The sequence below is a fragment of the Benincasa hispida genome, chromosome 2 (assembly GCF_027475165.1).
Source record: "Benincasa hispida cultivar pf3 chromosome 2, pf3_genome.v1.1, whole genome shotgun sequence".
Classification (NCBI taxonomy): Eukaryota; Viridiplantae; Streptophyta; class Magnoliopsida; order Cucurbitales; family Cucurbitaceae; genus Benincasa; species Benincasa hispida.
In genome coordinates this window covers 18,693,212-18,765,300 of record NC_143479.1, presented here as the reverse complement: position 1 = coordinate 18,765,300, position 72,089 = coordinate 18,693,212, and the positions used below count along the sequence as shown (strand labels likewise).

The 72,089-nt window shown below is 34.9% G+C and overlaps 2 protein-coding genes and 1 pseudogene across 3 annotated transcripts; all 3 read right to left on the bottom strand.

Moving 5' to 3' along the window:
• Positions 1-15,935: 15,935 nt before the first annotated feature.
• Positions 15,936-23,278, bottom strand: LOC120070702 (HAD-superfamily hydrolase, subfamily IG, 5'-nucleotidase). Its single transcript, XM_039022549.2, has 13 exons — positions 22,973-23,278; positions 22,647-22,850; positions 22,405-22,541; positions 22,167-22,316; positions 21,197-21,298; positions 20,223-20,387; positions 19,945-20,055; positions 19,134-19,231; positions 18,610-18,733; positions 18,417-18,506; positions 17,659-17,703; positions 17,058-17,378; positions 15,936-16,277 (listed from the first exon to the last, which is right to left on the bottom strand). The coding sequence occupies exons 1-13, from the start codon at positions 23,064-23,066 to the stop codon at positions 16,248-16,250; spliced, it is 1,671 nt and encodes a 556-aa protein (XP_038878477.1). The 5' UTR covers positions 23,067-23,278; the 3' UTR covers positions 15,936-16,247.
• Positions 23,279-44,564: 21,286 nt separating this feature from the next.
• Positions 44,565-46,476, bottom strand: LOC120070888 (UDP-glucuronate 4-epimerase 1 pseudogene; annotated as a pseudogene). The gene has a single exon (XR_016527583.1). The product of XR_016527583.1 is annotated as a UDP-glucuronate 4-epimerase 1 pseudogene (transcript).
• Positions 46,477-49,626: 3,150 nt separating this feature from the next.
• Positions 49,627-50,259, bottom strand: LOC120071565 (uncharacterized). The gene has a single exon (XM_039023903.2). The coding sequence runs from the start codon at positions 50,177-50,179 to the stop codon at positions 49,802-49,804; it is 378 nt and encodes a 125-aa protein (XP_038879831.2). The 5' UTR covers positions 50,180-50,259; the 3' UTR covers positions 49,627-49,801.
• Between the last annotated feature and the right edge of the window lie 21,830 nt (positions 50,260-72,089).

Below are 72,089 nucleotides of genomic sequence, written 5' to 3'. Positions count from 1 at the left end.
GTTTGTTCAAAAACTGTGTTTATAAACTACATGACCCAACGAAAGTTTAGGGCATCATCCCCAACAGATGGATCATGTTTAAGTGATAACCGTCTCTTGGCCTGAGAGTGATGGAATAAACATGCAAAATAAGGAAGCAAACAAAATCATTAAGCACTCTAATTACATTTAATTTGAGTTCAAAGCATGTAAAAAACAGTTTTTTAAGTAAAAGGGTTTCAAGTATGTATACCTCTGTAGAATTCCTCTTGATCCTTGGTATACTCTATGAATTTTACCTTCAAATCCTTAGTAGATCACCATGAAAATATTCTCTACTATTCTCAGCCTTGGAATTGAGTGGTGGAACTCTCAATTGAGATGGATTTTTTAGTGGGAAGGAGAGGGTTTGAGAGAGTATCAATAACTGCAGAATTTTCAAAAATTCAGTATGCAAACCCACTTCAATTATGAAAATTGAAGTATATATTTAGCTCTAACATGCAAGCACTTTCTTAATATTGCTAATTGACAGCACAAAGAGCAATATTAAAGTGGCCAGGTGTTGAATTAGGGAAAAACCCATTAAAAAGTTGAAATCTTTGACAATTCCACTAAACTCAATTTAACTTAATTAAATTAAATTAAATTTGAATTTCTAAAATTGAATTTCCTAATTTGAAATTAATTTAATTTTAACTAATTTAATTAAATAATTAAATAATAATTTAATATCAAATATTAAATTAATAAAACACCTAATTCAAACATGAATCCTATTCATTTAATCAATATTTAAATATTTTAAACTCTCCAATTACATTTAATTTCGACAAATTTAAACGTTTAATTATATCAAATATAATTATCTAAACCCTAAATTGTATGAACATTTCAAATTAAAACCCTAATTTCGAATTTAACTGCTTCAAATTTGCTCAATATTCTAATCCAAGGTTTAATCTTTTACGAGCTACTAAAGAGACCTTATAGACCTACAGATCATAAGATCCAACAATTTTATATTAACCGGTTAAACTCTTTAATCCGAATTAATTAATATTCGTGAACCATCACTATAGCTTGATGGTTTTACTCTCTCACTGTAGATATATTTTTTTTTCGCTTGATTTAACCATAATTAGTAAGTCGACCCTTCACAGGTTTTTCATAATAACGACTTGTTCAAATGTTGTTTTACCCCCAAAAATACATCCTGCTCTTTAAGTCCCACTGATCCTCTTATAAACAATAGATTTGTGATCCAATCACTAAACCAAGTCCCTCTCTGACAAATGAGAGGGTGGGGTCCCTTGTTCAAAATCTAGAATCAGTACTTAAGAGAACAACCTCTCTACTATCCCAAGAGATGGATAAGAGTAAATTTCGTCTTGCACCCTATGTCCCTAGCTATCTACCTAGTCTTATCCCTGAAATGGAAGGCTTATTGAGTTGGCGTTGTTGAGTCAACTCTCACCTATACAAATCTAAGGACAATCCCGAATAAACAGAAGTTCATAGTTAGCTCAGAACTAAAGTCGAGTTACCTAGGTCATCGATTTGAATCAGTCAGTCTTAAATAGTAAACAATGTTATCAAGTAAGAGTGACTTATTCCTTGGTCATGGTCTTATACAAACTCATTGCATACGACATCTCCACTCGCATGTCTCCACATGAACAATCCAAGATCACATCGTTTGTTCTATCTACAAAGTGGGCTGTGTCCGATAATGTTATCAGAATAAGGTACCCAACCTTATTCATATACTATAGACCGCTTTGGCTATTTACTCGAACTTGATCCATCTTATGTCTCCACATCAAGCTCAAGTATTCATGTAATAGCCATGGATCTTAGTTTGTTGGGTTTAGTTTATACAAGTACAATTTACCTATTCAACAATAATTTTATTGAATAAATAATAACATCTTTATTGATAATAAACTATGTTTAACATTACAAATTGTGAGTTTCAAGACATACAACCCAACAGAGAAGGGTTATGACTTATTCTTCATTAGAGGATCAGTGGTACTTAAGGAGTTAGATGTAACCATAGGAGCAAAACGGTAATTTTGACCTAGCTGGACCTACGACCAATTTTTGAAAGGTCATCGCACTATTGACTGGTTATATCCAATGAACACATAAATATATCTGTAGTGTGAAGAGTGCAACCGTCAGTCTTTTAGTAGAGTGACTGATAGTTAATGAATGTTGGGTAATTTAACTAAACAGCTTAATTAATTATCCAAGTACCATTGAAGCTTCAATTTACAAGTCCATAAGGTTCTCTCTGTAGCTCAACAGGGATTATTGAGAATTAATTGATGGAATTAATTATATATGATATAATTAATTTAAATTAATTATATATGATATAATTAATTTAAATTAATTATATGTGATATAATTAATACAATGTATTAGATATATTATAATATAAAGTTTATTTGAGAGAAAATAAATATTTGAATATGATTCAAATATTAGTTATGTGAATTGGATTCATATAACTAAATTAGTAGAAATGTGATTTATATTAAATAGCACAAATGATTGAGAGAATTAAAATTATAGGATATATTATATTTGATACAATATAAAACTATAAGTTATATGTTATATATGATATAATATATATATATATATATATATATTTAAATTTAAATTTAAAGGGAGGGAAATAACGCTCTTCCCCTTAATTTTCTCTTAATCTCACGTAGAGAGTGGACAATTGGATTGTGTGATTCTTCTTCTTCTTCAGCTTACAGTATTTTGGGTGAGATCTCAGAAAAATCCTACTGACTCTCTTTTCTCCTCTCAATATCTTTTCAAAAATCTTAGAGCCCACATCTCTTGAGAAATTCTCATCCTAAGAGAATATAGAGGTAACTTTTTGTGATGGTGTCCTCACTGGTGTTACTCCGTTCGTCATTGATCGTGATCATTGTGGAGATGATGATTTAAAAGAAGAAATTGTTCTTCAAGGGTAAGTAAAAATTCCAAACTCTAACCAAGTAAAAATTCTAAGGGTAAGTAAAAATTCCAAACTCTAACCAAGTAAAAATTCTAAACTCTAACCTTTTTTTTTCTTCTCAAGCATGCTGAAAAATTTTATTTATTTAATTGCATAATTTTGTTATGTTATTGTTGGAGGAGAAATTTTAGACCAACCACGGACCGCCATGTCATTTGCTAAATTAATGACGAAATTCCAAAATCGTCAAATTTGTGACCAATTAAGAGTTGACATGTGTCTCAAATTGAAATTGAGAACAAATTCTGTGTTTTCATCGCAAACGTCGATTGAGTAAAATTAATTTTGATCAATTTGACGTTATAATTTGGGCGTTTGCCCAGTTACGCCCAAATATGTGCTTAATGTGGGCCTAAAATTCCAAAATAGGCCTAAGTCCAGTTAATTAGGCCTAAAAATCATACTCAAGTCTAATTAATTAGGTCCAAAGGCCAGGCCCAAGTCCAATTAAATTAGGCCCAAAGGTCAGGCCCATGGGCCAATCAAGGCCAGGACCAAGCTCATAAGGCCCATCAGGAAGCTCTATAAATAGAAAAGCTCCCCTCCTTCTGAGAGCTTATAGGGAATTCTCTACGATCAGAATACTCATTGACTTCTGAAGCTTGCCACACTTGAAGACTGAAGTCTTTCGAATATACAAGCATTCTGAAGATTGAAGTGTTTCGAAGATGCATTCTGAAGACTGAAGTCCTTTGAAGATACAAGTCTTCTGAAGACTGAAGTCCTTTAAAGATACAAGCAATTCTATATTCAGAGAGCCCCGAGAGAATCCATCAATAAGCAGAAGATTCCCAAGACTCCTAAAGCTGCGCTTCTAGAAGACAGAAAACCCTTGAAGACACAAACACTCTTCCAAAACTTCTACTTCTAGAACGTTTGATGTTTTTCTTCTTCAAGGCAAGCACATCCACCCAACCGAGAGAGAATCAGAGGATCAAGTACTAAAGATCGAACCATATCGCATCAAACTAACCTCAACATCAACACCAACTCAAGTTCAACTCAACGAAACAAGTTTCTCTGGAAGCCTCGTGCGAACACTAATCCTCCAAGAAGATCAACAAGTCCAAAGGTTGATCGTCCAAGAAGATCAACAAGCCCAAAGGTCGATCGTCCAAGAAGATCAACAAGCCCAAAGGTCGATCATCCAAGAAGATCAACAAGCCCAAAGGTTGATCGACCAAAGAAGATCAACAAACCCAAAGGCTGATCGTCCAAGAAGATCAACAAGTCTAAAGGTCGATCGTCCAAGAAGATCATCATGCCTAAAAGTTTATCATCCAAAAAGATCAACAAGCCCAAAGGCCGATCATCCAAGAAGATCAACATGCTCAAAAGGTCAATCACCCAAGAAGATCAACAAGCCCAAAGGTCGATCGTTCAAGAAAATCAACCAACTTAAAGATTATAAGTTATTTTGAAAGCATCAAAATACTATGTATTAGAGATTGTACTCACTTTCCACAAAATTAATACAAATACAAAGTTCAAGTTCCACGAAATAAATTTCTCTTGAAATCTCGTAAGAACAGTTACTTTCATTCGGTGTAAATTAAAAATTGAGTTGAACCCCACTTCCACAATGGAACTTCACCCTTACTTCAATTGGTATTAGAACGGAGGTTTTGATCCCAATTTTTCTTATTTTTCAGAATTAAATTGCAATGAATTAGTGGGATTTGCATTCTGTTTTTACTTCATGTTGATAAGTGTTTGGAATGTTGATGGTTTGCAATTTTTGGATGTTTTCAGGATTGGACGTTAGATTTATTCCTTTTCTTTACAAATTGGTTTGTAAGGGCCTGGTGTTTTGGGCATTTAATTGCAATAGAGTCTGTAATTTGTATGTTTTGAGTCGTTCATGACCGTTCCGGTGCTTTTCTGGAGAAAACAAGGCCCAAATTGGAGAAGATTCAAAAGATTTCGTAATTGTACAGTGGCTACTGTACAGTAGCGTTGCAACCTGCGAACGGCGAACGAAAGAATTTTTCGTAGTGTTGCAACGCTACGTTGCAGCGTTGCAACACTCCGAGACGGAATTTTTTTTGGTTCGTGCGCAGTTCGTGGTTATTCTGGTTCATGGTTCATCCAGTTCGCTTGGTTCGGCTGGTTGATGGGCGGTTCGGGTTTTAGACGATCCAGTTCAAGCGATTCAAGGCTCAGTTCATTTGTTTCGAACCAGTTTGACTATTATTTATGTAATAGTTAGTTTTTTTAATTAATTAAATTAAATTAAGTGTTATATTAATTTAATCAATTATTTAATAGTCCAATCCAGGTCCAATAATTGTTGTTTAAATTATGCATATAATGTATGCTTTAATTTATATAATTATATGTCATAATGTATCTCATATAGTAAAATCCCACCTAGGTTATGCATTATTCATGTATAATTTATATTATAAATATTATAATATATAACTGCATGATTTAATTTTATAGTATGCTCATGTATTATATAATATAAGTGTTATAATATATGTTTGCATGCATTAATATAAATCATGCATCATTTATATTATAAATGTTATATATATAGTTGGATGTATGGATGTATGTATGTTATTAATTATTTAATTACTTTAGTACATAAGTGTTGTGTATGTTAAATAGTGAAATGGAATTGCATGAAGCATGTCACTACTTTAGGTTATTTTATAATTGTTATAATTTTATTTTTTTTTTTTGAAGAGGTATTGTAATTAAAGTGTGGGGTGGGGGAATCAAACCTCAAACCTCGAGGTCGATAGTATGAACACTATGTCAGTTGAGCTATGCTCTTGTTGGCATAATTGTTATAATTTATCTAAATATGCTTTCACTTGCAATTATTAGTTTTAATTTATTCATTCCTTTATAACTGTTATAATTAAATAAAATTAGAAATTAAAATCAATAATTCAGAATTGCATGCAAACCTTAGGTTAAAACTATTTTTAATATAGTTTTAAAATATGATTCGCTTAGACCTAAGATCATATTTATAATGAGATTAGAAATAAGTTTAATATCCTAATTTGTTTAGTAGGATTAAATTAGTTTTTTTTTTTTTAAAAAAAAAAAGATTAAATTTATAGCAAATGTATCTATAAGGGACCTTTTGTCTAATGCTAGTTCTATCTAGGCTGGGGTATTTAAGCTAGCGGAAATGAAACACATCTACCTGGGAATTGACCTAAAAAGGTGAATTAGATAGATTTGCCACAAGCATGCAATTATTGATTAAAGTTTATTAAAATGTTTAATGAACATTAATCAAAGTTGTCTAACTATCCAAAGTAAGTGTTACTTTTGGGCAAATTTAGACAATCACATAGTAAATAATCAGTTGTATTTTTCTAAGTTAAATAACCCTAGGTAAAACACTCAGTGGGAGGGAAATGGGGTATATAATACTTCATTTTTCCTTTTCACGTTTCTCCCTATAAGTTCACACCGTGAGATCTATATTTGGCCTCGAGGCACCTTTGCTTGTGTCCCCCTACAAGTGGTGTTTGTATAGGTCAATACTGAGGTGAATGAAGAGAGTGTTTATAGTAAGTGAAAGTGGGATGTGTGTCAACACATCCCTCGGTCTCTCTCATTAGTTTGTAGTACATTTTCATGCTCGGTCTTGAGGCATCTTTGCTTGTGTCTCCCTTACGGATGGCATTTGCATAACTTTTTACTCAAACTCCAAAAATGGATAGGATTGCTTTAGTTTGTTTTTTTGCCCTTAATTGGTTTTTCCCTACGCTTAGCTCATTGGGGCAAAACTCTAGAATCTAAAATGAGGGGTTACACTTACAAGAAAATGTTAAGCAAGTTAACAGTTTCTGGACCGAACAATGGTGACTAATATTTACAGTAACAAGAAGTTGTTCTGTATATTGGTTGAGATGGTCTCATTTCAGTGAAGGGATACCTGATCACCCAATGGTGGCTTTTACCGTGCCTCACTAAAACATCATTGCAAAATAGATGTCACATAGGGTGCATTATTTTATTTTGTTAAATTTGATTGGTTTTTCCAAATGGGTAATGCTTTTATACTAATATAAATAAATTGTATGTTTCAGTAAATTTCATTATGACTTTCGCGACACTAAATTTACTCGTCGTCGACAAACTTACCGATGAAAATTACACTACATGGAAAAACACAATCAACATAAAATTGGTCATTTCATTGATGACCTGAGATTTGTTCTGATGGAGGTTATCCTCTTGTTCCTGCTCAAAATGCTCCTTGAAATGTTCGGGAGGCATATGAACGTTAGATGTGGGCAAATAAGAAGGCCAAAGCGTATATCTTGGCAAGTCTTTCTAAAGTCTTGGCTAAGAAGCATGAGCCCAGTGAGATCATAGAGTCTTTGTGGGGATGTTCAGACTAAAGGAACAGAGAAGTTCCATTGCGGAAGCGAGGATCGTTCCCAATTTTAAAAGTTTCACAAAATCAAAATTAATAGTACACAAGCATTATGCATTAACACAAAAATACAACATGTTATAGATAAAAATGAAGAAGGGTTAGAAATTTAACTTACTCTTGAAGATCACAACGATGTTCATGATAATCCTCCTCTCCCTTCACGATCAACCACGATCCAAGAAGTCGAAACACCACCATAAAATTATCCTCTGTATTCTCCTTAGGTTAGGTGAGAATATGCAAGAGGTGTGATCTTTACAAATTTTTTGAAGAGGGAGAGAGTTTGAGGTAATTTTTTTTTAGAAAAAAAAAAAAAAAAACATAAGCTTATTCACACCCTGCTCTGTGAAGAAAAAAATGAAAAACTACTTATGCGCCAAAACCACTCTCCACTAACAAGTCTGATTGAGAGAATTAAGGGGAGGGAGCTCCCTCCCTTTAATTTTGAAAATTAAATCTAAAATAAATAAAATAAATTTAAATAATAATTTTATATATATATATATATATATATCTGTGTGTGTGTGTGTATGTATGTATGTATGTTATGTATATATGTATGTATGTATGTATGTATGTATATGTATGTATGTATGTATGTATGTATAATAACTAACTTATTATATGTATATATAACTATATGTTATATCAAATATAACACATAACCTATAGTTTTTATATTGTATCAAATACAATATAATCTATAGTTTTCAATTCTCTCAATCATTTGTGGTATCTAATATAAATCACATTTATGCTAAATTTAATTATAGAAATTCAATTCATATAATTAATATTTGAATCATATTCAAATATTTATTTCCTCTCAAAACTTTATATTATAATATATCAAATACATATTAATTATATCGCATATATAATTAATTTAGTGACCTATAATTAACTCTTTCAATTAATTTGAACAATTCAAATTAATCCAAAATCAATTCTCCATAATCCCTGTTGAGCTATAGAGGGGACCTTATAGACTTGTAGATTGAAGCTCCAATGGTACTTGGATAATTAATTAAACTCTTTAATTAAATTACCTAACATCCATTAATTGTCAGTCACTCTACTAAAAATCGACAGTTGCACTTTTCATACTACATATATATTTCTGTGTCCATTGGATATAACCAGTCAACAGTGCGATGTCCCTTCACAAATTGTTCGTAAGTACAGCTGGACCAAAATTATCATTTTGCCCCTGTAGTTACATCTAACTCCTTAAGTACTATTGATCACTCTAATAAATAATACGTCATAGTCCAACTATGACCAAACCCCTCTTGGTCCAAGAGAGGGTATGGCACCACATTTTTCAAACCCCAAAATCAGCCCTTAAGGGAGCAATTTATCTGCTTACCCAAACGTTAGGGAATGAGTGAATTCTGTCTTGTGTAGTTATGTTCCCAGCTCCCTAATTAGACAAATCCTCAAAATGGTAGGCTTATTGAGTCGGCGATCTGGCCACTCTTACCTATAAAACTCAAAGGACTGCCTTCATAGGCAAGAGTTCACAATTCACTTAGGATTCAAGTTAAAACACTTATGGTCATCCTAGTGAAATTTAAATCTCTATTATAAACGGTGTTATATAACAAGACTATTCATTTCGTGGTCTGATCTTATACAAACTCCTTGGTATAGAAGCTCACATGTTTCTATATGAATGATCAAGATCAAATCATTTATAGCACTTTACAACAATTGTAACATTTACGAATCGGGTCGTATTTGTAGTGTCACTAGAATAAGGTACCCAACCTTATCCATATATTATAGATCATTTGGGTTATCACTTAAACATGATCCACCTGTATGTCTCTACATACATGTTTAAGCTATAGAAGATAACCTTTGATGTAAGTTTATTGGTTTGTAGGTTAAAGCTACTAGATGTTGAATAAAACATCTCATATTTTATTAAATAAATAAAATATTTTCATATTACAATTACAAACTACAAGACCCACGAGATTTAGGGCATTAACCCTAACACGGACAACTGCCCACACAACTCAGGCATGACTCTTTAAAAAACATCTTCAATACTCGTATGCAAGAGGGGGCATCTGTTAGAGAACAGGTTCTCAACATGATGGTCCACTTCAACGTGGAATAGATGAATGAGTCTATCATCGATGAAGTCAGTTTGGTTAGCTTCATCCTAGAATCTTTACTAGAAAATTACCTGCAATTCTGTAGTAATGTTGTTATGAATAGGATTGACTAGAACCTGACCACTTTACATCTTTGATGAAAACCAAGGAACAAAAGGGTGAGGAAAATGTTGCTTCATCCTCTAAAAACTTCTACAGAGGTTTGATCTTTAGAACCAAAAAGGGGAAAGTTAACCCATAACTAATGTCTAGAAGGGCAAGAAAGCTAAGGTTGCAAAGAGAATATATTTCCATTGCAACCATGTGGGACACTGGAAGAGGAATTGTCCCAAATACTTGGCAGAAAAGAAGAAGGCCAAGCAAGATAAATATGATTTACTTATTTTGGAAACTTTTTTAGTGAAGAATGATGATTCAACCTGGATAATAAATTCAAGCGCCATTAACCATGTTTGTATTTCATTTCAGGGAATTAGTTCCTGGCAGCAACTGGAGGTTGGGGAGATGACGATGCGTATTGGAATTAGGTACGTCGTCTCAACTATGGCAGTGGGAGGACTCCGGCTTACTTTATAGAATATATATATTTTATTAGAAAATATATTTGTTGTTCCTAACTTAAAGAGGAACTTAATTTATGTAAAGTGTTTGATTGAACAAAAATATTCTGTACATTTTTCTATGAATAAAACATTTATTTCTAAGAATGGTATAAACTTTGTTCTACTAAGCTGAAAGATAATCTTTATGTGCTAAGATCGTTAGCAACTAAAGCAGTCCTGAGCACTGAAATGTTTAAAACTGCGATAAGTCAGAATAAAAGACTTAAAATTTCTCCTAAGGAAAATGTCCATCTTTGGCACCTAAGATTAGGACACATAAATCTCAATACGATTGAGAGACTGGTCAATAATGGACTTCTATGCGAGTTAGAAGAAAATTCGTTACCTGTGTGTGAGTCATGTCTCGAAGGCAAAATGACTAAATGATCTTTTACTGAAAAAGATCACAGGGCCAAAGAACCCTTAGAACTTCTACATTCAGACCTCTATGGTTCGATGAATGTTAAGGCAAGAGGAATGTTTGAATATTTCATTACTTTTATTGATGATTATTCTAGATATGGGTATGTTTATTTAATGCAACATAAGTCAGAAGCCCTGGAAAATTTCAAGGAGTACAAAGTTGAAGTTGAAAACGCATTAAATAAAACCATTAAAACATTTCGATCTGATCAAGGTGGAGAGTATTTGGATCTAAAATTCCAAGACTATTTGATAGAACATGAAATTGTATCTCAACTCTCTGTACCTGGTACACCTCAGCAAAATGGTGTATCAGAAAGGAGAAATTGAACCATGTTGGACATGGTTCGGTTTACGATGAGTTATGCTTCCCTATCTGACTCGTTTTGAGGTTATGCAATATAGACTACAGCTTACATTTTGAACTGCGTTCCATCCGAAAGTGTTACTAGAACACCTTTAGAATTATGGAACGGTCAAAAAGTTAGTTTACGTCATTTCAGGATTTGGGGTTATCCAGCATATATGCTTGAGGAAAATCCTAAGAAATTGTTACCTCGTTCAAAATTATCCCTATTTGTAGGTTAATCTAAAGAAACGAGAGGTGATTACTTCTACGATCCTAAGGATAATAAAGTTTTTGTATTGACAAACGCTGCCTTTTTAGAAGAGTATCACATAAGGAGCATAAACCCCGCAGTAAGATTGTGTTGAGTAAACTTTCCAATGAAACTATTGAACCTTCAACAAGAGTTGTTGAAGAACCCAATACCTTAACATGAGTTGTTGAAGTTGGATCATCTAATAGGTCAAATCCATCTCGAGTGTTAAAGGAGCCTCGATGTAGTGGGAGGGTTGTGAACCCGTCTATTTGTTATATGGGTTTAACAGAAACCTTAGTTATCGTAGCTGATAGAGATGTTGAGGTTCCATTGTCTTACAAGAAAGAAATTAAGGATGTCGACAAAGATGAATGGATCAAAGCTATAGATCTCGAAATGAAGTCTATATACTTCACTTCTATTTGGGATCTTATAGATCAACTTGATGGGGTTAAACCTATAGGTTGCAAGTGGATCTACAAGAGAAAATGGGGTGATGCTGGGAAGGTGCAAACCTTCAAGGCTAAACTTGTGGCAAAGGGTTATACCCAAGTTGAAAAAGTCGACTATGAGGAAACTTTCTCACCTATTGCCATGTTGAAGTCTATCCGGATCCTCATGTCCATTGCCTCATATTATGACTATGAGATTTGGCAAATGAACGCCAAGACTACCTTTCTGAATGGCAATCTTAAGAAGACCATTTATATGGAGCATCCTGAGGGATTCATAACCCAAGGTCAAGAGAAAAAGGTTTGTAAGCTTAATCAGTTCATTTATGATTGAAGCAAGCTTCGATCTTTGAATATAAGATTCGATACTGCGATTAAATCTTATGACTTTTATCAGAATTTTAATAAGTCTTGTGTTTACAAGAGAATCATTAACAACTCAGTAGGTTTTCTAGTGTTGTATGTAGACGATATCCTACTCTTGGGAATGATCTAGGCATGCTGACTAAAATTAAAAATTGGTTAGCAACCTGATTCCAAATGAAAGATTTGGGAGAGGCACAGTTTGTTCTGGGTATTCAAATCTTTAGAGACCGAAAGTATAGAATACTAACCTTGTCTCAAGCATCGTACATTGACAAGATGTTTGTCAAATTTTCGATACAAAACTCCAAAAGAGGTTTATTCCCTTTCAGGCATGGAGTTATATTGTCTAAGAAACAGTACCTTAAGACACCTTAAGAAGTTGAAGAAATGAGACAGATCCCCTATGCATCAACTATTTGTAGTCTGATGTATGCGATGTTATATACTAAACCTTACATCTGCTATGCGGTGGGGATAGTCAATAGATATCAATCTAATCCAAGATTTGATTATTGGACCGTCGTTAAGAACATCGTCAAGTGTCTACAGAGAACGAGGGACTATATGCTTATGTATGGTTATAAGGATCTAATTTTTACAGGATACACAGAATCTAATTTCCAGACTGATAAGAATTCTAGGAAATCTACATCAGGATCAGTGTTCACTCTTAATTGAGGAGCAGTAGTCTGGAGGAGCGCCAAGCAGGGGTGCATTACTGACTCCACTATAGAGGTTGAGTACATAGCGATTTGTGAAGTTGATAAGAAAGCTTTGTGGCTTAGGAAATTCCTAACTAATCTGGAACTAGTTCCAGACATCTCTAAGCCCATCACCCTTTATTGTGAGAATAGTGGTGCTGTGGTTAATTCACGAGAGCCTAGGAGTCACAAGCGCGGGAAGCACATTGAGCGGAAGTATCTTCTCATTCTAGAGATTGTGCATCGAGGAGACATGATCGTCGTACAGATAGCTTCAGAGTACAGCGTTGCTGATCCATTTACAAAGGCCCTCACGGCTAAAGTATTTGAAGGTATTTGAAGGTCTATGGGATAGGCCATATCTAGTCTAAGACAGGTGGGAGATTTTGTGCTTGACGCGTATTATGCCCTAGTTTATTGTTTTATGCATACTTTTTTATTAGTGTGACTTTTATATTGTACACCCCACTAGTTTTAGGAAAAGTGAGAGATTTTGGGTTGATGCCCTAAATTTCGTGGGTCGTGTAGTTTGTAATTGTAATGTACAAACATTTTTTTATTTATTAAAATATGAGATGTTTTATTCGAAATTTAGTAGCATTAACCAACAAACCAATAATCTAACATCCAATGTTATCATCTGTAGCTTAAATATGTATGTAGAGACATATAATGGATCATGTTTAAGTGATAACTTAAATGGTCTATAGTAGATGGATAAGGATGGATACCTTATCCTGGGGACACTACTAATACAACTCACTTTGTAGATGTTACAATTGTTGTAAAGTGCTACAAATGATCTAGTCTTGATCATTCATGTAGAGACATATGAGCGAGGGTGTTCTATGCAAAGAAGCTTGTATAAGACCGGACTACAAAATAACTAGTCTCATTAAATAACATCGTCAATAATAGAGACTTACATTTCACCAGGATGACCATAGGTGACATAACCTAAATCTTGAGTGAGTTGTGAACTTCTGCCTGCGGTCTTTTGATTTGTATTAGTGAGAGTGGGCAAATCGCCCACTCAATAAGCCTACCATTTGGGGATTCGTCTAATTGAGGAGTTGGGAACACAGCTACACATGACGAAATTCACTCATTCCCTCATGTCTAGGTAAATAGATAGATTGCTCCCTTAAGGGCTGATTCTAGGGCTTGAACAATGTGGCACCACACCCTCTCTTGGCTCGAGAGGGGTTTGATCATAGTTGGAGTATAACTTATTGTTCATTAGAGGGGTTAGTGGTACTTAAGAAGTTAGATGTTTATAAGGACAAAACGGTAATTTTGGTCAAGATGTTCTTACGAGCATTTTGTTAAGGATCGTCTCACTTTGGTTATATCCAATGGACATAGAAATATATCTATAGTGCGAAGAGTGCAGTTGTTGGTCTTTAGTAGAGCGATCAACAGTTAATGGATGTTGAATAATTTAATTAAAGGATTTTAATTAATTATTCAAATACCATTGGAACTTCAATCTACGGGTCCATAAGGTCCCCTTTGTAGCTCAACAGGGATTATTGAAAATTAATTTTGGATTAATTCGAATTGTTCAAATTTGAGGAAATTGATTATATGTGATGTAATTAACTTAAATTAATTAGGTGTGATATAATTAATATAATGTATTTATTACATTATTAAATATATATATATATTTAGAGAATATAAATATTTGGATATGATTCAAATACCAATTATATGGATGAGATTCATATAATTGAATTTAATATAAATATGATTTATATTAAATATCATGCATTATTGAGAGAAATAAAACTATAGGTTATATTGTATTTCATACAATATTAAAACTATAGGTTATGTATTATATTTGATATAACATATAGTTTAATATATATTATATGATAAGGTGGTTATTATATATATATATATATATTTGCTAAATTATTTTGTTTTTTAAATTAATTTGGGAGGGAGTTGTAACTCCCTCTCCCTATTTTCTCTCAATTTTAATCGTGCTGGTGGTGGTTGTTTTTTGTGTACGGTCTTCATCTTCTTTACAGAAGATTTTACTGAATTCAAAGGGATCTCTCTGTTTTCTCATAAGTACACACAGAAAAAGAAAATTGTCTCTCTTCCTAAAATCTTTCATTCTCTTCCAAAAATCTCAAAGCTCACACCTCCTAAAAAAATCTCATCCCAAGTGAATACAAAAGTAATTATTATGGTGGTGTCCCTTGGTTTTATCGTTCGTGGTTTATTGTTCGTGATCCTTTTGGAGAGAGAAGTTCGTGAAGGTTTCGGTATCTACAAGGATAAGTTTCTTGAAATCCTAACCCTAATTTCTTTTTCTCTCTCATGCATGTTGTATAATTTTATGTGATAATGCATAAAGGTTCTGTAAAATTTCATTCTGGGAAAATTAAAATTGGGATCGATCTCTACTTCCGCAATGGAATTTCACAGTTCCTTCAGTTGTAAAACTACGTTAATGCATGATTTTCTTATGTAAATTTCAATTATGTGTAAAATTAAAAATTGGAAACGATCCCCACTTCTGCTGTGAAATTCATTCTTCCTTCATAAAGAAAGCAAATGTTTTTTTCTTTAAAAAGGTTTTTACAGAAGGGTTCTATGAAAACTTTCTTTTCAAAATTTTCTTTTTCATTTCTCCAATTTTGAGATTAGCTCCCACAAATCAATACCAAAATTCTCAGATATTAAGGAGGTTTCCAATTGGTGGTGTTCATGAAATCATCCCAAAGGAATTGTCGTTCTTCCATTCGAGTCATCAACGAGAGTATTTCTTTTCTCTGTAGGATATTCACTGATAACAACTATCAATGATAACAACCGATAGCACACTTCTCAAATCGAAAAGCTACCACTGATAGCAACTATCGATGATAATCACTAATAGCACACTTCTCAAATTGAAAGTTATCAGTGATAGCAAAACCGGAAAGCAACGTGGTTGTACGTGGATCTTTTTTTATCTTTTACCATTTTTTGTTTTATATATGTAATTATTTTATCCTTGAACTACATATTCTATTATTTTGAGTTTAAATTTCATTTGCAACCAGTCCTTATTCAAACCTTGGGATAGTAATAGAAATCGAACATGATCAATTCACCTGTAGAAAATTAGACATGGTGGTAAATTACTGTGTTTTTATGCTAAACAAAAAATTAAAGAAAAAAACCATTAGAAAGAATAAAAATTAAAATTAAAACTAAAAAAGGGTCCGTAGAGGAAAATAACTATGGGGCATTAGAAAATGAAAGCTGAAAAGAATGTGGCTAGCAGTTTATTTATTACATAATAGAACCCAAAGAATGGAGATGGCGACTTTCGTCAAGAATCAAATGATTGTAAATGTATAGCAGTGTCCAGCCGCCTTGGTGGGGGCAGCCTGAAAGTGTCAATAAAAGAATGAACTAAAATGAACCATCGATAAAGTTCAGTACTTGCGCATCTACTGTGGCTACTCATACTATGTCTAATTGCGGGAAATTTTTATTGCGCTTGGCATGTTCTTTCTTAGGCACGGCCTAACCAGCTATTGGTTTCTGAAAAGACCTGAGGGGACCTGCATGAAGCCATTGGTTTGCAATTATGTAAAGTTTGAAATTTGAAAGTGAAGTTTTCAACTATGGAGATGAAGTCAGTTGACTACCTCCAGTACAAACGAATATATATCAATAAAGAACAGAAGATAGATTCGCAGTGAAATCAATCTTGCCTCCCTCCAAAAAAGGCCATATTGTAAATTGACTGTGCTAATTTCCTTGCAGCTTATGGGAGTGTTTGAGGCCCTACCTTCAAGTGAATGGAATGGGCTATTATCTTATCCCACTCCAAGTTTGGAACTCTAGTTGTAATAGTTGATATTTCCAACTATGATAACATATAGGGTGTGTTTGGTTTAACTTTTCAAGTGTTTAATTTTAAAAATAAATGATTCTAGAAAATATTGAATTATTTGACAACTACTCAAAATAAATTTTGAAATACTCTCAAAATGTATTTTAAACCGTCTTTATAAAAAGAGTTTAAATAAAAATATATTTTCTGAAAAACATTTTTTTTAGTCAATCCAAACAAACCCATAAGTAACTACAATATTACTATTTCAAATCCAAATCTCTCTGTACTACAATGTTTACTATTTTCTATTCATCCTTTTTTTCCCTCTTTGTTACGGTGTTTAATACATTTTACCTAAATTAAAATAGCCTACAACCCAAATATAGATTATTAGCACCAACTATAATAACCAACCCACGTCCCAAACACTCCTATGATGTGGCATGATCAGTGAGAGTTGAAAGTGAAAAGGTGCACACGTTTCAAGAAAAGGTGTAATTACCTTCACATGATGTGGCATGATCTTGATATCAAAGGGTACGTGAAGCCATGCCTCAGGTGGATGGTATAAAAAATTATCTGCTTTGCTAGTATAAACATCTGCATATTGATGGATGTGATACGCGAAGGCAGATTCTTGACCAGTATCCGTGAGAAAGGTCGCACCAAATGAGCTATTAAACATTTTCTTCATTCTATCTCGTGCATTCTGCCTCTCCTCACTCAGTTCTTTCAACAGAGATTTATACACATCACTTCTCCGGCTATTCCCCACGATGGCATGCAATTTACCCAGAAGTTCTTGGACTATATGGAATTTTGCCTGGCATATGAAATGAAGAAAATAGAAAAAGTTTTAAGCGTGAAAAAAGAACAAAAAAAGGGATTAAAACGTCAATAACTTGTTTGAGATGAAAAAACTTCCAAGAACAGAATACATGACAAAGCTTGAAATGGTCATCAACATAAGATAACTAAGAAGCTTGTAGATTTAATACACAACATGAATTTTTAACGTAAACTGCCGACACTGCAGAAAAATCGTTGCATAACGATGTACATGTACCACAGCCAAAAATCGATGTAATTGAAGTGAATCATACCTGTTCAAAACGGTAAGAATCCTCATTTTGTATACGTATTTCATTCTGCAATATAAACAAAAAAAAATCAGAAAAGGTGTGATAAATGAATCCCAATAATACCTTATGGTTGGAAAAAAAAATTGTGGATAACCAAGTTCAGTAAGCTAACTGGTTGTACATGGGCATCAAGTTTAGTCCCAAAACTTCCCAAGTAGTGAATAATAGTCTACGAGTTTTAAAATGTATCTAATAGTTGAATAAATTTTTTAAGTTTAATGTTGTGTTAATAAATACCTAAATTTAAACAAGTGTCTAATAAGTACTTGAATTTTAAAAAGTGTCTAATAAGTGTATAAACTATAAATATTGTTTTAACAAATCCCTCAACTTTAAAATGAATTTTAAAAAGTGTCTAATAAGTGTATAAACTATAAATATTGTTTTAACAAATCCCTCAACTTTAAAAAATCTAATAAACTTTTGAATTTTCAATTTTGTGTCTCGTAGATTCATGAAATTTAAAAAATGTCTAATCAGTCAGTGAGCATAAATTAGCAGTTAAGACATCCACTTCTCCTTTGAGATCAAATATTAAAATTTCACATAAACTTATATTTTAACCAATAGAGACAATCATAGAAATTAGCAGGAAATGTCTTTTACGACCAAAAGGTCAAATGCTCAAAATCCACACCTCTGGTTGCACTTCCACTCCCCCGGTTGCTCTACAAAAAAAAAAAAAAAAAAACAAACAAACAAACAAAAACAAAACATACTTCCAATTCATAGATGATTGCGGCAGTGCGCCAACCAGCTTTTGAAGGGCCTCTCAGATCGCTAAAAAGATGGTCCCCAAAGTATATAACCTAGTCCAAAAAAACAAATGAAAAAATGCTCAGACACAGCATGTGAGAGCAATGTCATCCACATAACAAAAGAAAACCATTGGTATTGCTTTTTATCAGTTACCTCAGGACCATTCCACTTGGTAATCTGAAGGAAAGACTTCAGGCAACCATGGTAATAAATTTTATTTGGAAGGAATGCATCCACCTTTGTAAAAGTCAAAGTGTCTTTTTCCGTGTCATAACAACTAATATCGATGTTTTATAGAATAAGTAGAATGAAAACAGTCAGTACCATATCTTCCATTTCTCTTTGGAAATATAGGAGAGTAAAACTCTGTATGCAATAGACAGAAGAACAAGAAAATATAGTAATAATTGTCTACGTTGTCGCTGAGAGAGTTCAGTGATAGTACGGAATTGCAATCATATTATCAATAAAGCTTAAAGTATTTCCATTTGATACATTTTTATCTTAGGTTTTCATCAATAACATGCATAAACACACGAACATGGCAGGAAATATTTATTCAGTCTTGAAGACATTTTACATTCAGGATAATATAGATTGGTTATAAAAATGAAATGTATTTTCTATTGTTCACTTTACATGTGCAAGAACTTTGTAATAGAACGAATTGTACTAACCGAAATGGATGCTCAGATGTGTAAAATTCTGGCTTATTAGCCTTAGCTATCACAACATCAAAGATTTCTCTCCAAGAATCCTTGTAACCCATAGAAGCCTGATAACAAACCAAAACATTTTAAGCGCAAGATGATTATTAGCAAACTAAATAAAATAAAATATCACCATTAACTTTTAGAAACTGAAACTTCATTGAAATAGTAAACGCCCAAAGAAGATTCTCTAACTAGACCCATTGAAAGTAGATTCTCCTCCCAAACCCTATAAGAAGACGGTAGATTAACATGCAATAATCTAGACCCTTTAGTAGCAATTAAGCCAATCATCCAGACTATTTCAAAAAACTCCTCCCAACCCTATTTCCCTCCTTAAAAACCCTCCTAATCCAGCCTAATCAAAATTTCCAGAAACAATTACTTTTTTACCAATTCTAAACTGATCATTAAATTTTCAAACGAGTATATTTCCAGTTAGATACTAAACTAATTATCCTGGCACCCTTGAATCAAAGACCCAACAAGTACTGAATAATTTGAATACATTATCACGAGCTTGTCCATTGGCAGACAAAGTGGGTTCTAGAGGTGGTATATAAATAGGAGTATTTTTTTAAAAAAAATAATAATGTTGAGGGAAAACTAAAGCTCCTGAATGCATAGTAAGCCTTTGCTTTCTTCCAATATTCGCAAAGCCAAAAACAAATTTTTCGTGGTTTCTCTTCCAGTATCAGATTACCATCATATAATATAGGCTGTTTGGAAGTTGAAAGTCCCTACATACGACACATGAAGTACTAAAAAGTTAGTTTACCTCCAACATATAACGCATTCCACCATCCACAAAGTAATATGGGGAGTTGGTCAGTAAAAAAAGTTTCTTCCCCTTCTCCTTCAACATCGTGAGTAAGCGCAATAATCGCCCCTGTAATGTTCAGTCATCACACTTAAGAAAAAAGAACTCTTAGAAACAAGATTGGAGTACGCAATCGAAACAGATGCTTGAAAATATTTTCCATTCAACTAGAATCGATCGAGAAGTCAAAATTAACAATGGGAATAAAAACTAGATTCAAATCCAATCGGACTAACATTGTTGACTAGGTAGGCATGTGGGTCGGCTATTATTTCTTTATGGGCCAGGCCACTTCGATGAACATACTGAATTGCACGGTTCACATCTTGATAGATGTAGCAAGCATCAAATTCCAGCTTTGCATCAACAAAATGTTGCACAATATCCGCAATAAGGCATGCCTATTAATCATGAAGGAAAAAAAATTATATAGAACATGACTACACAGGAGACGAGAAATATTGTCAAGAAAAACTAAAAAAACTAAGCAAGACAACAAATTTGTGTACAATCGCCAAATGAGATGTAAAATTATTATAAGGGGGAGGGAAAAAAAAAAAAAAAAAAAAAAAAAAGCTCTCCTTTGAGAGTAGATCAATAAGTTTTTTTAAACAAGAAACGAGCTTTAATGGAAGTAAAGAAAAAAGTAACAAAATATTCAAGAGATACAAGCACCCGAAGGGAATGGAAATAAAGTAAAAAGAAAATAAACTAAATTGGGAGGATGAAGCTTTCCAAAACAAATTATCATGCACAGAGAAACCTACAAATATTTAGATAAGGAACACCATTTTAATCTGGCTAACTAAAGAGCAGATCAATTATAGAGGAAATAGAAAGAAATAACTACCGAGCCAGTCAAAGAAACAGTAAGGAAGAATCCAAGAACATGTAATAGAAAGTGAGACTCCAAATCACCTTAGCTTTAGAGGATTTATGCCATCCGCTAAATTGGATGATAAGTTATACAAGAAAAGGTTCGACATGGAATTTACTCTCGAGTATGCAATCTTTAGCTCATTCAGATCTTAAATGTCTAACAACTAAAGTTTATCTGGTCATTCAAGACAATTTATGTTATACTTTTTTCTATGGCAAACCAAGAGATAACATTCATTACCCTTTATTTCTTCACCAGTATACTTCTCACTTGTTAAGTTCATGAATGACATAACATAGAACTGGAATGGGGCAGGGGAAGCTGACAAACCTCACTGAAGCAAAAGAAATCCATCAGGCCAACAAGCCCGCGAGCTTGGTCACGCCCAATATGCCGTGTGCCATATGTCTCTTTGATTTCGTTTAGGCTCAGCTGTATTGTGTGATTGAAAAGTAAAAAACTAGTATAGAGTGACTACTGTCTCTAGAACCTTTTGATAAAAGACCAACTTTCATTGAGAAAAAAATAAAAGAATACATGGGAATCTCGAAAAAACATAATAATAATAATAAAGCCCATAAAAGGGAGCAACCCTATAGTAAGGGGCTCCAACTATTGTCTCTGGAACTTGTCATTTGATGTCCAGCTAGTATCATGCCAATCTCAGTTTATATAGTTAACTAAATAATTAAGCATGCAAGTGGCAAAAAGATTCCTGTTCTATGAATTATCTTGATTTAAATGACAAAAGTTTCAATGAAAGAAGTAAAAATATATTTAAAAAGACAACATAAATTAACGAAACAAGAAATGGATTGTTGCCCACTAATTTGATTCATAAACTGGATGGATCAGAAATCACTTTCTGAAAGAATGGGCATGGTTCAGCCTAAACCATACTAATACAATGGGAATGTTCTTTCTGATCTATTCTTCCTTATCTTTGTACTTTTCATTTCATTCTTGTGGCATGATTCTTGTAATAGCACTCCCCACGCACCCCTCCACATTTGCAATATTTAAAGTTTATATATTCCGCCAAGGGAAATCTTCTCCCTTCAAGTCATTAGTGTTTAAATATTCTCCTTGTTAACAAATCTTCTCCAAACGAATTTATGCCACTGTTTACTAACAGCTCAGATTGCAAGTAATAACATGCATCCAGTTCAACCTTCCCCGTAGAACTTAAGGGTATGCCAAAGATCCAGCACGAACAATAATATCCACAAGGTATATATTGGAATTTCTGTTAGAAGGATCGACAAATTTAGATTAATATCTTGGCAATACCAATACTTACCTTCCGACGACCAAAGTAGCAACCATCTGGCTCAATAGAACCGAAGAAATCTAACTTCAAGAGGCAACCTTTGAGTTTATCATAGTAAAGGCCTCTAATGGGAAAGGTAGGATCATACTTGAACTTCATGCAAGATTCAGGATATCTTAACTGAAAGAATGGAATGAACTATAAGCAATAAGAAAAAAAACTGTTGTTGCAAGATATACAAGAAATGCAAATAGACACAGAGACTAACCTCATTAACCAAATGTTCTTTGGCAAGATCATAAATCAAGCTCTGTAAATTAGCCGAGTAATGCGCGAGAGTGTAATCGTAGTCAAAACCATACACCTGAATGTTGTCTAAGCTCAGGTTTTTATTCACATAGATGCCTAGAGAATGAAAACAGAAAATTAATCAAGAATCATGAGGATATAAAATTTAAATGTCAGTAGCAGCGAGAGAAAAAAAAATAAAAATAAAAAACAAGAAAAAACCTTCAGGATTCGACTTTGGCATTGCCCTGAGCGCCTCGGGAATCTTGAGGAAGCTAAGTTTAGCAGCGTCAAATTCCTGACGGATCTTTTGGACTTCTTCACAGTCGCATTCCGCCTCTGCTCCCATGGTGTCATCCTCTAATTTCAAGGATTTTTGTTCGAGAGATGAAAGTGCGGTATGGGTTCTAAAACCTCTGCTAAACCCTAAAAGAACAAATAATGCTCAAACGAAATGGTAATCGGTCTATCTCTCCACTACATTTCGCGAAACAGCTACAGATTAAGGGAGAAATGGATACAAATCGGAAGGAAGAAAGAAGACATACCTTGTGGAGCTCCAGAGCCAAAGTTGGTTGAATGCAGCTGGGAAAATGTGTTGACGGAAAAACGAAGTGTACGAAACTTGTGAAAAGAGGCCATGTGAGTAGGTTGGTTGGCCTCAGCGCAGCATAAGAAATCCAAATATTCGAATCTGCTTCGTGTTGCTTGAGCGGAGGCCTCCGCTGTGGAAGAAATTTTATTGAAGCTAACCGGCGAGCGGAGAATTGAGAATGGAGAAAGCCGAGAAAAACTCCGTGAAACAACTGGTAGGGCCAATTGATGTAAATAGCCGCCAAATTGAACTATCGAATGCCGCCGTTTGTAACCGATCTCCCACTTTTTTTTAACGAAAACAATTATTTTACAAAAATACCTATCAAAATTTTAATGCTCACTGTTAATTCCAGCAGAATATGGATATCACTAAAATATAATATTAAAATAAATTAAATATATTATATAAATATATAAAATAAGTAAATAAAATATAATGATGGATTTCTTCACTTTCTCCAATTTTATTGGATTTTGCTCAATGTACATATTCCAAAACCCACCAAATGTCGTAATTTGATAAGTAAAACTTGATTGTATGGACACTGATAATACATATTGAGACACATGACCTTTGAAAAATGAGGATATGTCATATGTTCAATAAACAAACATGGATATCTATTATTGTAATTTTTATAATAATACTAACGTAGTGATTGTATAATCAAACTCCAAGTTGGAGAGAAGATTCTACCATACACGTATGGTTAAAAACGAATGATCTACTTTAATTTTCTTTTTTTTTTCCCTCTTGATTTACGACTTCGAAAAATAGTTTTGAAGAAAGATAATTTTGGAAATTAGAGTAAAACATTTTAATATGAAAAAAAACAAAATAAGTAAATATAAATTTTTGTTAAAATGAAACACTTGTTATATAAGCATTTTTTAACAATATTAGTCAAACCCAAGGTTTGAAATATTGATGTCGCTAAAAATACGAAAGTTCTAAGTTTATGGAAATATTGAAGGAAATATCGATATCGATAGAAATTTCGAGAAACTTTATTGAAAATTAATTACAAAATTAAAGGACATGAAATATTTGCATATAAAATAATTATAGATTATTTATTATAAAATGGAGTTGATACAAAAATGAAAAATCATAGCATTAAACTAATATAACATAAAATAATAAAAATAGAAAAATCATAACATTAATCATAAGGGGATATAAAAAGCATAACATTAAACATAACACAATATATTAGAAAATAAAGAAGAAAAAGAAAACTTTATAAATAGATAGAGCTTGAAAGAAAATTAAAAGAATATTTGAGAGTTCAATAGAAAATATGTGGTTTCTTGAAAATAAATATTTTATAGGGTAAAAGGGAAAAAAACAAAAAAAAAAAAGTTTTCTTGCAATTGCCTTGAAATAGCTAATTGCCAAAAAAGGAAAATAGAAGAAAGAAAAAAGAAAAAATCTCGAAATTTTGGAATTTCGATATTGGAAATTTCGAAATTTCAAGAAATTTCTAAATTTTGGGGGAGGATAAAACTTTTCCTATTGAAATATTGAAATTTCGAGATTTCGACCAAAATTTTGAACAATGGTTAAACCTTCCATCCAAGGACATTAAAACTATCATTTTATCTACCTTTAAAATTTATTTGATTGTGGAGATTTTACAAAGCGTTTTTAATTAGTAAAACCACCTGGCAACATTAAATATATATGTATACATATATGTGCGTGTCTATATATATAATACATACTCGAGCATAGTTTAAATAATTAAGGGGTCGTTTAGTTTAAGGTTTTAAAGATACACAAGAATTAAATATGTTTGGAAATAAAATTGCTCGGAATCAATGATAACTGTATTTGATTGTAGATGAGAATGTAATCATAATTTTACGGTAACAAATTAACTTTGTATTTAGTTTAAAAAATTAATCATGGACATCTCTATAAATTTTTTATAGATTAATTGATAAACAATAAATTCAGTTCAATGTTTTGAGTAAAATTAGTTACTTAACTATCAAATAATAATATTAATTGAATTATTAATTATAAGTATTGGTAAAATAAGTAATTTACAATTAAAGTTACTTGATTACATAGATGTATCAATGTGTGAATTTATATAAATATGATATAATTTATTTATTTATGAATATGGAGTAGCTAAATTCAAATATTATAATTTAAAATTTAATATATTTTCTAAGTTATAAATTTAATATTCATAAACTAATTAATTTTAATAATATAAAATAAAAGAATAAATTCATGTATTAAAATAGAAGAGGGTGTGCATAAGAAAACTCATACTGTGAATATTATGTATGGGTAAAAAGAATGCATGAGAATAGTTTATTCTAATATTTAAAGCAAACTTGTACCAAACAAGGGTGTGTATATCCCTTATCCATTCGAATCCCAATTTCCATATCTTGAGATATTCATGTTAGATCATGAGGGATGTGCCCCTCAAATGATTGGTTTTGAATATATATTATAGATATATTTTGGTAAGATATTCACATTACACATATTTGGTTCATTGGTATCTCTTAGCCTCTTCCTTTCTGCACGTTATTATAATTTTGTAATTAATATTACTTTAAGAGATTTTTAAAAATAGAAAAATAAAAAAAATTATTTATACAAAATAATAAAATATAATATTCTTTGATAGAAACTGATAGAAGTTGACATTAATACTATGTGATAAATATTGATAGAACTATAGTTTTTTTTTTTTTTGGTTATTTTTTTAGACAGATTGACATATTTTTTATATGTGAAAATTTTTCATTACTTAATTTAGATATTATATATCAATATATTTATAATTTTTAATAATATGAATGTTAAACTACAAAATCAGTCCCTAAATTTTTTAATTTTTGTTCCTAATAAACTTTAAAAATTTTAATTTTGTGTCTAACAAGTTATTTAAAAATGTTTAAATAAACTTTTAATTTTGAATCTAACATCTTCAACACATTAAAAATTTTAAAAACAATTATTTTTGTTGATTCCAAAATGGGAAAAAAAATGTTGGGAGAAATGCTATATAAGAACTGTATACGTTAGTAAACGGATTACACCTCAATTAGAAACAGTACACTCAATGTATAATATTCAAACCCAAACGTAAGTGACGTTGTAACAGGGCTTAGATATGAAAATAATCAAATACTTGAAAATGCCTAAAAACCTTTTGAGATTCAAAACGTAATTGAGGCATTCTTCTGATAAACGTTATCTTGAAGACAATTATTTGCTCGACACGGGTTGCAAACAGACTACAACAATCGTCTCAACATGATACAACATTTAACTCTAGTAAAACTGCAACGTCAAACTACTTGGATCTGGTAGAACTCATACTTGCTCTCTACTCAATGCAATAACAAAAGAGAGAGAGAGAAAGAAGTAAGAGAACTTATCAATTTAGAATGAGATGCTACAAATAAAAAAATAAGTTGCTATTTATAAGCTAGCAACTTAAATCTCGTTTAATAACATTCTCATTTTCTATTTCCTGTTTATGTTTCTCATTTTTACGAAATTGACATATTTGATAACTATTTTTATTTCTTATTATTAAAATTTGAGAAACGTTCATAAAAATAGGACAAATTTTGAGAAACTATAACTATGGTTTATATTTATTTAAAATTGTTTCTAAAATATAACGAATGCAGACTTGATTGATTGGTGAAGAAGCATGCCCAAAAGACTCATTAGCTTCATGGACATAAGATAAAATCTCTAGTGAGATTATTTTATTTTATTTTTCTTTATTTCTTTTATATTTCCCTTTTCTCTATATATCTTTTATAGTTATTTTTTCTTTTGTTTATATTTATTTTCTTTATTATTTTTTATATCTATATATTAATTTAATTTTGAATTTTGAACTTTTAAATATTTAGATTTATATATTATTTAGATTTTTAAATTTTAAATTTTCAATAGGGTTGTTTTCAAATATAGAAAAATGAAGTAAAATATTTACTAATATACTCAATTTAATTTTAAATTTTAAATTTTCAAATATTTAGAAATATATATTATTTTGAATTTTGAATTTTAATTTTTCAATAGGGTTGTTTTCAAATCTAGGAACGAACCAAAATTTTTGCAAATATAGCCAACTTAATTTTGAATTTTGAATTTTCAAATATTTAGATTTCTTTATTATTTTCATTTTCAAATATCAAATTTTCAATAGGGTTGTTTTCAAATATAGAAAAATTGACCAAAATATTACAAATATAGTAAAATTTCACTGTCTATGTATAATAGACCGTGATGGACTAGTATCTATGATATTTTGCTATTATTTGTAAATATTTTTAGCAGTTTTGTCATTTAAAATATTTTTCATTTTCAATACATATATATATAAAAAAATTTAATTTAAATTTTAAATTTTACAATATGCATTTTTACATATTTTTTTATTTTTATTACATACAAAACCAGTTATAATTTTATAATATATAAATTTTGTTTACTAAGATATTCATTTAGGTCCATTTTAATACTATTACAACAACGACATTTATATAATAATATAATTGAGTTAGATTTGAGTCTACGTCAATTAAAATATAAAACAAATGACTTGAATGAGAAATAATATTGTAAATCAAATTTTAGCAACATATAAATGATAGAAGCAATTCTATTGTTGTTATTGATTTTACATTTGGACTTATGTGTATTTGATAATTAGATTATATTTAAACTATAAAATATGGAAAAAAATGTAAGGGAAAAAATACAAGAAATAATAAATAGTTATCAAACAAGATTATGTTCTTGTTTTTTTATTTTTTTATTTTAAGAAACACGAAACAAGAATAATTATCAAACATATTTCTGTTTCTTGTTCTCAAAAAAAAGAGAAAACAAGAAACAAGAAACAGGAAACAAAAAACAGAAAATAGAAAACGGGAATGTTATTAAACAGACCCTTTGTAACTCTTCAAAAATACAAAATAAAATCAAATAAATAAAAAAATTGAAACATTGTTTGTCAAACTTAACTCAACTAAGTTGTTACTTGATCAAAATCAAATATAACTCATTCAAATTGAATAAATTACAAATTTAATTTTCATACATATTAAATTTGTCATGAAACATCATCTTAATTTGAAGTTTTAATCCAACTTGAAAGTTTCCAACAATAGATTTAATCTACACAATTAAATCTATTTTTTTCTTTCAAATATTTATTAAAGTTTCACTTTCTTTCACTATAAACATCCAACAAAAAATGCACATACCTTCACATAACAACAATGATAAATTTGTAATTTAGAAAAAGGAGATCTACAAAACAAAGAAATAGGACTCTGATGCAAAAGTTAAAGATGAAAATCTCTAAAATGAAGAAGAAATCAAAAGTTTTAATCCTAAATTAAATTCAAGTGATATCAAGATGGAGTCAAAGCTCAAGATAGTTCATATGGAGTTATAATAATACATTTTTAGAAAGAGTGAAAGTTTTACTTTTTCCTCTCATAATTAGGATGTGATGGATATTTTCTTATTTTACATAACTTAGAATTTGATATGGATTACTTTGACTTATTTGATGACTTATTTGATCTCAAGTCCACATTATATTGAATTTATCTTTCTTGGTGGGTCTTTGACCTATTTCTAAATTCACTCCTAACAATTTATTAGACATCAATTTTAATTTTGTGCCTAATTGAACATTTAAATTCCAAGCTTGCATTTGATAAATTTATTAGACAAAGGATTAAACTTTTAGAAATATATTAGACATAAAATTAAACATTTTTTTAAGTTAAGGAACTAAACATGGATACAAATTTAGAAGATTATGAACTAAACTTCTAATATTATATGAACTTATATCTCGTAATATGAAAGTCTAGATGCGCTATTGTTTATGCTTCATTTAAGGGGTTGTAGAATTTTGACTGTAATTATTATGTAAACTTTTAAAAGTGAAACAAATCAAGATATATGTTGATAGCATGGATAGAAGGAAACAAAAACAAGATAAATATGTGACCTGCTCTTTTGACGATCATTTCATCAATAGATCTGCAATATTCTCTTTTGATTTCATATAATCAATGAAATTTTTTCCATTAGAGAGCAATTGCCTTACCAAATTATGTCTGTATCTAATATGTCTTGACTTGTTGTAGACATTATTTTTAGTTCTCATAGAAACTGCTAAATTGTCACAATAAATACGTATTGCACTTACAAGTAATGGCCACAATAAAATATCTTCAAGAAAATTTATAATAAAAATATATTAGTCTCCTTTCTTTCATTTCCTTTAAAGTAAAAGTATGACATTTTACTATTTTGCCCTTGTAAATTCGAATAAAAATATATTAGTAATCATAGGAGATATTCATTAAAAATATCAACTACATCCAATGAAAGATACCACCATTTAATCAAAATAAATCAAGTTAATCAAAACTTGCAATGACATTCCTTTGCCTTTTAAAATTTGAAGAAAGTGATTTTGAATGTCTCAATTTTAAAGGATGAAAATGAAATGAAAATCTTCCATTTGAATTTTAATGAATTAAAATCAGTTTTTAAAAAATAAAATTGTTGAAGATGTTTGGAAAAAACTAAAAGAAAAAAAAAACAATTGTTTTTGTAGCTACACTCCTGTAGTTATTAAAAAGAACAATACTTCCATCTCTTTTTCCCATGTTTATTTTTCCCACATGTTTTATCATACAGTCAATAACACATTCGATATGCATGTGAAAAATTTATACTTTATTATAGTACAAAGAGAAAAAAGTTTTACACGATCTTAATTTATTGCAAACATATTTCACAAGTTAATTTATACAGAGAAGTATGAGTATAAATACAACTACAAGGGGCTAAGAATAGACCTTAGAAAACATCAACCAACCCCTGACCTTCCTAACCACAAAGACTAAATCTAAATATTTATACATTTAACACGCTCCCTCAAACTCAAGGTGGTAAGGCTGAAATCAACTTGAATTTGTTAAGCAGCGGAAGGAAGCACCCAGAGGACAAGCCTTTGGTGAAAATATCAGAAGGTTGCTTAGTAGTAGAAACAACTCGTAAAAGACGAGTCTTACTCTGAAGATGATGTTGAACAAAACGACAGTCATTCTTAACACTTAGTGCACTCATGAAAAACATCATTGTCAGCAATCTAGATGGCACTATGATTGTCATAATGAAGGACAGTGGAAAATAGCTGAGGAACTAACATATCAATAAGAAACCAGTGAAGTCACAATAACTCTGACATAGCATTAGCCAAAGCACGATATACAGACTTTGTACTAGAGCGAGCGACAACACTCTGTTTCTTACTTCGCCAAGAAATAAGAGAGTCTCCAAGATAGAAACAATAACTTGAAGTAGAACATTGGTCAATAAGATCACTAGCCCAATCAGTGTCACAGTAGTCGGATAAGACCAGAAATGACTGAGATGAAAATTGAAGGTCATGTCCTAGAGTCCCCTTGACATAGCGAAGAATACAGAGAACAACAGTAAAATGAATGGTTCGAAAGGCAGCTATGAACTGACTTACAATGTGAACAGCATATGCAATGTCAGGACGAGTCACTGTTAGATAAATCAAGCTACCAACAAATTGACAGTAGGGAGTGGCATCTTCGAGAGGAACACCATCAAATAGAGTCAGGCGAACATTAGGGTCGAGTAGTGTCAGGGCTGTAGTAGAGTTAGTGATCCCATAACGCACCAATAAGTCCGAAACATACTTCACTTGAGACAATGAATAGCCAACAGAGCTCATTGATACCTCAAGACCAAGAAAGTAACTAAGGGAACCCAAATCCTTCATCTCAAAGTACTCGCAAGGTAGTATTGCAAATTAGAAATGGCATGAGGTTCATTTCCAATGATAATCATATCATCAACATATAGAAGAAGAAGAACAATACCATGGTCTGTCTGATGCGTAAAAGTGCCGTGTCATGAGGACTTGATGTAAACTCAAGTTGAACAATGGTGGAACTGAAAGTTGCAAACCAGGCCCATGGGACTTGTTTCAACCTATACAATGCTCGACAAAGGAGACACACCTTTTGAGATGGCTGAGAGATACCTGTGGGTGGTTGCATATTAACTTCCTCAGATAAAGCCCCATTAAGGAAAACATTCTTGACATCCATCTGAAATAGAGGCCACTATTTGGCTGCAACAACGTTTAAGAGAGTCTGAACGGATGTCATCCGGGCCAGATGCAAAGGTTTCTTCATAATCGATCTCATATTCTTGAGAGTATCCTTTTGCCACTAGTTGGGCTTTATATCGTCCAATAGAACCATCATAGCGAGTCTTGATCTAGTAAACCTACTTGCAACTAATAGGCTTCTTAGCAGAAGGTAAGTAAATATAGTCTCATGTGTGCATCTTATCTAAGGCTTGGAGTTCGTCACTCATAGCTTGCTGCCACAGGGAATTAGTATTCGCCTCATGAAAAGAGGTAGGTTCAACTAAGGAATTGATAGTGAAATAGGAATCTTGAACATGAGTGGGAGGTGCCCTTATCTGAGTGGAGTGTCGAACAGGAGAAGTAGGTTCAGACTCCACAAGTGAGACAAATGACAGATCGGAATCAACGGAGACGAGCACAGATTGCTTAAGCTCAGTATCACTAGAAGATGCAGATGAAGGAAAAATGTCAACAGAATCATCAGGAAGAAAGAAAGATGGACTTCAAAGAGAAACATGAAAGGTCGAGAGATTAGAAAACATTGTATGCTCCTAGAAAGTGACATGATGAGAGATGCACAGTCTGTTTGAAAGAGGATCCCAATAGTGAAAACCTTTGTGCTCGGTTCTGTAGCCAAGGAAGCAACAAAGACGCGCATGTGGTTCTAATTTGGTATGTTTATGGGGATAAAGAAGAACAAAACAAGCACAACCAAAGACTTTTGAGGTTAGAGTAATCAGAAGGAGTAACGTATAAATGTTTAAACGGAGAAGCATTGTGAAGGATAGATGAAGGGAGACGATTAATTGTGTAGATAGAAGTAAGGGTGACCTCTCCCCAAAATTTGGTAGGACAACAGGTAGACAGGAGATGGGCCTGAATAGAATCCAGCATGTGGTGATGTTTACATTCTACTCTCCCATTCTATTGAGGGGTATGGGGATAAGAGCGTTGGACAAGAGTGCCTTGCTAAATGAGAAAGGAAAGAAGTCTGAAGTCATTATACTCTAAGGCGTTATCTATATGAAGAGCTTTGATTGTACAAGAGAACTGAGTGTGAACCATATTAGCAAAATCAATATATATTTGAGGCAATACAGAACGATGTTTAAGAAGATATATCCAGGTGAACCGAGAGTAACCATCAATAAACAGGACAAAATAGCGATATCTAGTAATAGTAAAAGTAAGAGCAGGACCTCAAATGTCAGAGTGAATTAAGTCAAAAGGTTGATCGCATATAGAATTGGACTGAGAAAATGATAATGCGGGTTGTTTAGCAAGTTTGCAATTCACACAATCAAAGGGAATAAACTTGAAAACATTATTCAAATTTTTATGAAAAATCAAATGATGAAGTTTTTCAGAAGAGACATGACGAAGACGAAGAAGCCACTGATATATAGCAGAGTCAGTGATAGGAGCGGAAAGAAAACGAGCAAACAGTTGAAGTGATGTGAGCTCAAACAATCTTCCCACTTTGCGACCCGCACCAACTGTCTGCCCCGTTGTAAATCCTAAACCTAACACCCTGTAGAAGAAAAAGAAACAGTTAAGCCAATATCACACAACTTTCCAACTGAGGCAAGATTAAAAGTTAGGTTTGGAACACAATTAGTATTGGAAAGTTGGAGTGTGGGAGTGTCAATGGATCCAACATGGGATATAGTCATATAATTACCGTCGGCAATATAGATGGGAGAAAGGGATTTGGCAGGAGTGGGTGTAGTTAGAAGGGAAAAATTAGAAGTCATATGATTACAACATGCAGAATCAAAAAGCCACTGATTACCTGAAGAAACAACAAGTGCAGAGGAATTGGACGAAATCACTTATTTAAGTAAGTTTTGCAAACCACTCATCTGAAAATTAGACGGAGAAAGTTAAGAATTAGTAGAAACGTGACAACAACAGAAAAGGCAGAACCAAGCTTACTAACGTGTCTTGTTTTCAAAGAATGTCCTGGAGGTCGAGGTGGTCGTGTGAGACAGCTGTCCAGAATATGCCCGCGTTTGTGGCAATATTTGCACTCGACTTTTGGGTAGTCAACAAATTTGTGCCCAATGAGCTTACAGTTTTTACAGAAGAGAAAGATCTAGAAGTACCGGGTAAATGATTGCTTGCGAGCACTACCTCAGATTTCCTGGAAGAAGCAATGCCAAGACGTTTTTCCTCAAATAGGATTTCCTGAATTGTTGTGTCTAGTGAGGGAAGAGGACTGTGATGTAGCAAAGTAGCACGAATAGATTCATATTCTGGACGAAGCCCCATAAGAACCTTAATAAGACGAAGATGATCATCACTGATTTTAACTTGATCTAATTGTGTCCAAATTGGCTGAAGCATGACCAGATATTCATTAACGGATTGGCCAGTCTCCTGACTGAGACTAACAAGAGTGTTGTGCAGTTGATAAAAATGAGTTAATCCAACAGATTGAAATGTGTAGAGAGGAAATCCCATAAACTTTTGGCGTCATCAAATGCATCAACTGAACATGGATGGCAGGTATAGAGGTATTACCGAGCCAAGTGATGATTTGATGATTTTTACTATTCCAATCCTCTATCCGTTCAATAAATTTAATATCATTCTCAGCGGGTATCTTGACTGGTTTAGGAATATCACTCAGCTCGTTTGCGGCTTGGCTCGATGAGAATGACACGTTGGATCAGCTTTCATTTGCTGGTTGACTTGGTTCGTCGTTTGGATCTGGCTTGTTGGGGATATGGCACAGCGAACAGGGATTCGCGAACAGGGATCCGGTGGGCTGGCTTGGTGGGAGTTAAGGTGACGTCAGTGAATAGAATGCACGAGCGACGCCGGCGAACAGAGGGCGCAAACCTCTTTGAGCGACAGAGACGGGTCCCGTGGATCTGGATAGAAGGATTTGGTCGGCTTGTTGGATGTGGCGGAGCTTGTATAAGGCAAACTGACTTGGCTCGTTGTACAAACAAGGAGTTGTGTGAGGCGGTTGTGTGAGGTGGAGGCAGTAGATCTGGGTGGCGGAGGTGGAAGGATTTGGAAATAGAGGTCCGGTAGATCTAGAAATAGAAACCTATTGATTGTGAACAGAGGACTTGGACTTGTGAACAAAGGGCTGGAAATGGTAAAAATTGGCTAATTTGGTCCCGATACCATATTGCAAATGTATTTCACAAGTTAATTTGTACTGAGAAGCATGAGTATAAATACAACTTCAAGGGACTAAGAATAGACCATAAGAAACATTAACCAACCCCCTAAAGACTCTCTAACCTTCCTAACCACAAAGTCTAAGTCTAAATATTTATACATTTAACATAATTAACATATAAAATATTTTTTTCACATGGTTTGACTCGAATAGTTATAAGTATTTAAAGAGAAAAGACAAACTATGAATTTATAAAAATTTGAAGGACAAAAGAGGTGATTGTCCATTTAAACATATCTCTACCGCAAGGTATTGATTTTATAAATCACACTCACACTTGAGATATTCAATTTATCGAATAACTGTAGTGTGGTAAAGGACGTGACTATTTGTCAAAACCGTCATATCGTGATTTTTCTCATCTATGTCTACATCACATCCATATACAAAAATATATACCACTTAGACTCTAATAGTTACAATGGAAAAAGGACGTGACTAATTATTCAAACATGTCTCTACACCTTTAGATTGTGACGTTTCATATTTAAAGTCTAGATCACACCCACACACGAAAGAATAAACTAGTTCACATGTAACCACTTCAACTTGAATAGAAGTAAGAGCAAAATGGGGATGTAGAAATTCTACCTATATATAAATCCTAGAGCTGACCATTTTTTTTTTCTCTGCACCTCTTTCAATTTCTATTTTTCTCTATTTCTCCTCTCTCCCATCATCATCCAGTAGCATATCGATCACCCACCCATATTTCCTTCTTGTCTTTCACTCTCTATGGCCGCCACACACTGCCACACCAACCCTTGTCAGTCATCGGCACACCTGTATATCAATTTTCTTCCTCTCTTATTTTGCTCTCTATGGTAACCTCAATTCACAAGCTTTGCACAATACTTCCACCTCATGGCCCTATTGTCATGATCAATGTTTTTTCTTTTGCTCTCCCCTATTTCAGCAAATTTGGAACAAGAGAAATTTTCATTCGAAATCTTGTCAAACTTGACCTATATTAGTAGGGTTTTCTTTTTTTTTAATCAAAACAAGATTTCAAATCTTTTTTAGTATGGAAATCATTTTTGTTAGTCATTCCAAACGCTAGAAATGATTTTGAATATTTGAAATCCTTCCAAATTGTTCCAAACAGGGGGGTTAAGGAGTCCAAATTCGATTGTTGTTGTGATTTAAACTACTAAAAGTAAAAGAAATCAAGATATATGTTGATATTTATTGTAGGGATAGAAGAAGAGTTGAAAAAAAAAAACAAAAATAAGATATTAGGTAAAATACTTATAATTATCGTTGAAGTTATAGATGAAAAATATCGTTTAAAATATAGCAAATATTTTGGCAATCAACGGTTAAAAAGAAAAATATAATCGAAATACCAATGAATTTTGACAAATATCAATGATATCAACGATGATCCCCAGTATCTTGAAAAAAATGACTTTTCCCCTTTGGTATCATTATCAAACCTTGAATTTTATTGATGTTTTGTCAATATCAACAATAATATCGGCGATATATTCATCCATACTCAACAATGGAGACACATACATACATTTTCTTGAAATTGAAGGTTTGAATCCTCACCCCACATCTGTTGAATTATTAAAAAATGGTAGTTTTCAAATATAGAAAAATAAGTCAACTTATTTATAAAACGTCAATGTCTATCTGTGATAGACAGTGATTCTATCACTTCCTATCCCCGATAGACAATGACGTTTTGCTATATTTAAAAATATTTTCAACAATACTGTTATTTAAAAAAATTATCCCATAAATATATATAATCTAACAAATCAGTGATCCAAAAGTTCAGTCATAACAGTCATAACATAATTAAATTGAATAAATTAAAATTAGGCTCAAACTATTGTCATTCATGCCTTTACACCTAAATACTTGAGCGGACATTTGGTGCACAGGTTTGGAATATTAAACCTAAGTTAAGTCTAGAGGTTAGGTTTAGGTAGTCCGAGCTTAAGAAAATTGTGCTTGGAGTACAAGTTTTTGAACTCTGGTTTAAGAAACCTGTGTTTGGAGCGCAAACTTATGAAGCGAGACAAGTGTAAAATTATAAATCTTGAGTTTATGAAATATTTTCTTTTATTTCATCGATTGTTAGGTTTTAAATTAGTTCAAACTTGCCATTTTACTTACTTTAATATAGTTAAGTTCAAAATAAACTAAAAATTTTATAAGAATATTTGTCTTTTTCTTTTAAAAATATTGAAATAGATATATAACTAAATTTATAATTTTATTTAATTTATTGTTTTCATAATTTGGTATTATGATTTTACTAGGTTTTGAGATATAATTTCATAGACTCTTGTCACTTTAACTAATTTGAAAATGATTAATTTTTTACCGTAACATGCTAACTTCAAATTGAAATAACTTAGGATTTCAGTCTTAAATTCAATTGTAGCCTAATGAGCTACTATTTTACACAATAATGAAAACAACCTAATTAAATGGAAAAAAATGAAGTTGTTAAATTTAATTAGGGCTTTTTATACATATAACCTAAATAAAAATACCTAATTATACAATTTTAGTTAAATGAGTTATTATTTTACACAAAAATATGGTCCAATTTACTTTTTTTAGCTCTCAACATGTAAGGGAAGTTTATTGTGATTTTGAACTTTCTAAAACAGTTTTCTTTTCACAACCTACACAAGTAAGGAAAATATCTCTAAAAATTCAAAAAAAAATTGTCTTCATAAATGAAAGTAAGAATCGACGAGAAGCTTTAAAAGAGAAAATGAGATATATTTGATATATATATCACTACATATCTGAATTTTCTATTGATAAATCAATATAGATTTGATAAGTGCATGAATAATACAATTTGTATATAATATATTGTCTTATATCCCAAACAATATATTTGATGTATATTTACATATTTTAGTATATTTGTAAACATGCAAAAAAAAAAAAAATGGTATATGCAATGTATATTTACATTTTCCACTATACTACCAATATATTCATGATCAAGGAGCTTGACGATGAGTCTACAAATGTGTGTATTGTTTCTCCTTGATCACTTGTATTATCATATTATATTTTCTTTAATGAATGCATAACTGTATGTTTCTGTTTATGACTGTAATTGTAAAGTTCATATATGATTGTAATTTGGAATGATCTTTCGCTGCTCATGGAAATCCTCGTGTTCGATTTCCTTTAATGACATGTAGCAGAACAAATCAGAATCAATAAGTACTCTAACTACTCTTAATTTGAGTTTTAAACATGCTATTCAAGTGATATGCATAGAGGGTTTGAAGTAAACTTTACATTTGAAGAAAACTCTACGAATTCAAGTAGACCACCACCAAGATATTCTCTACTAATCTCAATGAGGATTGTGTGGTGGAAACACTCAAATTGAGCTGAATTTTAGATGAACTTAAGTGGGTTTTGTAGGTTTTCACAGCAACAGTTTTCTATTTCAAAATCACAACATCTCTCTCAAATTCTCAACATGGAGCTTCAATTTAGAAGCTGAAAATTGCATGGAGCTGACCTCCATGCAAATACCATCTCCAGCTACACCAATTTAATGAAATTCAAGTGGGATTTGGTGATTAACCATTTAATCACAGAGTGGATTTTTCCAAAAACTTGGAAAAATCCACTCAATCCAATTTTATCAAATTGGTTAAAAATGACTTTATATTTAAATAAATTATAATTAATAAAACCAATTCCACTAATATGATTCAATTTCATATAATTAATATTTAAATCAAAATTTAAATATTAATTGATTCTCGAATTTCATTTAATTTTGATAAAATTAAATGTTTTAATTGTATCGTATACAATTAATCTAAAACCATAAATTGAATTTGAACATTTTAAAATCATAACCCTAATTTCATCCAACAATACTCAAATTATTAATCCAATTTACGAGCTAGTAGAAGGACCTAATGGATCTACAGATCATGAGCTCCAACCATTTGTAATTAATTGGTTAAACTCTTTAAACCGAATTAATTATTATTCGTTAACTATCAAGGCACACCACTATAGCTCGATAATTGCACTATTCTCATTATAGATGTATTTCTGTCCATTTCAACCATAATTAGTAAGTCGATCCTTCACAGGTCGTTCGTATTTACAGTTGGGTCTACCATTTTACCCTTGTAAATACATCTGACACCTTGAGCTCCCATTGACCCTCTATTGAACAATTGATTTATAATACCATCTATAAATCATATTCCTTTCTACCAAGAGAAGGCGGGGCCCTATTGTTCAAGACTAGGCATCAACACTTAAGAGAACAACCTATCTGTTGACCCTAAGTAGGGTAGGAGTGAATTTCATCTTGCATGATCATGTCCCCAGCTATCTATCCGGTCTTATCCCAAAATGAGAGGTTATTGAGCAGTGCTGTTGGACTATTCTCAGCTATTCAGATCAAAGGATAATCCCGAAATAAACAAGAATTCATAGTTAGCTCAGAATTAAGATCGTGTTACCCTAGGTCATTTTAGTTTGAAATAGTCAGTTTTAACATTAAACGGTCGTTATAAAGAAAAGTGACTATTTCGAGGTTAAGTCTTATGCAAACTCATTGCATAGGATGCCCCCACTCACATGTCTCTACATGAATGATTTGTGGATCACATCATTTGTATTAGTATACGAAATGGGCCACATCCAATAGTGTTACCAGGATGAAATACCCAACTTCATCCATATACTTATAGACCATTTAGGCTATATACTATAACTTGATCCTGTTTATATCATCACATAAAGTTAAAGTATTTATACTATAGCCAAGGATTTGTTTATTGGATTTTTATAATAGAATGAAATATCAATGACTTTATTGAATAAAATGCTCAATAATATTTTATTGATAAAAATAATGTTTAATATAAAATTTACGAACTACGAGTTTTAGGACATTCCAAATAAGTTACTCCCTTTATTCTTAGGTAGCTTAAGATGCGAGGGAGTAGGGATATTGCAGCTCGCTAAATGACATATGTTATCCTGAAAATAACTCTCATATTTTGTCAACCACCATTTCCTGTATTGCAGAGCAACGCGGTTGCATGGATCCAACGTGCGGGCTAGTACGAACACTTGGGGCGATAATTGACGTCTATTACAGATCCTAAAATGATAAATCATGTTGTAGAATGTGGGGGCAGGTGGAATTTCCCCTATATCATTGAGATGTATTGGTAAAATCCAAAATGCTGACCAAAACGATAAAGACTAAATGATTCTATAATCAAAATATTCTCACATTGAGATGATAGGTAGCATGATTACATATTAGAGATTTGGCAGGATTAGTGAAAGGATAAATCTTTGTCATCAACCACATGCTCATTTATGCTCTGTTTTTGAGAATTTATGTGCCATCGGATATTTGCACCTTTATGGATTAGTTCTTGTGCTTCATATTTTCCAAAATAAATTGAGCCATCTTCACCAGAAAAGTTGGCCATCTTTGGACCCTGGACATCCACTGAAACATGGTAATGGGTTTAAAATAGTAAGTTAGCCAACCATGGACATAATGCATGGGAAAGTAAAATTCCATGCATCCAATCGTTGAAGCTTAAAATATCATCCTTAAGCCATGGTAAATATTGGCTAGAACTGGAATGGCGAGGCTATACATCTTCTCGTTGGCCATTAAATTAGCAACCTCAAAGACTCCAGGACGAAAGTAAGCTACTTTTTACCGGAATACAAAAAAACACAACCAATAGGATAAAAATGTAGTAAAGTACGTTTTATCCTTCAAATTGTCTTCTATCCCGAGTTCCTTGAATAACATGTTTTCTCTGCTCGACCAATCCCAAGGCTTAATGTCTGTGCCATCTGAATTTTGAGTAAACCGAGAACGAGAGGCTTTTTGCTTTTGAGTAGTAGGCTTGTCATATCTTCGAGCCCCAAGGAATTAAAACGAAATCCATGAGCTAATGGTCACTGGGGAGTCATTCTTAGAAAATGATGCATGGTTTTTCTGTAGGTAAATTATTAAATGGTACACTTGAAAAAAATGTTCACAAGACTTTGGAAGGTATCTCTTTTTGTCCTGAGAGCCAGTTAACTCTCTAAGAGAGGGAATGGCCTCTTCATAGAGGTTCCCTCTGATCAAAAGGCCGCCGAATGACTATAGGTCCCACAGGGAGATGGATAATTCATCTGCCATAGTGTGAAAGGTATTGGTTGATGGATACCAAGCTTCACAAAAAGCTTGAGTCACATCACTATTTCAATCATACGTATTTAAAGAAGCCTCATTGCACCGAACAAACAGATAGCGTGAAGGGCCCATTCGTTCTGACCAACTGTAATCTCTAACCATTCCCAATAGCAGTAGGTAAAAGGTAAATTCTCCAAAGACTTTTATAGTGGCATTCCAACAAGTCTCACTGTCAGTTATGCGACACCCAAGAGTTAACATCTGATCAAGAGTATGGGCTTTGTTATGAATTGAGGACTATAATACCCACACTTTTTCTCCCTAAGTCAAGGGCACTTCCGCTGATAATTCAAGTGGGGTCATGTCATTATCCAAATTAGGTTATATATTTGCGAAGAGTCCAACTAATGACTCCTTCACAAGTAGGCCAAGTTCATTGGTTATAGGTAATTCATGTCTTCAAGAATTACAAGAGGTCTCTTCCCAGACGAGACATGTTCTATGAAGTGAATCATTACTCTGTAAAAAGAAAAAAAAAATGTCATCAAGGAGAAATAAGTTTGAGTGGTACAATTTAAAAGAATCATAAAGCGAAATATGGCGAGTTCCATGGGACTTGGACATATGCTGAGATCGTCTGGATAAAGAGGATTGAAGGAGCCTTCTAATGTCATTGTCCTTAAATGATGCAAGCTCGTTTAATGATCCAACCCTCACTAAGGGCAAGATGATTCAACCTTCTCTAAGGGTAAGACAATTCGGCAGGGTCAGATGATCCGACCCTCACTAAGAGCAAGATGATCTGGCTCTCTCCAAAAGAAGATGACTCAGCCCTCTCTAAGGGAGCATGATCTGGCCCTCACTAAAGGCAAGATGATCCAGCCTTCTCCAGAAGAAAATGACCCAATGCTTTCCAGTGGAGGATGATCCGACCCTTACTAAGGGCAAGATGATCCAACCCTCTCCAGGAGGGATGACCCAACCCTTACTAAGGGCAAGATGATCCAACCCTCTCCAAGGGGAATGACCCAACCTTTACTAAGGGCAAGATGATCCAACCCTCTCCAGGGGAGGATGACCTGACCCTTACTAAGAGCAAGATGATCCGACCCTCTCCAGAAGAAGATGACCCGACCCTCTCCAAGGGAGGATGACTCGCCCTTCACTAAGGGTAAGATGATCTGACCCTCTTTAAGAGTGAAATGATTCAGCACGGTCAGGTGATCCGACCCTCTCTAGAAGAATACGACCTGACGCTCTCTAAGGGCAAGATGATTCTCCACAGGAAGATAGTTTGACTCTCTTTAGGGTCAAGATGATCCAGACCCCTCTAAAGTCAAGAAGATCTAGCCTCGATGGACCAGTCCTCCCTAAGATCAACAAAGGTGGTGATCGCATATTGAGACATTGTTGCAAAAAAAAAAAAAAAAAAAGAAGAATACCCCGTAAGTCACAATAGCTTAAATCCTGTAAAAAAAAAAAAAAAAGTAGAGGCGATTGAGAAAAAAAAATCCAGAAATAAATGAAATTTGAAAAAAAAAACAACTAAAAAAAAGTAAAGAAAAAAAATTATAAACAATTTTTTTTAAAAAAAAAAAAAAAAGAGAAAAAATGTGTGTGGAAAAAAAGAGGAAAAGAAGGATAAGAACATGAAAAAAAAAAACTGAAATTAAATTAGTTCTAAAAAAAGAGAAAAGAAGAAAATTTGAAATCAGATTAGTTTAAAAAACAAAAGAAAAAAAAGGTTGAAATTAATTTAGTTAAAAAAAGGGAAATTTGGGGAAAAAAACAAAAAAAATGAAAGAAAGAAATAGAAGAAGAAAAAAATGAAATTAAATTAGTAGAAAAAAGAAAAGAAAAAAATTGGAAAATCAAATTAGTTTAGAAAAAGAAAAGAAAAAAACATGTGAAAAAAGAAAAAAAAAAGAAAAAGAAAAAGAACAGAAAAGAAAAAAAAAAGAAAAAAAGGAAGAAGAAAAACAATGAAATTAAATTGAAACAGAAAAAAAATGGGGTTTGAGAAATCCTAGCCACACGGCTTCATGGATGGCTCGACTCGACGTGGAAAATTAAATTTGGAAAAGGATGGCTTGGTATGGCTGGCGGCTCGCGAATGGATGGCCCAGCTAGACAGTTTCATGGATGGGTGGCTTGGCGTGGCTGGCGGCTTGCGAATGGATGGCTCGACTAGGCGACTTCGTGGATGGATGCCTCGGTATGGCTGGTGGCTCGTGAATGGATGGCTCAACTAGGCTGCTTCATGGATGGGTGGCTCGACGTGGCTAGCGGCTTCCAAATGGATGGCGCGACTAGGAGGCTTTCACAGATGGGTGGCTCGTGGATGGGTAGCTAGGTTAGGCGGCTTCATGGATGGGTGGCTCGACGTGACTGGTGGCTCGCGAATGGATGGCTCGATTAAGTGGCTTCGTGGATAGGTGGCTCGACTAGCGGCTTTTCGGCTGAAAAATAACACAGATTGCGACTCACGGCTCGCGGCTGGGTGGCTTTGCAGCTCGCGGCTCGGAAAAAAAAGAGTTTTTCGCTTTGTTTGAGTTGGGAACGGAGGGGTTTGAGGTATTTACGGAGGATTCCACCAAGTCCCATGATAAATTAGGAAATTCAAATCAAAGAAAATTTGATTTGAATTATTATATATTTTTATTAGATCTTCTAATTTGATTTTATCCTAATTTTAAATTACATTTTAAAAAAAAATTAAGGTCCTATTTGATTTTGTTTTATCCTCGAATCAAATCATATTCCAAATTTTATTCAAAATCAAATTTAAATCGTGAATAAAATGTCAAATCAAAATTTGGTCATATTTCAATTTATTTTTTTTTTGAATTGTTCAACTCTAAGATTAAATCTAGATAAAATCTCCAATTAAAATTTAGGCATCTTCCAAATTTTATTTCAAATACATCCTCTTATCCATGTTTCCAGATTAAATGGTGGGTAAAATCTAAAATTCTTTTCAAATTAAAATTTAGCTATATCCCAAATATTATTTTAAATTCAAATTATCCAATTTTTAGCTCTTATCTTCAAGTCAAAATAGATTGTAGATAAAAATCTCAAGCTATCTCAAATTAAAATTTAGACATAATTTAAATTTTATCCCAAATTCAAAGTAAGAGTCTGGGTCTTATCCTCAAGTTAAATTGGATAAAACCTCAAATTCATCTTAAATTAAAAATTTGACAATATTCCAAATTTTATACCAAGTTCAAATTTCTAAGTGTTTATCTTCAAATCAAATCAAATTGGGGATAAAACTTGAAGCTTTTCTTAAATTAAAGTGTGACCATGTCCCCAACTTTATTTCAAATTTTAATTAAACTTATGTACTAAATTCATGGTTTGATTAACTTGACATATCAAAGTCAAGAATAAATTAATTCCAACTTCATCTTTTTTTCGAGATTCATCCACCCACATTTTTGTATAAATCTCGAAGAGGAGTGTGGAGAAATTTTGGCTCAATCACAAATCGCCATTGAATTCCAAATCATCAAATTTAGGATCAATTAAGAGTTGACATGTGTCCCAAATTGAAGTTGAAGACAAATTATGTTTTTATCCTAAGCTTGGATGGAGTAATTTGATATTATAATTTGGGCTATAGTCTGGAGAAATTCTCTACATTTAGAATACTCTCTGAGTCCTCGAAGACACAAGTTTCCTAAAGATTCAAAGTTTCTTCCAAGACTTCGACTCCAAGAATATCACGTGTTCTGCTTCCATAAGTCAAGTTACGCTGAGAGAGAATCAGATGATCAAGTACTAAAAATCGAATTACATCGTATCAAATCAACATCAACACAAGTTCAACTCCACGAAACAAGTTTATCTGGAAATATTGTGCGAACAATAATCTAATAATAATAACAATTTAAAAATTCCAAAAGAAAAAAATAATCAGAAGAAAAACCTCAATGTTTTTACGGCAAGCACAAAAATTTCCCAAAAAATTGGATTTGGAATTTAATTTGTACAAAATGATTATCATACAACAAATAATACATCTCCTCCACTTCACGTACCATTTTCTTTTCCGTGTTGCCTTTTAACATTTTTTTCCCCGGATTAAGAGCGATAAAAAAAAAACAGCCCTAAATATATATATATATTTTTTCCAAAAAATCAAAACAACAACAACACAAAAAATATATATATATTTTTTTCGTAAAACGACGTCGCTTAATTTAAAGGCGTCCCGTGACTGTAGCCGTAGTAAGACAAATACCATCGAACAAACTTTTTCAATCCGGTTGGCAAATCGGTCGTCGGTTTATAACCAAATTCAGCCCGGGCCGAACTTATATTTGCATGAGTGAACGGAACGTCGCCGTTTCCAGGCATATCCACAATGTTCTTCTTCGCCTTCGTCTTCAAATGCTCTTCCAGAATCCTCACAAGCGCCGGCACTGTCACCGGCGACGTATTACCCAAATTGAAAATTCGATACGGCGCCGGCCCTTTCTTTTTCCCACCCGATCCAGTACTTTTCCCAGAGGTATCAAGCGAACCCAAACACCCTTTCACAATATCGTCAATGTAAGTAAAATCCCTAGCCAAATCCACCCCATTCTTCCCCCGATAAACGGTAATCGGTTTCCCCTGAAGAATATTCCGTGTAAACGTAAAATACGCCATATCCGGTCTTCCCCATGGACCGTATACAGTGAAGAATCTCAACCCGGTGATAGACAATCCATATATATGATTGTAAGTGTGAGTGATTTCCTCGCCGGCTTTTTTCGTAGCGGCGTAGAGACTCGCCGGTTGATCAGTCCGGTCCAATTCGGAGAAAGGGACTTTCTCGTTAAGGCCATAAACAGAGCTTGAAGAAGCCCAAACAATGGAGGGTTGAGGATTGGCTGATTTACAAGCCTCGAGAAGAGTAACAAGGCCTGCAATGTTGCTATGAACATAAGAATGAGGATTCTCCATTGCGTACCTGACACCTGCTTGGGCCGCTAAATGCATCACGTGAGTGAAAGCGACAATGTCGAAAAGCTTATCGAGTAATTTGGCATCGTTAATATCACCTTCAACGACGAACACACCGTAACGGTTAACAAGTGCTTTGCGAGCCTTCTTAAGGGAAGGGTCGTAGTAATTGTTGAAATTGTCGAGTCCAACGACGCCGTCTCCACGTCGTTTCAACGCTAGAGAAACGTGGGTACCAACGAAACCGGAAGCGCCGGTGACGAGTACAGACATGCCACGGGAACGGCGGATCTCGGCAGAGGTACGGACTTGTTTTTCCCATTGGAGACCGCCCCAGGAGGCGGAGAGATAACGGGTACCGGAATCGACGAAGCTTTGGAAGCTGAGATAAGAGACGGTGAGAGCGATTAAAAAGAGAGCCCATAAGAACATGGTGCTGGTGGAGGCGAAGAAACGGTAGAATTGACGGTTGATTCCATAGCTTCTTTGTTCGATTTTGAATTTACCAGGGGTGGAAGGGAAGAGTTCTTCATCCAATGTTGGCATTTTTTTTGGGGGAAATTCGAAAGAAAGGAAAAGGGGTCAATAAATGGGAGGAGATATATTGTGGGGAAAAAAAGGAAAAGTTAAAAGAAAAGATAGATGGAAGTGGAGAGGAAAAATGGAAAAATGGAAAAATAAATGGGGAAAGGGAAAATGGTGGGAAATGCTAATTAAAGGGAGTGGTAAAAGAAAGGGTTTATTTATAGCGGTTGGAGGATGTGGATCATTCCGCGTGAAGGCGTTAAGGCCTCTCACGATTTGGCTGGAACTGGAGGGAGAGATATCAAAAGATATACAATAGGAGGACAAGATTAAGAACCCTTTTTTGTCTATCTATTATGGACCCAGAAATGGTCCGCCATTCAAATTTTCGACATTCATCACTCGCTTTCACCAACACACAACATTACAAAATCATTTCTAACAACTATATTGCCGGTCTTGGACTGCAACATATGAGATGCGACGAGAGATTCTAGGAAATACCAAATGGATTCGTGAATTAAAAATACCGAAATATTTGCGTATTTATCCCAGTATAATATTAGGAATTTAATATGATATTATTAATGGCCATACCAGTCAGAGGCAGAGATTTGTATATTCTTCAAGATTTTATAATTTTTGTAACACGGTTTTTTAATTTGAATCTATAAATTAGATTAGAGGGAGTGGGGGGGCTGGGCTACTAATTAGTGGCAAAAACATCGAATTCCTAGGGTTGCTTCATTATTAGTGTCGTTTGTATGTGAATGAGAGTTTTTGGCTAAGGAATAAAAATGAATAAGAAACCTCTTGACTCCGAGAATTGGGCTTCACTAACCTCCTGATTGGCGGCCCAAAATGCTATGTGAGGCGCAGTTGGGTCAATCAAGGCCCATCAATTTCCAGCTGTCTTTTTCTTTTTCAACCAAAAATACATTCTTGCGACAGGATTTCAAAATATTATACCATATTTAAGGTTAGAGTTTGATTCCAATTTAGTCCATAGTTTTACACTTTAAGATGATTTCTAAATTTCAAGATTTATATTTTTAATCTTATTTTTCTTTTTACTAAATACTCATTATGTATTCAATTATAATGTCTATTACTTCATTTAAAAAGTTATAATTAATTAAATTTCATTATTTTTCATCAATGTTAAAATTAAATTATTTTAAATTAACTTATAGATATTAATCTCAAATACTGAAAATGAATAATTAACGAAAATTCGAAGTTTTCTTGGTACTAAAAAAATCAAATTAAAAAAATGTAAATCTAGAAATTTCAGGCCTAATTAAAATAAAACTCAAATTGTAAAATTGTAAGATTTTGAAAAATGACTAAATAGAAATCAAACTAAAAACTTAATGATTAAATGTATAACATTTTGAAACATATGGACCAAAAAGAGATTTCCCTTTCGTAATAGTATGGGATAGGTAGGGCAATCAAACTTCAAGAAGTAGTATTGGATAATACGAGGTTTTATATATCTTCAAGTTCCTTAGAATTTTTTTTTTATTATTGTGGGATTCTCAATTCAAAAATGTGTTAGAGTTTATAAGTTTTGATATCATATTAAATAACACGATGCTTTATTTTAAAACTAATTAATAACGAGAGAAATAAAAAGTGGGAGGTCTCCTAATGTTTAGAACGTGGAATCTTCAATCCAAGTAGTGCATGAATAGATGTTATTTAGAGTGAAAAATGCAAAGAAAAAGGAGAGAGGAGAGTTGGATTCTGTCAGGTAGAGATAATGTTAAGAAATGGAATATATGTTATCGAGAAATGCTACATGAGAACTTGAGCACATGTGAACGACTGGTTAGTGGGGTGGGAGGAACCGTAATGCTTCTACTTTACGTAATATTATTGGACAGTGGAGACTCAGATTCGCTCAAAATGCCCATGGTGCCGCCGCATTCTTCATCACTGCTTTTTGGAGTGGATGATGACCTCTTTGTCTTAAATTATTCAAAAGAGATTACTAACCAATAAAAAAATTGAAAAAAAAAAACTATTTACATGAAATAACAAAATTTAATATTGAAAGAGACGAACAACCTATCCAATTTGATTTCGAAAGTGATTTAATTTGTTATTAATGACATGATTTTATAAAATTCATGCACAAAGTTTGGTAATAAAATATAAAATAGATGTACATGTGAATGAAAAAAAATACTTTGTGTGTGCATCTTATATTTCACTTATTTTTGTGTATCATATTTAATTATCTAATTATAATTTGTCACGTATCATACTTTTCCTTCTTATTTTTTAAATAGTTTATATTTTTTTTTGTGTTTGACTAGAGTGTGATGATGTATCCTTAGGGCATATGAATTTGTGTATCCCATCTATTGTCCAACCATAATTTTATACGCGACAACTCTTCTTATTTCTTTTTTAAAAAATACATTTGGTTAACGTTTGATTTGGGTATAATACATTAAGATAAGTACATCCGACGATGTATCTAAGTATGGTTCATGAGTTAAAAGACAATGAGCATAATTAAAAAAAAAAAAAAATCTTCAACGGCAATGATTTGATTGAATTGGGATCAACTAAAAGGCTAAAAGAACATTACATGAAATACAATAAAAATAAGAAAAATTGCACGTAGCCCTTATATTCCCCACATATTAACACATAAAGATAGAATTAGAAAAAAAAAAATTTAAAAAACAAAAATGCTACATGACATTATTTTATTGGACAATACTTAGGATGCACTAATATAGGTGCATCCGAGGGAGCACCCAAAATTTTTCATAAGAAAATGTCCAATAAAAAAATAAAATACTATTAATCTAAAGCTTATTTGCCTTTTCGACTCTACAAAACTTACCATTAATGTAATTTTCAAATAGTTAATAGTGATATTTGTTAGGTTAAAAACTAGTCTGAAACATGTATTAATTTTCAATTGATATTATGTGGTTCATAAACTAAAAATTAAAATAATACAACAAAAATGATTTTAACTCTTAAATTAAAATTTAGCCGCACACTTTTACCCATTACACTTATTAGTATCTTAAGTAAATCTAGAGTTATTTAATTAAATATAGTAATTTTGGTTTCTTAAGCAGCAACTCAAATGGGATATTTTAGTCATTGAGCATAGAAAAATGATTCCAAAGGGTCATTCAAATTTCAACCAATATATTTTACCATTTTTTAATATGTTGAACTAAATTTCTAATCCTCAAAATTTAAAGTTGTAAATATCATATAAACATCAAATTCAAACATCTAGAACATAAAATTTTAATTTATTTTAATTATATAAATAAGATTCTTACAACTAATGAAAAATCCCGCGAGTTAGATGAAATTGTATTTTATTTTAGTTTGAACATTGCTTATGTAGTATGGTAATGTAACAATATCATTTGGGTACAATACACTGTAAAATTATCAACTTATTATAAGAAGTTATGGTTGCTATTAATTAGTTGAATGATGAAATTAGTGCTTCACTGTAACATTTATCTTTCGAATACTTAACATAAAGAAACAAAAAAAGAAAAGAAATGCTTTTCTATTGTGGAATGGAAATACAATAGGCATTGTAGAAACCTTCATCAACCATTCTAGCAAGTTGTAGTGATTAGATATTAATTAATTACATATATAGCAGCCATTACCACAATTATTTTTAATCATCTGCTTGTTAATTAATATATAAGATAATGATGTTTCATTTTCCATGCCCTCCTCCATAACCCCCTCCATATCCTCCACCATAGCCCGACCCTCCACCTCCATGACCACCCGACCCGGAACCCGCTCGAGACCCTGCATACGAGCCTGCTTCAGATCCAGAGTCGGAACCCGACCCAGAAGAAGAAGAGCTAGAACTCGAACTCGAACTCGAACTTGATCCTGATCCCGAGCCAGAGCCTGAGCCTGAGCCTGAGCCACTTCCACCAAGTCCAATGCCAATTCCAGCTCCAATCCCAACGCCCACCCCACCCAAGTCAAGGCCCAAATCTTTCCTGGCCACTCGGCTGTGGGATACAACAAAAAGAGACGAAACAAGCAGAGCAGCAAGAACCAAGGATTTCAAACTACCCATTATTATTGATTTAATGAGATGAAAGCGCTGTAAGAAAGAGGAAAAACACTTGTGTAAGTGAGGTTACAGTTGAGAAGAAGTATTGGTATTTATAGGGCTATAAGAAGGAAGAGGTAGTGCTGAGCACGCGCCAAGTGTCATGCGCACATAGATTGCAGCATGGAGTAGTGGAGTAACATGCGCAAGCCGATCAATGGAGTACTCGTTTTCTTTCCCCCACTATCTTTTGTTTTGTTTGGATTATTATCAAATAGATATTATTTAGGTTTAATTTGAAAATGTGTGGTGGCTAGGGGCTAGGGCTATGCTCACGTATCATATGTGTTCGTTGGGTGGAAATTTCCAGAAGGTGATGACCGATATTTGCATTCAGAAAAGCATTAATAATATACATATATGATCCTCTCTACATATCACAATCTGCTTAGGTTTGGTCGGTCTGCCCACTAATTTTTGGCAAATTTCGATCCCAAACATTATTGGTTGTAATAGATTTTTAAGACTAATTTTTTCATTTTTAACACACAATTGAACGAAAATTATTCCTCCTCCAATTTTTTGCTTCAATTTATTTGAATTCATTGCTACAAATGAGAAACATGATCCTTTTATATTAGATTTGAGACAACTTATACATTTATTGTTAGAAAAAAATGTGTTCAGCTTTCCTATAATGAATATATATATATACAACCTAATTTTAGTTTAAAATACATTTCAAAATAAGTGAGTACAAAAAAATATACATTTATATATGAAAATATGTTTCCTAATATGCATAAAATATTTTATGTATGTAACAAAAAGTAGCTAGGAATTCATGTCTCTAAAAATTATAATTCTCGTATATATACACATACATGGATGTGGCTTAAGTAATTTCTATTAAGCCTTTGATTGCACCCCAACCAACTTCAATCTATCTGTTATGAACAAGTTTTTATAATATGAATTAAAAACATCTATTTTTTTTTTTCTAAAAAGATACGACTATAGATCAATAGGCACATAATAATATCTCAATTAGATTAACACATACGTAGCATCTTCATCATATCCATTATCCAAAATTATAATCAATAAAAGCATATAGATACAAACATCAATTATCACCATATTTATAATATATAACACTTAAATGCTAGAAAAGATTAAGCTGTAGATTAAGACAAATTAAAAAAAAAAGTTTACAAATGTCATGTAAGCTTCTACTTAGGTGTCAATCTTTTGTAATTGGGTATCTTAAAACTCTTGTATTTAGGTATTTATTGTGATGTGTTTTCTTTTGTTATACAAGTGTTGCATTAATATAGCTACCTATGCCTCTAGCTATAAAGAGAGCTTACTTTATACTTTTTCATAAGGTTATGTTATAGAGTATCCCTTTGAGAGTTTTTAGTGTGAAGAGAGAGGAACTTGTACTGTGAATATGTTGCAACAAAAAGTTCCTATTTCTCAACATTTTTCTCTAGTAGAGCTTTGTTTTTGTTAGAGAAGAAATTAGAAATGAAAAAGGAAAAGCCAAGGTGGAGGAAGAAGGGATGACTCACCAAGGTAGTTAAAATTTGTTTACCACTCACCAATCATATTGTGCCACTTGTAATATTCTTATTCTTTTATATCATTACTATTGTAAGAATTAGGGCAAACTTGTATAAAGCAACAGGGCTGTAGCATTCAAGTATTCATTGGAAATATAATACAAAAGGAAGGAAAATAAAAAAGGGAAGTCCAAAGGATGTTTTATTTCCCAGCCAACATTGATCTTCAATTTGGTATCAGAGCCAAAAATGGCCGACGCCACCTTCACCGGAAACAACTCCTCCACCGGACTAGTTAAGTTTACCACACCGCCTCTCAATCAACTCACCACCACAAAACTTGAACGAGGGAACTTCATGCTGTGGAAGACCCTTCGTTGCTGATCCTCCGGAGCTACAAGCTCAAAGGTCACCTCTCCGATCAGATACCCTACCCACCAATGTTTATTCCAACTACCTCTGAAGCAACTTCAAGTTCTTAAGTGTCCAGCGATGAAAGAGTGAGTTTATCAGAGGAACGATCACTCAACCCGCAATATGAAGCTTAGCTTGCAGTCGACCAACTCTTGTTGGGATGGCTTTACATCTCGATGGCACCAGATGTGGCTGTCTAAATCATGAGATATGAAACTGCCAAGGAATTGTGGCAGGCTATTCAGGAGCTCTTCGGAGTTCAATCAAGAGCTAAAGAAGATTACTTAAGACAACTTTTTCAACAGACAAGAAAATGAGGCCAAAAGATGAATGAGTACCTCAAATTGATGAAGATGCACTCCGACAATCTTGCACAAGCCGACAGCCCTGTGTCGACAAGAGCCCTCATCTCACAAGTTCTTCTCGGGTTTAGATGAAGAATACAACCCCGTGGTAGCAGGCATCCAAGGTAAACCAGGTATATCATGGTTAGATATACAATCTGAGTTACTGTCTTATGAAAAACGACTGAAGCATCAAAACTCTATCAAAATACATAGTTCTTTTGCACAACAATACTCTGTCAATGTAGCATTCAGCAGGAATCCAAATAGTGGTAAACCACACTTCAATCCTTCATACAATGGAAGTCGACAGTAGGGGAACAGCTCCAAAGGCAGTAACAACAATCACAATCCATTTAATGGATAAGAAGGTGTTCGTGGTCGAGGAAGAGGCCGCAACAATAACTCAAACAGACCAACATGTCAAGTGTGTGGGAAGTACGGTCACTCAACCCTGGTATGTTATCATCGTTATGACAAAGAATATTCACAGAGTACTGGACAAGGCAGAGGAAACCAAGGGTCAGTCAGCCCAAACAACAATACTACTGCCCTGTTCACGGTAGCTTAGCCCTCCAACCCCTTCATGGCCACACTGATGCGTTATTTTATGCGGTGAATTTATGAAAGGAATTGCGGTGATGGGAAATGCGTGGTGCAATAAGTTTTTTCAGCAGAATCCAAGTATAAATCCTACTGAGTTTCCTAGTAAGTCCAGAGTCAAACTCAGGGACTAAGGAAAACGATATGCGGTGGTAATTCTTAAAGATAACCTTGCGGTAACAAATAAATTAATGATCAGTTGCTTTGTTGTTTGCGGTATAAAATGTATGCGGTGGAGTTAAGACAAGGGTTAAGAATATGGAAGATGCGGGGAATGGGTTGAGAAGGGATTCAACTAACACTTCCTAGGATTGCATTCATGTTATGCGATCATACAACACACATACACTAACAAATCATCTCTCAATGCAAATGCTACAACTTCTAGTTTTAGAACACATGCGATATATGCGATAAAGTCTATAGGACCTACACATAAGCCTCTATTCTTGTTTATGCAATGACAAATGACATACACACACACAAGGCGATCGCATAATACCATAACCTATCTCTAGGGTGTATGCGATGCATGTTGGCAAACAAAGCTTATCTCTAAGTCCCTATCTTTCGCTTATGCAGATCTAATCTCGCTCTCTCGAGTCTAGATTCTAACCTAGCTCTCTCAACTCTTAGGTTCTTTCTTTAGACTCTCTCTTGAGTAGCTCTAAAGGGGTGTTAGGTGCAACATAAGACAAGATAATCGCATACAATGAAAATCCTAGTTCATGTTAGCTAAGTTCTTCTCAACCTATTCGATAGATTTAGCTACTCATGCGTGCTTTTAAGAGAGTGAACAGTTGTAGATAAACAAGTTCCATTTTATAGATATAGAATTGAAATACACAATAACAATGCGAAATGAGAATAAAGAGCCTGATAGCAATTTTTTGCTTCCCAAGGCTTTTACACTATTCTTCTCTACTCTCTTCAAAAGATAGTCTCGCTCTCACGAGAGTCGACCCTCTCTCTGTTTTTCCACGCCTTATGGGTTATCTCTCGAGATGACTAGAGTGATCTTTCGGCGTCTCTTCCCTTCTCTCGCTCCGCCTTCTAAGTAAAAGAAAAACTATGAACAAGGCTACTTCTATCTAAGGGAAAATTATTTAACTGTTCGAACTAGACGAACTCCTTCACTGAAGGTTGCCTTTGGTATTTATAGAGCTTCGGGGTGAAAGGCTTCTTCTTTCTTATGATTGCACTAATGGGATGACATTAATTCTCTGTCTGATGCGCCGAATATTTGTCACCGAAAAGTTGAGTGTACTTGCTACAGTAGTTCATTAACGGTTTGTCAACTTAATTTGGAATCGACCGTCATCAGCTTTCTGTCTCATCGTGATTTATTATGCTTTTCACCCGAATGTGCCCACCAAGTTGCGCCGGCTCTATGCGGCAACCTTCTTGAGCAAATATTTGCGAGCATAAATCACCGCATAGCCTTGCGGTAATGCAATCTTTTGATGCGCTCGGCCGTTGATTTCTTTGGATCGCATTTTTCGCCTTACGTCAATGCATATTCTACACAAAAATACATAAGTTAGCTGTTTTCATGCGATGGACGCATGCGACTGCAATATTATGAACTTAATGCTTTTTTGGACGTAATCTTATATATTTTATCAATGCAAACCTGCATTGTTTAATAATTTAGCATTGTAATAACGTGCATTTCTGCCCGTTATCACTCCCAAATTTAAACAATGATTGTCCTCAAGCATAAGCTAAAGATTTCCTTTAGAAAGTCGACCGTCTTCTCTTTCCTAGATTTCTCAAGGATGCCTCATTCAACTCCTATACGCCAAATTTTTCTTAATTCTTATTCAGGGCTCTTCATAAAATATTTCTAAAATTTAGGAACCACAACTTTAACCTTCAAAAGGACTTTACTAGATTCCAGGACATTGCATGATTTTTTTCTAAAAAACTTTTTCATTGGGGTGTTAAATTATTTTTTATCCTTGCGTATTTTAGACATTATATATATATATACTTCCTTTGACCTTGCGCTGATCCAAGTGCCTCGCCTTCATTTTGGCTTGCCCCCATGTGTGTCATGCGAATATTCAACTACGAGTAGGATCTGATCACAACATTGAATATATATATATATATTAAACAAATAAGTAAGGCTAAAAATAGCAAGGTCGAAAATGAATACCACACCCTCAAACTTAAAATGCGACAATGTCCTCATTACCAAAAGATTGAAAAAAGTCATGCGATGTTCTTAGGAAGCTTCGTAAGGGTCAGTTTGAAAGAAAGCTAGCGACCACTAACTTCTAAAAATATTTCATGAGGTGACTGTCCTAAAATTAAGTTGACTATAGTGCATATGAAAAGATAGAAGCATGCATTTCATCATTGAAATCATAATTGGCAAAGAGAAATCATGCGGCAACTTACTAAATTGATCAATATTAAATGATTGCGGTAACTCATGACATTCAGAAATGCATGTCATCTTAGGCCTTTTATTTAGAACTATGAAGGTTGTTAAGTAGAATATGCGGCAATTATGTTAGGAATTCATGAGAAAATGAACTTGCGGCATTAACATTGAGAATCTCGGCTAACCCATTATTATGCAATATTATGCGTTCAATTGCCTATTTTTGTAGCTAATGCAGGAAATGGACTCAAACGTGGAAGCCGGGCTACCGCATGCAGAGAAACTCTTCATCGCAAAGGCGAACGCATTCGATCAACGCATGGGTGTTGTGGTAATCAGCCGCATGCATCCATCACATAAGAGTTGCGATCGTCAAGCAATTGCGGTCATTGTATAGAAGTTGCGGTATTAAGCGAATACGGTCACTGCACGATTGTGGCTACACGATAACGCATAATAGAGGGATCAAAGCAAAGTTGGTGGAATGAATGCATCAACGTATATCTCAGGAAAGTCAAAAGTTGATGTTGACATTTCACCTACCATGCTGTTAGTAGCAAAGATTCAGAAAGAACTAACGCGCCGCGAATGTCAGAATCAGAGCAGTCCATTAATGCTGTCGGCGATCCAAGCTCTATATATAGAAGTCGATGAGCAGAAGTTATCCAGGTTTTCACCCAAGGTTTGAATCCAAGGTTTTTGCCTAAGGTTCGCCTTAGGGTGGATCCTTGTGATCCAGACAAATGCATGAGAAGAAAGCTTGAGAGTTCTTCTTCTCTTTCCTCCATTCCGAGTGACAACTGGAGTCTTCGATCGGAGTTAGATCTCGAGAGAGTCAGCTCCACTGCCCTTCCATGGCACCACCGGTAGCCTTAACACACATCTGCTAGAAGCAAGATATTGCTTCCAGTTGGTTTTTTCATTTTCTCTTCTTTTCTTATATTGTATTGTATTTTTGGGACTAAGGAATTAATACATTATGTGTTCAATGCATTTTTGTGTTTCCTTTAATTTGATCTCCATCTTCTTTACTTAACATCCTTAACTTTCATTGCATCACTTAGTGAGATTGCTAGAGTATCGCATACATAGTCATGTGGATTAGAGATATGAAGCATGTAACAAACCACCGAGAGGTGTGTGTTGCGGGAGTGTGTGAGAAAACCTTATTTGCTTCGTGTGAAACTGTAGCAATTCCTGTCTATAGGCGGACACAACGCTTTTCTATGAGTAAAGTCAGCAACAACTAACTGCCCGGGAGGGTAAGTGGTTGGACGTATCAAGCAATGTAAGCTATTGTTCACAAGAGATGGGAATAATCTTGCGTCAGCCAAGTTCATGCGGTTACCTTGTCTTATGAGCGCTCATTCATCATTGAGGCATACTTGGAAGAGTAGTCTAAAATCCAAATCTAAGACTTGAGAGAGCGGATTGGAACACATAAGTAAGAATGGGGAACTTAGGAATAAGCTCCGTTTGCTTTCACACAGCGTATACACCCTACGGAGAGGATACTGCATGTGTCCAGGAAGTAGGATATGGTGGTGGTATGCGTCTATCACGTTCATGCGACGAGAGCACGTGAGCGGGTTATGGAAGTTTAGGCATAGGCTTCTCGGCACTATCGCATATACATCGTATGCGTCCTAGAATTAGGCTCAAGTGTATATAGCATGATCGCATAGCTTACGTTGGCTGAGGTTTCCCTTGCAGTCAAGCTTAGGGTTGCGATGAAGACATCCTCACATTTTATCTATTTTCCCATCCATTTATTTCGTGTCAACATCTGTCGTGTCTCTATCTCTCATTCATACTTCTCATTGTGTTGTCTGTTACTTAGAAGTAAGAGTAGTGTTAGCTTAAGACCTCCCATCCATTCTTTTATTCAACTGCCGCATACACATTACCGCATATATCTAGCCACAAGTCCCTGAGTTCGACTTCAGATCATCGGAGAAACTTGTGTTCGCATTATACTTGGCATGAGCGCAAGAAAATTTGTGACAGGAATGCACGGTCATCGCATACATTCGTTAACACAGAGTTTATTCCAACGCATGACCACCGACGCATGATAATCAACGCATACACTAAGAACATGCATCAGATATTGCATTCACCTTAATTTTAGTAATCAAGTCCTTGACGATTTGGTAATCTAATTTTTCGTCATCAGTAACCAAAGAGGATGCGGTGATAAAATTTTCAAAATTAAAATGCGATGTGATAATGCAAAATTTGGAATAAAGTCAAGGAAAGATACAACCCCCAGATTTGCGCTGTAGCCCACATTATTTGTTGACGCATCCTGCTTTGTGGCGATCTCCTTTCTTTGCATTGCGATGACGAAACAAAGTGAAAGCGTCTTCGTGTAGCGCCTCCGCAATCGTTCACCTCGATCGTTGCAAGAAAAACATTGAGAGGGTCAAATAATATTAAAAAAACGGAGTTAACAAAATCATTTACCGCGATCATTCAACACAATCCCATTCTTTTTTTTTTTAAGCAAAAAGATAGTGAAATGATAGTACTAAGAAGGAGTAGAGATAAGTTTAAGAATTCAGGATTTCAACAGATACTTCACAAAACTTGCATCCCTGATGGATTTGAATCGCCTAATAGCGCAGAGACCACCCACTTCTTTCTCATTCAGAGTTTTTCAGGTCCATGGAGGCGACCTTGCAATGCCAATATTCTCTGCGATATACTTTCACTCGTTGCCTAGTAACTTTGAATATGTTGGTTCCGTCGTCATTAGATAACTCGACCGCGCCATGTGGAATACCTTTCTGACTATGAAGGGTCCGGACCAATGTGACTTTAATTTCTCAAGGAAGAGTCATAGTCTTGAATTAAATAGTAAGACCTTTTGCCCGACTTGGAGGTTCTTGCCGCATATTTGATTATCGTGCCAGCGCTTTGCTCGCTCCTAGTAGATTTTTGCGTTCTCGTATGCATTAATTCTCTATTCCTTCAGCTCAACCAATTGAAGTTTTCTCGCGTCTCCTGCTGTCTTTAAGTCAAAGTTTAGCTTTTTCACCACCACAGCGCTTTGTGCTCCAACTCCAGTGGTAAATGATATGCTTTACCAAATGCCAACGCATATGGGAACATGCCTATGGGTATCTTATAGGCAGTCCGGTATGCCCACAATGCATCGTCCAGGTTTGTTGCCCAATCCTTTTGCGAAGGCCTTACCACCTTCTCCAGTACCAGCTTGATCTCCCAGTTTGACAATTCAGCTTGACCATTCGTCTGTGGATGGTATGCGGTAGCCACTTTATGGAGGATATTATATTTGCGCAAAAATTCTTTGATAGTGTGATTGATAAAGTGGGAGCCTTCGTCACTTATTATGGCACGTGGAGTGCGAAAATGAGTGAAAATGTTTTTCTTCAGGAATTTAGAGACTACCGCCGCATCGCTTGTGGCGCATGCCATTGCTTCTACTCACTTGGACACGTAGTCGATGGCTAACAAAATGTAGTTTTGATCATTTGATAGTGGAAATGGTCCCATGAAATCAATGCCCCAGACGTCGAAAAACTTCAGTTCCAAAATTCTATTCATGGGCATTGCATGTTTCCATGAAATGTTACCCATGCGCTAGCATCGGTCACACTTCATCGCGTAGTCACTTGCATCCTTAAATAGTGTTGGCCAATAGTATCCACTTTGTAATACTTTAGCTGCGGTGCGCTGGCCTCCAAAGTGTCCACCATATGGTGAATCATGACATTGCGATAATATGCGTTGATGAGCATCGTCCGGTACACACAGTCGTAGAATCTGGTTTGCCCCCTCTTATACAGATTTGGCTCATCCCAATAATAATATCTGCATTCATGTCTGATTCGCCTCTTTTGTTGGTTGGTATAATCTTCGGGAAATTGCTCACAAACCAGATAATTTACCACGGCCGCGTACCATGGCAATTCACCAATATGAAATAGCTGCTCGTTTGGGAACACTGCCCTCACCTCTGAGTGATTGCGATCAATCTCTGGATTTTCCAATCTGGATAAGTGAACTGCAACTTGGTTCTCCGTCCCCTTGCGATCAATTATTTCTATATCGAATTCCTAGAGGAGGAGAACCCATCTAATCAACCTCGACTTCATGTTCTTCTTTGTCATCAAATATTTTATCGCCGAGTGGTCAGTGTGGATGAGTACTTTTGTTCCCAGCAAATATGCTCTGAATTTCTCCAATGCAAATATTACCGCAAGCAACTCTTTTTCTGTGGTGGTGTAGTTAGTTTAATCAGAATTCAAAGTCTTACTCGCATATGCGATGGGATGTAATATTGTTTTTCTCTTCTATGCCAGCACTTCTCCCATCGCATACCCGTTCGCATCGCACATTAATTCGAAAGGAAGTGTCTAATCTGGTGCGATCAACACGGGCGCGGTCGTTAATGCTTCTTCAAAATCATGAATGAGTAGTGACAATTGTCATCAAAGTCAAATTTTCTATCGGCCTCCATCAACGCACTCAACGATCGTGCTATCTTTGAAAAGTCCTTGACAAAACGTCTGTAAAATCTGGCATGTCCCAAGAAACTTCTGATAGCCTTTACACTTGTTGGAGGTGGGAGCTTTTCAATTGCTTTAATTTTTGCCTTGTCCACCTCCAACCCATCCCTAGATACTTTATGCCCTAACACAATGCTCTCTTTCACCATAAAATGGCATTTCTCCCAATTAAGTACGAGGTTCGTCTCCTCACATCTTTTCAATATCTTCTCTAAGTTGGCAAGACAGATTTCGTATGTGTGCTCATACAAATAAGTCATCCATGAATATTTCTATAGAGTCTTCGAGATATTCTAAAAAGATGGCCATCATGCACCTTTGGAAAGTGCTCGACACATTGCAGAGACCAAATGGCATGCGGCGAAAAGCGAAAGCTCCATACGGGCAGGTGAATGTGGTATTGTCTTGATCTTCAAGAGCAATCATAATCTGATTATAACCGGCATACCCATCCATGAAGCATTAGAAGTCATTTCCAGCTAGACGATCCAATATTTGATCAATAAATGATCTTTCTTTGTTGCTACATTGAGTTTGCGGTAGTCCATACAAATCCGCCATCTGGTGATGGTTCTTTGCGGTATCTGCTCGTTATTTACGTTAGGGACTACCGTCATCCCTCCTTTTTTTGGCACGCACTGCACGGGGCTAACCCACGTGCTGTATGCACTTGTTTATCTTCTTCTTTACGACCTCTTTCATTGCAGGGTTGAGTCTGCGTTGATGTTCGATCGATCCTTTATAGTTTTCTTCGAGATGAATTCTATGCATACAGTATACGGGGCTAATTCCTCAAATTTCTATGAGCGTCCAACCAATTGCTCTCACATATTTTCTTAGAATGCTTAGCAGCACATTCTCTTGGTCTTCATTAAGTGTAGAGGAAATGATTACCCGTAGTTTTCATTCTGTCCCAGAAACGCATACTTTAGGTGGTTAGGCAGGGTCTTCAGCTCTATTATTGGTGGTTGTTTTAAGGACGGTTGCGTTGTTTTTCTTTCTTCATTCACTGTCGATTCATCTTCTTGGGTTGCATCTCATCTTCCATGTTTGTTTTTTTTTTCTATAATTGCATTGCATGCAACAATGGATGCGATCTCATCCTTATCTTTGTTTTCATCTTCAGGTTTCTCTTCTTCATTCAAACTCTGTTCGTCATCGGATTCATTAAGCTCTTCTTCGTCAGGATATTTCATGGCATGGATAATGTCAAACTTGAGCTTCTGTCCATTCACGCTCAAAGTGATCTCTCCTTTGTGCACATCAATCTGGGCACGACTTATTGATAAAAATGGTCGCCCCAGGATGATGGGCACATTCTTGTTGGCTTCGTAGTCCAAGATGATGAAGTCGACTAGTAATATAAAGAGTCACTGTCCTGGGCGCAAGTTTCCTCACATTCAGCTGCTTAAAAATTGACAGAGACATCAAGTTAATGCTGGCTCCAAGATCGCATAACGCCTGCTCGATGTACAATCCTCCAATGGAGTAAGGTATAGTAAAACTCCCAGGATCGCGTATCTTAGGTGGGATTATAGATTTTGAGCTCTGTGTCAAAGATACCGTGGCGAACTTACTAGTGCCTTTCTTCTTTGTCACCATATCCTTTAGAAACTTTGCATATGCGGGCATTTCCTCAATTGCTTCAGTGAACGGATTGTTAATATACAATTATTTTAACATAGTCATGAAGTGTTGGTATTATACCTCGTCATTCTCTTCTTTCTGAGTCTCTGTGGGAAAGGTGGCAACTGTACTCTCACGGTCCCCTATTCTTTTGGCTTTGAGGTGGACGCAATCTCTGGCTTTTTCACTTCTTTTTCTCCTTCTTCTTCTTGAGTCACTGCAATCTCTGGTTCTAGTGCAATTGGAGCAATCCTGTTCGGCTCCTTCTTCTCTCCTATCACAATCTTGCCACTCCGCAATGTCACAACTTGACATTGCTCTTTACCCATATCCCTTGGGTTGCGTGGGAGTTTCGTTGAACTCGGCAGGGCCCCTTGCGGTCTGTTCTTAAGTTCGGTTGCAATTTGGCCCATCTATAGTTCTAGGTTGCGGATAGACATCGCCTAGTTTTGAAGCACAATTTCGTTCTTCTCAATATATTGCTTCAAAAACTTTTCAGAGAGGAAGATTGCGACGCCTGTGAACTGCTGGCTTGATTACTCGATTGGCGTTATTTCGCGAAAAAAATCCAGGGAGCCCTTCTTTTTGTGCCACTGATTGGAAATTTTGCTTCTGATTTTTTCAAGCAAAGTTGGGGTGGTTTCTCCACCCAGGGTTGTACGTGTTAGAAAACGGGTTATTCTTCACAAAATAGATGGACTGTGGTTTTGCAGGCATTCCTCCATTGCATGTCCTTCACTGCATGTAACACACCTTGCGATAGTCTGGTTGATTACGTTCACTTGCCCACTATGCGTTGTTGGGTTGTTGATTGCGATTCCCTGTATCAAGTTCATCATCGCAGTCATCTGACTCTGAAGTGATGCGATAACACCATTGTTTGCGTCACTATCCTTTATTCTCAATCTTTGATCGTTCTCTCTTCAATCCTCGTGATTTTTAAAGATGCGATCAAGGATGTTCTTGGCCTCATCATACGTTTTATCTAGCAGACCTCCAGCGGCTGTCGCATTAGCAGCGGTCTGTGAAGCAGGGTTTAATTCGTGATAAAAAATCTCCATTTGCATGCAGTCTGGTAATCCATTGTGCGGGTAGTCTCTTACCAGCCTCTTAAACCTCGCCCAAGCATCGCTAAGTGATTCGTCCATGTCCTGTTCAAAATTAGTTATTAATTTCCTTCTCCTAGCATTCTCAGTTGGTGGGAAATATTTCTTCATAAACTTCTCTACTACTTGTTCCTAAGAAATAATCTCCCCCGGTTCGAGAGAATATGCCCATTTTCGTGCCTGATCACACAAAGAAAATGGAAACAAAGTTAGTCGAACTTCTTCGGTAGAGATATTCGGGAACACAAAAGTGTTGCAGATTTTTATGAAGCTCCGGAGGTGGGCGTGCGGGTCTTCGCCACGTCTTCCTCCAAACTGTTCAGTCGTTTGGATCATCTGCAGCATCACCGATTTCATTTCGAATCTCGATCTATCAAGCGTGAGCCTCATGATTCCTGGGGAGAAATCGTAGAGGTTGGGCGATGCATAGTCCCGAATGGGCCTATTGCGATCATTTGCCAGTAGGATTGGATTCGCCATGACATTGTTTTCATTTGGTGCTCCATTTCCAGGTTGCTTTGCCACATTATCTTTCTCTTGTGGTTTTTGTTGGCGCAATCTTTCAGTCTTCGTCGAAATTTCCTTTCAATCTCTGGGTCGTAATTCGCCAAAGATTGAAAGCTGCAAAGAAATCAGAAAAATTACCGTTAGCACACTGAATTGCCGAAGTCCTCGACAACGACGCCAAAAACTTGATGCGTTATTTTATGCGGTGAATTTATGAAAGGAATTGCGGTGATGGGAAATGCGTTGTGCAACAAGTTTTCTCAGCAAAATCCAAGTATAAATCCTATTGAACTTCCTGGTAAGTCCAGGGTCGAACTCAGGGACTAAGGAAAACAATATGCGGTGGTAATTCTTAAGATAACCTTGTGGTAACAAATAAATTAATGATTGGTAGGTTTATTGTTTGCGGTATAAAATGTATGCGGCGGAGTTAAGACAAGGGTTAATAATACGGAAGATGCAATGAATATACGGGGAACAAGTTGAGAAGGGGTTCAGCTAACACTTCCTAGGATTGCGTTCATATTATGCGATCATGCAACACACATACAATAGCAAATCATCTCTCAATGCAAATGCTACGGCTTCTAGTTTTAGAACGCATGCGATAGATGCGATAAAGTAAATTGGACCTACACATAAGCCCCTATTCTTGTTTATGCAATGACAAATGACATACACACATACAAGACGACCGCATAATACCATAACCTATCTCTAGGGTACATGTGATGCATGTTGGCACACAAAACTTATCTCTAAGTCCCTATCTCTCGCTTATGCAGATCCAATCTCGCTCTCTTGAGTCTAGATTCTAACCTAGCTATCTCAAGTCTTAGGTTCTTTCTTTAGACTCTCTCTCGAATAGCTCTAAAGGGGTGTTAGGCGCAACATAAGACAAGATAATCGCATGCAATGAAGATCCTAGGTCATGTTAACTAAGTTCTTCTCTACTTATTCGATAGATTTAGCTATTCATGCGTGCTTTTAAAAGAGTGAACAGATGTAGATAAGAAATTTCCATTTTATAGATATAGAATTGAAATACACAATAACAATGCGAAATGAGAATAAAGAGACTCGAAGCAATCTCTTGCTTCCCAAGGCTTTTACACTGTTCTTCTCTATTCTGCTCAAAAGATAGTCTCGCTCTCGCGAGAGTCGACCCTCTCTCTGCTTTTCAACGCCTTCTGGGTTCTCTCTCGAGCTGACTAGAGCGATCTTCCGACATCTCTTCCCTTCTCTCGCTCCTAAGTAAAAGAAAAACTATGAACATGACTACTTCTATCTAAGGAAAAATTATCTAACTGTTCGAACTAGACGAACCTCTTCATTGAAGGTTGCATTTGGTATTTATAGAGCTTCAGGGTGAAAGGCTTATTCTTTCTTATGATTGCACTAATGGGATGACATTAATTCTCTGTCTGATGCGCCGAATATTTGTCACCGAAAAGTTGAGTGTACTTGCTATAGTAGTTTGTTAACGGCTTGTCAACTTAATTCGGAATTCACCGTCATCAACTTTCTGTCCCATCATGATTTATTATGATTTTCACCCGGATGCGCCCACCATGTTTCGTCGGCTCTATGCGGCAACCTTCTTGAGCAGATATTTATGAGCGCAAATCACCGCATAGCCTTGCAGTAATGCAATCTTTTGATGCGTTTGGCCGTTAATTTCTTTGGATCGCATTTTTCACCTTGCGTCAACGCATATTCTACACAAAAATATATAAGTTAGCTATTTTCATGCGATGGATGCATGCGATCACAATATTATGAACTTAATGCTTTTTGGACGCAATCTTATATATTTTATCAACGCAAATTTGCATTTTTTAATAACTTAGTACTGTAATAACATGCATTTCTCCCTGTTATCACATACAGAAATAGTAACAGATCCGAATTGGTATATAGACAGTACGGCTACCAACCATGTCACTCCAGACTACAACAACATCAATAATCCAACCGAATATGGAGGCAATGAATTGGTAACTGTAGGTAATGTTGAACAACTGCATATATCTCACACTGGTCAATCTTGCTTGTCTAATGGAATGTCACACCCTCTCCCAGATTATCCTTCTTAATCCAGAAGTGAATGTGACGACAATAGTTACCAACCTTTTTGTGGCACTTACTGCCTAACTAATATCCTTAACCTGCATAGATACCTGGAGTACATATATAACATTCACCAAAATAATGAAACTTTAAAAATAACCTCAGAACACCAGGGATCAACAACAACATAATTACATCATATTAACACATACAGAGTTCAATGGATTTTACTAGTCCCTAATATGAGCAACACATATGTACAGACATTTACAGAGTAAACACCTAAAACTTCTCTCTAGACTTTGGACTTTTAACTAGAGTCCTTGAGTGGTAGAGCAGGATGATAGCTAACCTCTGGGGAGATGACCACCACCTGGAAAAAGAAAAACATTTGAAAGAATGAGCTACTCGCCCAATGAGTGACTTAATAAAAACATAAATCTCATGCTTAAACTGAAAGCTAGAAAACATAATACTGGAACTAAAACATGCCAAACAACGTGTACATAAAACTTTTAAAACCATTGTATTTGAAAACATAGCTAAACTGATTCCCGGTTAAGAGAGAACCCTTTTGCTCGATCTCTCAACGTCGGATATCATGTTTAAGAGAGAACCCTTTTGTTCGATCTCTCAAACATAAGCCTGGGCAGAGGTGAGAACCCTTTTGTTCAACACCTGAGAGAGAACCCTTTTGTTCAATCTCTCAAACATTAGCCTAGCCTAGGGTGAGAACCCTTTTGTTCAGCACCTTCTAGCCAATGCTAAGAAAGAACCCTCGTGGTTCAATTTTATCGTCGGGTATCATGTTTAAGAGAGAACCATTTTGTTCGATCTCTCAAACATAAGCTTGGCTGGGGTGATAACCCTTTTGTTCAACACCTTCTAGCCAATGCTAAGAAAGAACCCTCGTGGTTTAATTTTATTGTCGAGTATCATGTTTAAGAGAGAACCCTTTTATTCGATCTCTTAAATATAAGCCTGGGCTGGGGTGAGAACCCTTTTGTTCAACACCTTGTAGCCAATGCTTAGAAAGAACCCTTTTGTTCAATCCTACTGAACTGATTAACTGTCATACGTGCACGTATAGCAAACTTGATCCTGATGTCAAGGATCATAACTAAAGTAGGGTACCACTGCTTATCACTGAACTGAGTGAATTATTCTGATACCTTCTCTAAGTACTTTGTACCAAAATCATAACATAACTGAAACTAGGTAGTAAAACTCGGATACCTTCTCCTTCTACTTCAGTATTGAGCTGAAAATACCTGATAGGAAAATATTTTCATAAAACATGCTTACTGAAATCTTGATCTCATAAATCATAGTTTTCACAAAAACATCATTTGCTAACGCATGCTCAACAACATTAAGAGCACGTATGCTTTAAAAATAATACAAATACTTGTAATATAAACATGTCAAAGAATATCCTTTTGAAAACTACCATGGTTCAACCATTGTACCAAATCATATTTCATAAACTTTATAACTAGCATGCGTTTATAAACTTTAGAGAAATGCGTTGCTTGGAACTTCTTGTAAAATATCCAACATAAAAGTAACTGTCAATAAAGCATGGATTATTAGAATATTTATAAATCATTTATAAATCATTTATAGTCACTCACAGTTCTTCAAGTTTGCTTCCTTAAGGCTTGATAGGCTTTTCCAATGGGAGTTGAACCTACACATATAAGCATACTACTTAGTGTTTACATTAGCCTTCCTTTTAGGCCTACTTAATAAATCAAGCTCACATGCCAAACCATCATATTGTGCCTTCTACTATTCACTTTGAGGGTTGGACACATAGCCAATTTGGAGGGATTGGGTGTCAAAAGAATGCACCCTTTGATCGCCCACACTCCCCACACTTAGAAAAATTTTGGAGCATCAAACTGCAGATTCAATTCCAACAATTCATAACTAAATTTCCAGAACTGATCTCAAGGAAATTCCTTCTACAAACTTGCTTAGAATCAAGTTAGAAACATTACCTTAAAATTTTAGCTCGAAATTCCTCGTCGTTTTATTTGTAGATTCAAAATTTCATCATTGGCCCCAATTCAAGTAGCTGCCTGCTTGTTCAACAATTTTCAGTTCAAATTTTAAAAATATATAGCTCGATTTCTAGGCCTCATCTTAAAAAGTTTCATTCTACAAAATTTTTTATAATTGAGTTAAAATATTACTTCAAAATTTAGCTAAAAAATCTTCTTGATTCGTCCTGGAGCTTCAATTCTTCACTGATGGCCTAGATTCACTCGAGAAACAGACCCTTCATTTTTATTTTACTCCTCTGGCCTTATTTTGACAAGTTTTCCCTCCAACAACACAACCACAAAAAATAGACACACAGAGCTTTCGAATGCCACTAGAATTATACGAAAAGCTCAAGTAATTTGTTTAAACCAATTAAATGAATTCGGCCTTCCTGCTTACTACCGCCCAAAATCCTGCATGAGATCTCCTTGGGCCACTTAGCCCACTAATGAAGATTAATGGCTGAAATTCGATTAATCCATTTTCTTCCTACTCCATCACAACACAATTCAACATTAAATCTCATAGGATAGCATGGTCTCCTCTTGGTTTCCCATACCTAGCCAAAATTTGACCATTCTTTCCTACATAGCCATCCGAGAGTTCTCTTGTTCTTTAGTTTACTTTCTTTTTCCATCACTTCTAACCAACACATAATCTCATTACAACTCATTGGAAGACATCACATAACTTACACTTGCTTACTTAAGGTAATTAGGGTTTGGGTTTTACATGGAAGGAATGAATTTATTTGGCATGATGTCTTGTGTGTGCCTAACATAGTCAAGAATCTCATTAGTATATCAAAGTTAGCCCATGATAATGCTGTGGTTGTTGAATTTCACACTGACTGTTATGTCATTAAGGACAAGGATACAGGCAGAACATTGCTGAAAGGGGAGCTTGACCAAGGGCTATACAGACTTCAAGGGGCTGGAGTGATACATGAGACTACAGAGGGTCGAGGATCAGCTCAGTACAAAAATAACAAGTCAATTGCCTTAATTCTATCAGAAGTTAGGATCAATGTAGTTGAATCAAGAGCTGTTTCGCATAGGAGACTAGGGCATCCATCAGTAAAAACCTTAGAATTGTGATTAGAGAATGTAAACTGCCTGTTAAATCAAATGAAGGAAATGAGTTTTGTTAATCTTGTCAATTGGGAAAGTTATCTGCATTACCATTTCCTAATTCTCAGTCTCGTGCTTATAACATGCTTGAATTAATACATACTGATGTATGGGGGCCTGCTCCTATTGAATCTATTGATGGATACAGATATTATATTTCATTCTTAGATGATCACAATAGATATGTGTTGCTATATCCTCTGAAACAGAAAAGTGAAACACTGGTAGCATTTCAACACTTCATACAACTAATACAAACTCAATTCAACACCAGAATAAAGAAATTACAATAAGATAATGGGAAAGAATATGACAAAATACACCATCTCTGTCAGTCCAAAGGAATTTCAGTTCGAAAGTCCTGTCCGTATACCTCAGCACAAAATGGCAGGGTTGAGCGCAAGCATCGACACATCATAGAAACAGGGCTCATGCTGCTTGCACAGGCATCCATGCCCTTAAGCTTTTGGTGGGAGACTATCTCTACTGCTGCCTATCTCATTAATGGCATGCCTACCTCAGTCTTGCAAGGTAAACCACCCGCTGCCATTTTATATGGTTCTAACCTTGATTTTCTTAATCTCAGGACCTTTGAGTGTGCCTACTACCCATACCTACGATCTTATCACAGTAAAAAATTTCAATTACACTTGGAGAAATGTGTGTATATTGGTCCCAACTCGCATCACAAAGGGTATAGATGCCTCAGTTCATCAGGCAGGATCTATACAAGCAGACATGTGAAGTTTTTGATGAAAAGGAATTCCCATTTGCAAATCAATCGTGTACTACGATCGTCCAGACGACCGGGCCAACGATCGCTAAACAACCATCATTTAGTTGATAGCTCAGACGACAGACCTTACAAGAAACACCATGATCGCTGACACAACATGATCGCAGAGAATGATCGCACAGATGACAGACAATGCAATCGCTCAACCTCCATCATTTAGCACGATCACTCAGAGGACAGACAATATGATCGTTCAGTTCCCATTGTGTAGAACGATCACCCAGATGCCAGACAATATGATCGTTCAGCCTCCATCGTTTAGAACGATCGCCTAGCCGAAAGACAACACAATCATTCAGAACTCATCGTATAGAATGATCGCATAGGCAAAAGATAAAACGATCGCCCAGTCCTCATCGTGTAGACCGATTGTGCAAACCAAAGACAAGATGATCGCAGTGAGTCCATCATCCAACACGATCGTTCAAGTGACAACCCCACCCATACCTACACACCTCAATGAATCAATAGTCGAGTCTTCAACCAATCCTCAATACTCTACCTCAGTCACCGCCTCTTCCTCAAGCACAACCAGCCTATCAACCAGACCAAACCTTACACTCCACAAACCAGACATCCTTACAATAGTATGCATCACACGAACACCCATCCGAGACCCTACCTCAAACATTCTCTGAAGACCATATCAATCCAACTCTGCCTCATATATTACATCCTCACTCTACCTCAGGCTCTGCAAGTTCATCACAGCCAACCATCACCACCCGCCCCCCACCTGCTCCGGCTCATCTTATGATCACTCAAGTAAAAGCTGGCATCTTTAAACCAAAGGCCTGGTTAACAAGCAAAGCAACTGATTGGTCTTAAACAGCGCCCACCATAATTAATACAGCACTTGCGACCCCTTAATGGAAAAAGGCGATGGATGAAGAATACATGGCACTGATGAGAAATAAGACATAGACACTAGTTCCTCCATCTCCATCTCAGAATGTTGTTGGGAACAAATGGATATTTCACCTCAAGAGGAACATGAATGGCATAATACAAAGGTATAAGGCCAACTGGTAGCCAAGGGCTTTCATCAACATCATGGAGTCGATTTCTCTGAAACTTCAGCCCTGTGGTGAAGTCCTCAACGATCCGGGTAGTCATCAGTGCTGTTGTAACACATGGTTAGATGTTGAGGCAACTTGACTTCAATAATGCATTCTTAAATGGACGACTAACTGAAGAAGTGTATATGAGCCAACCACCGGGATATGTAAGCACTTAATATCCAAAGCATGTTTGCAAGTTGGACAAGGCAATATATGGTCTAAAACAAGCACTACGAGCCTAGAATACTGCCTTTAGCTCAGTTCTCAAACAGTAGGGATTCTATCAGTCAAGATCTGACACCTCTTTGTTCATCTACTGCAAGGAAGGCTCGGTAATATATCTTCTTGTCTATGTGGACGATGTCATAGTCATAGGTAACAATACTAAACTTACTGAATATCTCATACAAACACTGGACATACATTTTGCACTTAAAGACCTCAACCAACTTCAATATTTTCTGGGAATTCAAGTACACTATCTTGAATCTGGCCTTCTGATAAATCAGTTGAAGTATGTTGATGATTTATTACAAAAGCTTAATATGTATGATGTGAAACCAGTACTCTCGCCAACAGTCCAAGGAAGCAAACTATACAAAGCTGCTGGCCAACCTCTGTCTGAACCGTTTATATATTGAAGTACTATAAAAGCCCTTCAATACTTAACGCACACAAGGCCGGACATCATATATGCTGTCAATCAACTCAGTCAGTTCCTTCAATCCCCAACTGATGTCCATTGACAAGCGACAAAAAGGGTACTTTGGTATATCAGTGGCACCAAACACTATGGAATATACTTTCAACCGAGCCCGAACCTACACCTCTCTGCCTACTCGGATGCCGACTAGGCCTCTAACCTTGATGACAGAAAATTAGTGGCAGACTAATGTACTTTTGTGGGAAATAACATCGTCTCCTGTTCCTCGAGGAAGCAAGCAGTGGTAGTAAGGTCGAGCACCAAATCCGAATATAGAGCATTTGCTCATGCCACCTCAGAAGTCCTCTGGCTTCAACAACTACTAGGAGAGATAGGATTACAGTCCAACACTAGACCAACTATATGGTGCGATAACCTAGGAGTAGGAGCCTTAGCTGCAAATCCGGTGTTTCATTCTCGAACCAAACATATCGAAATTGATCTTCACTTCATTAGAGACCATGTTCTCAAAGGACACATCAATATTCGCTATGTACCATCGACCGACCAACTTGCTGACTGTCTCACAAAGCCACTCAACAACACACATTTCTATACATTACGAACCAAACTAGGAGTACTTGAAGTACCCTCTAGCTTGAGGGGGGATGTTAGAGAAGAAATTAGAAATGGAAAAGGAAAAGCCAAGGTGGAGGAAGAAGGGATGACTCACCAAGGTAGTTAAAATTTATTTACCACTCACCAATCATATTGTGCCACTTGTAATATTCTTATTCTTTTGTATCATTACTATTGTAAGAATTAGGGCAAACTTGTATAAAGCAATAGGACTGTAACATTCAAGTATTCATTGGAAATATAATACAAAAGGAAGGTAAACAGAAAAGGGAAGTCCAAAGAACGTTCTAATTCCCAGCCAACATTGATCTTCAACTGTTTTGCATCAAATATCAAGTATTTATTATGCTATCATAAACCAAATATATATATTTCCACAAACTTTCACCATACATTATCTTTCCAATTTTCATATCTCACATCCAATTTCATTCAAATTATGAATCCATTATTC

Excerpts from the sequence above, each read along its gene's own strand:
- LOC120070702 (XM_039022549.2), bottom strand. The coding sequence starts at position 23,066 with ATGGCCTCTTTTCACAAGTTTCGTACACTTCGTTTTTCCGTCAACACA. Across the intron at positions 18,507-18,609 it reads CCAAGTGGAATGGTCCTGAG|GTTATATACTTTGGGGACCA; the intron begins GTAACTGATAAA and ends TTTTTGGACTAG. Across the intron at positions 16,278-17,057 it reads TCATGCCACATCATGTGAAG|GTCCCCTCAGGTCTTTTCAG; the intron begins GTAATTACACCT and ends GGCTTCATGCAG.
- LOC120071565 (XM_039023903.2), bottom strand. The coding sequence starts at position 50,179 with ATGGGTAGTTTGAAATCCTTGGTTCTTGCTGCTCTGCTTGTTTCGTCT.